At 49.3% G+C, this 70,432-nt stretch overlaps 2 protein-coding genes across 2 annotated transcripts; one reads left to right on the top strand and one right to left on the bottom strand.

Annotated features, from left to right (window-relative positions):
- The first annotated feature begins 1,672 nt into the window (after positions 1 to 1,672).
- On the top strand, positions 1,673 to 8,497 carry LOC135288582 (maestro heat-like repeat-containing protein family member 6). The gene is made up of 14 exons (XM_064401961.1): positions 1,673 to 2,203; positions 2,518 to 2,582; positions 2,688 to 3,334; positions 3,592 to 3,739; positions 3,948 to 4,138; positions 4,221 to 4,358; positions 4,639 to 4,753; positions 4,925 to 5,062; positions 5,294 to 5,470; positions 5,602 to 5,757; positions 5,916 to 6,017; positions 6,233 to 6,335; positions 6,610 to 6,666; positions 8,145 to 8,497. Exons 1-14 carry the CDS (start codon positions 2,086 to 2,088, stop codon positions 8,183 to 8,185), a joined length of 2,196 nt encoding a protein of 731 aa, XP_064258031.1. The 5' UTR covers positions 1,673 to 2,085; the 3' UTR covers positions 8,186 to 8,497.
- A 20,890-nt stretch (positions 8,498 to 29,387) lies between these two features.
- On the bottom strand, positions 29,388 to 37,310 carry LOC135288579 (TOG array regulator of axonemal microtubules protein 2-like). The gene is made up of 6 exons (XM_064401960.1): positions 37,197 to 37,310; positions 36,123 to 36,226; positions 34,550 to 34,754; positions 33,160 to 33,376; positions 31,990 to 32,076; positions 29,388 to 29,829 (listed from the first exon to the last, which is right to left on the bottom strand). The coding sequence occupies exons 1-6, from the start codon at positions 37,296 to 37,298 to the stop codon at positions 29,594 to 29,596; spliced, it is 951 nt and encodes a 316-aa protein (XP_064258030.1). The 5' UTR covers positions 37,299 to 37,310; the 3' UTR covers positions 29,388 to 29,593.
- Between the last annotated feature and the right edge of the window lie 33,122 nt (positions 37,311 to 70,432).

Raw genomic sequence — 70,432 nt, 5'->3', positions numbered from 1 at the left:
CTGTGAAATTCAGCAGCTGGTGGTGTTCAGGTGCTGCTGCTGCTGTTATAGATACACAGTACAATACTGGCCTTTTCAAATGTTGAAATGGATTCTGTATGTGTGGTGTTAAAAGAACTTTGCTATAAAGATCTCGTTTTCATTTCTGTTGTTAACTAAAACTTAGAAACAGCTGATGTAGTATGCTTGTGTTAAAATGCCTGCTTGCATGGGATACCATCCAATGAACATGTGATGAGGACACCTGCTACAGATATGTCAACTATCAGCACTCACGGTCTGAAGAAAATGTGGACCAAAACCTGTCACCGTTGAGTCAGGAACCGAAGTGAAGTGACACATTAACTCTCTTCAGCAGGTTAATGCTGAGTTTATTAGAAAGCCATTCCTTTTTATACACTGTTCCAATACAGCTGGACCTGACTGGTCATTTAATCAACACCCCGTCACCACTGGCTAATTAAGAAGATGCCCTTTGGTAAACATCTTATCAGAAAACAACTGTTCAAAACACCAGCCGCAAGATTGTTTTCATTCTTTCTCTCAGCCTTTTCAAAACTCCCCAGAACAATTCCTGGGAATGTTTATGTGGCCTTCTCACTGACCAGGCTGTCAGTATCCACAAAAGCCCGTAAATGGAGGTGATGATAAGAATGGACTAAAAGCACAAACAAGGAATACGCATGCTCTAAAAAGGCAGACATGAGGAGGAGCCATGCTAAACAGTTCTTGAAACATGGAAACTGGTTTGGAGAAAAGTTCAACATGCATAATTGTTTGTGAATATGTAACAGGCAGATGCAATAGAAATGGTATACAAAGAGTGTTTTCAAAATAGCTAGGATAGTCTAGGCTGAATGGCAAAAGGCATCCAGTCAAAAATATTTGCTTTATTCTCTCCTATTGTACTTTATTACATTTTCTAATTTTTTTACAGGAGAGTGAACCTTGTTTTTCACACTGCAATCCCTTCTATGAAAAAAATCATGACTAACAGCCTCTGCCTTCTCCCAGACACCAAGTGTTGCAGCAGTGCTCCAGGCGCTCCTGCCAACAGCCCCTGCAGGGAGGAGCACAGCTCCCAGTGCACGTGGGCTTTGGCTCCCTGTGGCACAGAAGCCCCCCGGGGCACAGGTCTTTGGGGCAGGAGAGGGGCAGCAGCGCTGCCAGGGCTCGGGGGGTGGCAGCTCTGCTTGGGCGGGGACTCTGCCACACCTGCTGATGGCAGCGCTGCCCGGGCCCCAGGGCTCAGAGCAGCATTGGTGCCCTGGCCCACACGTTCCCTGTGCCTGTCACAGCCGCGGGTTTAGGATGGCCAGCAGCCGGGACGTGTCCCAAGGAGGCCGTGCCAGCTTCCCTGGAAGGCCCCGTGCCCTTGCCAGCGCGGCTGCCTCGGCAGCCCTGGCGGCTCCTTCTGCTGCCCTGAGCCCGCAGAGCAGGGCAGCGTTTGCTGATGGGCTGAGCCCTTCCTAAAGATCCTGTCGGGCTGCCTTAGACACTTGGGGCCAGGGATTCCTTCCAACCTGGGCCACTTTGGGTGGGCTGGGGGCGGCCCCAGGGCAGGTGGCAGTGTGTGCAAGGTTCCTTTGTGACACGCTGCAGCACTGGCATGGAACGGGACAGGGTGTCCTTTGTGACACGTGGTGACATAGGAGCTGGGGGTGACAAGAACACTCCACAGCGCTCGGAGCAGGCGACGGGACAGGACGGGACAGAGCGGTGCTGTGAGGAGCCCCTGCACAGCGCACTCGTTCGTGTCCCACCCGGAGCTTTTTCCAGACGCTGTTCCTGCAGCTGGCCTTGCGGCCAGACTGTGGCATTTGGTGACTCGGATCTTTTCCAAGACATCTATCCCTGTGGCCTGTGCACTCCAGGCCAGACCGTGGGATTTGGTGACCTGAATCGTTGTTGAGGAGTCTCCTGTGATTTTGGCAGGAGTCCTCAAGACCAAAGTGCAGGACTTGCTGTCCTGCTGCCTTCCTGAGGCTTCTCTCTTGCAGGTGCTTTCAACAACTGCAAGACTTGTTGACTTGGCAATATCCCGAGGAACCTCTATTTAAGGTGCCCTCTAGGCCAGACTCTGACATGGCAGGCAGATTCCTTGGCTTGTTCATAGTGCTCAGGGGGAAAAAAAACAAAGGCCCTGGAGCTGCCCCAGCAGAACAGCCTGAAGAGCCGGAGCAGATCCAGACACTGCAGGATGGTGAGTGTCAGAGCTGGGCCACAGGGCTGATGGCTGCAGCCAGTGTGGGCCCATCCCATCCCATCCCATCCCATCCCATCCCATCCCATCCCATCCCATCCCATCCCATCCCATCCCATCCCATCCCATCCCATCCCCTGGGGACATGCCCATGGACAGGACGGAAGAGGGCCCAGGCAGACACCCCGCAGTGGCCGTGCTCCATCCCCCTGGGGCATCGCGGGGCTGTCCCTGCCTGGGGAGCGCAGGGCTGGGCTGTGTTCTCCGGCCTCTCCCGCAGCCCCTCAGCTCTGGCTGTGCTCACTCTTTGCCAGATGCAGCCGTGGAGCACACACAAGAGCAGCAATCCAGCCGTGGCCGCTTCCACAGAACCCTGAAGGTACCTGCAGCCATCCCATCCATGCGCTGGGCCTGCTGTCCCTGCTCAGCCGAGCACTACGCTTGGAGAATGCCATGGAGCATCTCTGGCTTCCCTGTCCTGCAGATGTTCCGGAAGTTTCTGCAAGTTCAACGCAGAGAGACCGGGACCAGTGCAGCTGAGGGCCCAGCCGAGCCTGACTCGGGGCTGACCGAGTTCCAGGCAGAGCCTGATGTCAGCCTGGATTCAGCTGAGCACTCACAAGACTCTGACACCATAATGAAAGAGGACATAGCAAACGGAGACAAGGCAGTGACTGAGGACGTGGCCATGACAAATGCCAACACTGGAGAGACTGAAGCCACCGCAAATCCTGACACCACGCCCACTCCGACTCTGATTGAGGAATTGGTACCAGAGTATTTCAGGGACCCTTGTTTTTCTTCTCAGGAGCAGCTAAGCAGGCTGGGATCAGGCCTGGAGGCCTCCCAGGACTTTGTGCCCCCTCAAGCCGTGATCACTGGGGCCCCTCAGCCTTTGAGGCCAGCACATTGTGGCGGGAAGGGAAGCTGGGGAAGTTGCTCCCTTGAAGAGCGCTCCAAGTTTCCCCCAGGTGTCCTCCAGGTGCCAGCCATTGTAAGGAACATCCACCAGAGGCTGCTGTCCCATGACACTGTGGATGCCAGGCTGAAAATTGACATTGTGAGGCTGGCTGAAGAGCATCCTGTTGATGTGGTGCTGACCCTCCTGCGCTGTGCCCCAACGTGTGACAGGTACGGGGCCCACGTGCCTTGAGAGCTCAGGGCTCACCAGCCTTTAGGGCCCGTGGCCCATCACAGCCCGTCCAATGGGCTCTGCCAGACAGGCAGAGAGCTCCAGGACCCTCGGGCCCCTCTTTTTGCCCAGCCTGCTGCCAATGCTCCCTCCCTGCCCCTCAGGGCACCGGGGCTCTGTCACCTGTGCCCCCACAGCTGCACAGGGCATGGTACTGTGACTGAGACACCCCTGACACAGAGCCCTGATCCCACAGAGCTGCTGCAATGATGTGGAGAGCCATTGCTTCGTCAAGACTAACAATGGAGAAAGTGCTGCCAACACTGGTCCGTGTAATGGAGGATTGGCCTCTGAGCAAAATGTGCACCTCCGATGGGGACAATCAGGACGTTTTTGCCCTGGCTGTGAGTTTCTGGAACTGGTCTCTTCTCAGTCCCCGGCTGCCTCTCCAGCAGCTCTCCATCCTCTCCCTGCCTCAGTCACTGGGCTGAAACCTGGGCTAGGGCCAGGCTCAGGGGCCACCAGGCCCACTGCTCCCCCTGCATCTACCCCTGGGCCCTGCCCCAAGGACACCTCGGCACTGAGCTCTGTTTTGGGCTGCTTCTCTTGCAGGCAACTCTGGTGATCTGGGTGATTGTCCAGGTGCCTCTGTACCATGAGACAAGGATTCATTCTTTCTACCCTCTGTTTACGGCTCTGCTCTTCCACGTTGTCATCACCACACAGCAGATGCCACCAGAGGAAGTTGAAAACTTCTGGAGAGCATGCCAGGAGGAAAATCGCCTTCCCTGCAGGCCCAACAGGTCCCAGTCCTCCTGTCCTTCCCATGCCCTTGTGGCCAGTGCCAGTGCTCCCAGTGTGACCTGGGCTTTGCTCTGCACACAGGTTTGCAGTGCAGGCCATGAAGGCTCTGCTCTACCGACTGCAGTGTGACCAGGAGGTGATGGATATGGAGCGTAAGTGTGGCTGGGACACGCTGCTGACTGCTCACACCCAGCACTATGCCGTGGGTCTGCTGGCCAGGTGAGACCCCCTTCTCCTCTACACTGCCCTCAGCATTTCTGCCCTGTGCCCGGGTGCCCCACACAGTCCCTGTGGTCAAGGGCCAGAGGGCCTTGACACCGAGGGACAGCCAAGGAGACTGGAAAAGGCTGGGAGACGAGGGTGCCCCAAAGGGGCCACCTCCCACAGCGCTCACATCCCCTCCAGGGAGGCTGGGGAAAGACCAGACCTCCGCGAGTCAGTCCTGGCAGAGGTTTGGTCCCCCCACCTCAGGCTCTTGGTGCCTTTTTCCCCCTTCCAGGGAGATGCGCCATGTCTTGACCTCCATGTGTTCCCATGTCGCATACCGCCTTCTCCTTGTGCTCAGCTGTGAAAAGCCAAGGTGGGATCTGCCCTTCCTGGCATTCCTTGTGGAGGTGAGCCTGGTGGCCAGCACTGCCTCGCTGAGCTGCCTCCCAGCTCTCTGCCCTCTCATAGCCACAGCTGCCTGGGACGGTGCCCGTGCCCTGTGCTGCTGCCTGGGCCCAGCCCTGTGCGTTTCCGGGCTGCTGCTGGCCGGGTCCCCCATCACTGCCTGTGCCTTTCAGGTCCTCGAGTGCCTGGACTTGAGTAAATGTGCTCACACTGTCCTGAAGATCATGTCAAGTTGCCTGCACAGCAAGTGCAGGGAGAGGCGTCGCCTGGCGCTCAGAGGCCTCGAGGTGCTCAGCAAGGATCCCTTGATGGTGAGAAGGGGCAGCGGCTGAAGCTGCCCTGGGGAAGGCAGCCCCATGGGCTGGCAGGGCTTCAGCAGCTGAGGCAGCTGCTCCCAGCTCTCCTGCCTCACCTGCCCCACTGCTTTGGGTCAGGCCTTTGGCCCGTGGGCCCTGCAGCAGCAGGGTGGGGTCGCAGTGCCTGGGCGCTGTTGGCGGTGCAGCCGTCCATGGCCTCCCAGCTCAGCCTTGTGTTCCACACAGGCCAGACCTATACGCAGCGTGTCTCGAAGACTTCTGGAGCTGCTGGGTGATGCAGATGGACAGGTGGTCAGCATGTCCCTCTCTCTGTTGAAGAAGATGCTCCAGAAAAAACATCTCATGATATCCAGCACTTCTGCCCCAAAGCTAGCTGAGGCACTCCTGCCACTCTTTGACCGTGTAAGGCTCTGTGGCCCCAGCCATGGGCACTGGCCGCTGGCCAGAAATTTTGTGCTCTCTGGATATTCAGGCCTTTGCCCAGGAGTACTGCATATGTGATGCTTAGGCCTTTTTCTCCTTCTTTCCTCCAGGACAACAGCCATCTGCAGCTGCTCTCCATTTCCCTCTTCTGCAAGGTGATGGAATTGGTAGTGGAAGAGGGTAAAAAGCCCCTGAAGAGAATTGTGAGCCAGAGCCTGCTCCCACTCTTCTTGCACTGCCATGAGGAGAACCAGCGTGTGGCAGAGGTGAGGTTTTCTGTGATGCTGGTGGATCTCTGGCAGGGGGCTCAGCTGCCTCCTGCCCGGTGCCTGGTGGGCTGCAGCCTCCTCCAGGCCCTGGCACAGGGATGTGAGTCCGGTGCCCTGGGCTGTGGGGCCATCTCTGGCTCTCTGCTGCTCTCCAGGCCTCTATGAAAACGCTGTATTGTGCGGCTGGCTTCTTGGAGAAGACGGATCTCCAGAGGGTTCTGAAGACAGAGCAGCCATTGAAAATTGATGAGTGCCTGGTAAGGAGGGCCTGGAAGCCCCAAGCTCAGCCTGGAGAAGGCCCCTGAGCGCGGTGCTCAGTGTGCGGGGCTGGCAGATGTGCCCCTGCCCGCTGCTGCACTCAGAGGCCGCGCCTCAGGGCTGTGCGGGCAGGGGAGGCCGGGGCTGGGCGCAGGGAGCGCCCGCCACAGGGGCTGAGCCCGCGCCAAGCCTTCCCTGCTGCCGCTCTCTGCAGCTGCTAGAGGACAGGAGACAAGCGAGCGAGCGCATGCAATGGGCCCTGCGGTTCCTGGATAGCCCACAGGAGTCCCTGCGAGAGGCGGCCTTCAGGATCATCGGTGAGCCCCGAGGCCGGGCTCCCTCCCCGGCCCGCCGCAGCTCGGCCCCAGCCCCGCCCGCTGCCCCGGCAGCGCCATCCGGGCCCGGCGCCGTGGAGCCCCGCCTGGCCCGGGCGCTGCTGCCGCCCTCTGGCAGCCGTGCCCTTGGGCGGCAGCGTGCGGCAAGGGCCCGGGCTGAGCCCTGCCGGGCCAGCAGGGCGTGTGGCCGCAGCGCTGGCAGCGCCGCTGGCAGGGAGCTGTGCCGCTGCCGCCCTGACAGGCTCTGTGTTCACAGGGGTGGCCGCGCGCTACCTGTCGAGGAAGAGGGAAGAGCTCCAGTTCCACAGTCAGGGTGAGTGAGGGCAGCGGGCTGGTAGCGGGGCTGCCAGGGAGAGCTGCAATGCCCGGGCAGGGAGCTGCCATCCCTGTCCCGGCTGCGGTGGGCTTCGCTCCTTGTGTGCATGAGGGATGGCGTGGCCAGAGCACACAGAGCGATTGCAGGGACACTGCTGGGGGGATTCGTGGCCAGCGTCTTGTGGCTGATCCCGTGGGCCCCTCCTCTCTTCTGGCCGATAGAAGAGCTGAGTGGGACACCCTTGATGTAGTGGTTTTGCTTTGCCAATTTAGGATTTCCTGGCCAATGTGCCAATTGCTGTGGTGGGTTCAGTGCTGGTTAATCAGCATTTCGCTCACTAGAATGTATTTACTCATTTCCCCTTTGGATAGGATTAAGAGAAAGCCAAAGCAGGCTCGAGCCTTTAAAAGGGTATGAAGAACAATTTATTAAGAGAAACTAAAAGAAAGAGTAATAAGAGTCAGAACAAAACCTTCAGAACACTTCTCCTCCCCCTACAACCTTTTCTTTCCCACTGACAATGTAAAGAGACCAAACCAAAATTTTGAGTCAGTTTACTACCTCTGCAATAGTCTTTTGTCTCTTTGCTTAAGGAGAGAAGTTCCTCTTATTAATGTTATGGAGACTTTTCCATAAGAAAACAGTTCTCTCGTGGCTCTCAATTTCCATGAATAGCAGCCACCCAGGGAAATGTGCAATGCTGAAATCACTCCCATTTTCCACAAGCTTTTCCCACAGCTGTGTTTATGTGGCATGTCAACTTATGGGCTACTGTTTTAAAGATGAGCTGTTCAAAAGCAAAGTTCTTGTTCTCTAAAATCATCTTCATCTCTAGCAAGAGAGATCTTCTGTTCCTGGGGACACAGGATCTTCATCACTCTTCTCTCCGTCTCTGTTGAAACTTCTCAAAGAATCACGGCTACTTTAATATCTGCTGACTTTAGCATGGAGGTCTTTGCTCAATACCATTTGAACACTTTCATCTCCCCATACCTTCATGCGTTATAGGGAAAAAAGTATCATTCTCCTGTTTATGGAGGAGAATGATACTTTTTTCCCTATAACGGGAAGAATATATAATACAGGAGAATTACAAGAGAATTTTGGCCTAAAACTAAAGGCATCTCCTCATCTTTCCTGTCTAGGACTTGACTTCTTCTTCACGGACGTCAGCCAGGCCTTGGCTGGGCCAGCAGTGTTACCTCTTTGTCGGCCAGAAGGGAAAAGAGAAAGTTCCCCGAGTTTCTTTTGTTTTTAAGATGTGTTTTTCACAGAGGCTTTTGTGTACAGCTTTCCAGATTATCAATTCCCAACGGCAGCCATTGATTGGTTTCCTAGCAGACACGGAGGAAGCTGCCAGCAGCTTCTCCCAAAACATGACGTCTGGGGTGCACAAAGCAGCACACCTTGGCAGGAGGGTCTCCTAGGATTCATGCAGATGTGGGTGCTGACTGTGGCTCTCTTCTTTGTTCCAGCCATTTCAGTCCCAAGGAAAGACACTAGTCTGTCCCACTGAAACCTGAATATTCACGCCCGGTTTGCCAGAAGAGCTGAAGAATTAGGTCCATCTTCAGGATGCGGTGAACCAGTGTCCCAAGAACAGCACCAGGAGACACTGAACAGGACACCATCTCCCATTGCCGCTGGAGCTCCAGGCACAGCTGATGATTGGTACAGCTGAGCCTGTGGGAAGCTCGCATGGCTTCTGGCCTTTCCCTGCCTGTAGATACCTCCCTCCCTCCAGCCCTCAGACACTGCCCATTCCCTCTTCCCCTCCCATATCACCCCTTGTTTTTGGATTTCATTAATAAACGGTTTGGCTTCTTCACTTTGCCTGCATCCCTGTGGAGCTGCAGCAGAACAAATCCGGGGCCCTGGGACACACAGGCCCCTGCTGCCGTTCTCTTCCACGCCCTGCTTTGTGCACATGAACGAGGGCAGGTCAAGCTGGCACGGTCCCTGTGCTGAAGGTGCAGTTCCACAACCCTGTGCAGTTACAGATCTTGCTGAGCACACGGAAGGCCAGCAGTGGCACAAGGAGCCTGTGTGTCAGGAGTGAAGTCGTGTCTAAGGCCCTGCCACATTTGATCTGCTGTTGTGCACGTCAGCAAGATAATGAAGAACAGACAGTGAAGGAAACCTTATGGTTTAACTCGGGGGAATTTGACCCTTAGGAGACAATGGATTGGTCAATCGATGGGAAGTTAACCTGTGAAAGAGGAACAACACCCAATGGAGCTGTGTTTGGCATGGAGGTGGCATCACAAGCCATTGCAGCCTCTTCTCACGCGCTGACCAAGCATGATATGACGTTATAACAGGAAAAACTCCGCTCCAGAGGAGGAGATGTCAGGCCTAGTTGTGGGGTGGAGGGATGAGAGGGACAACATGCATGTCCTTCTGATGGAGGGGATGCCCTGAATGTGGGTGGCCTGCCTGCCCCTCCCAATGAAGCACCATGCTCCATCTCCTGCTCCTGCTCAGCGGCTTTTCACCATTCCAGGGGTTGGTACATATTCTTTGCAAGAGCAGCTGATCAAACAAAACTGGATTTCCAATCACAAGTACAATTAAGTCTTTCTGCATGGGAATCCTCCAGAAACTGTAACACCCCTGATTTGGGAAGAGCCAATCTGAGGATGCTCTGAACCCAGCTGAGAGGGATTCCATGGCAGGCATCCATGGAGAGCACAGGGGCTGGGAATGCTGGAAGTTTTCAAGAATAGCATCCTGAAAGCACGGCAGGGCTCCATCCATGCACAGCAGGATCAGGAAGAGGGCAGAACCAGAGACCATCCAGGCTTAACAGGCAGCTTTGGGTGTGCCCAAGAGCAAATGAAGCAGCAGCACGGTGCCCCAGACTCGGACACGCGACCGTGCCGGTGCCCGGAGCGCTGGCAGGCAGTGCCGGGATCCCGGCTGTGGTTCTGGTCCCCACAAGTGAGGAATGGCAGCCCCAGGCTCAGCCCCAGGCAGAAAGCCAACCAGGTGAGAGCAGAGGGAGGGCACCCTCCCAGTCTCTCTTGGCCATGGTCGCAAAACAGCCCCTGCTGCTTCTTCCTCCGCCTGTGTTTGGGGTGTGCTGGTGGCAGAGGCAGCCAGCTTGTGCTCTGCGTTCCAAAGCCCGTTGGGAGCGGGCATGAAAAGCGCAGTGTGCACAGCAGAGAGTCCTGGAAGGTGCTGGCAAGAGCGTCCTGCGGGAAGAGGGCTCTGGTCCCTGGCCGGGAACAGCCTGGTTTTGGTGCCGAGAGCGCAGGCAGGAGTTGAGGCAAGGGAAGAGGCAGTGGGCAGCTTGTGTTTGTAGAGGGCCTGGGGCTGCACATCTGAACCTGGAAACACATTTGGGGCAATGACAGCTAGAGCTGGAGTGCCTGTCCTGAAAGGACCTGAAGTCATTCAGCTTTGCCAGCGTTGCTGAATGGTGTGTTGGTGTTTCCCAGGAAAACTGAACATTTCGGGAAACGCCTTAGGAGGAATGGAACTTCCTTCTCAAGGAAAGTGCTCCCCAGGGAGCTCCCAGTAAGATAGGTGCAAGTGTTCCTCTTTGGTCTCTCTCTCCAGGCAGCGTGGAGTATCTGGGCTGATCTTGGTGTGTCCCTGGCCTCAGAAAAGGCCTGCAAGGTTTGCCTCCCAAGGTGACCTGCTCATTGGGCCTCCCTGTGCATCTTGCAGAGAACACGATAGGCATTTCTGGCAGCTGGGCATCAGCAGGCCTTAAAATGGGGGCGTGTTGTGGAGCAAGCACAGCTGAGATCCCCAGAGAGGAGCCCAGTGCTCCTTGCTCCTCTCTGCTGACATGTGAGCCTTTGTCTGGGTTCGGGATGGCCCTGGCTGTGTGAGGGCTGCTACGTGGACATGAGACAGCCTGTCCTGTCCCGCTGGGTCCCAGCAGTGCCTCGCAGCAGTCCTGCATCCACGTCAGGATGCTGGCCAAGAGAGGCCCTGGAAGATGAGGCACATGATTTTAAGCTTGTGCAGATATACACAGGGGATGGCCAATGGTGTTCCCTCAGGATACAGCAGTCCCGAGGGGTCTCCCTAATTCAAAGAAATTTGCAGACAAATGCATTGTCCACCAAAAGCCCTTTTCTTGAGCTGACGGGAGGGCAGGGGTCTGCACCCCACCAAAATGCTTCTCTGCCATGTATAAATTTCAGTGGGTTGATGTAGGAATTGCATCAAAAATACCATCCATCTTTACCCTGCTGAGGTGATTGCATAGGCAGGGGGTTAGAAATACATTCTGTCAGATTCCTGTACTTGAAGCTGATGTCCAGGCGCTGGCCAGAGCGGTCTCCATGCCCTAAAGCAGCACTTCTTCCTCATGGCTTCCCTGCACAGGGCTCATTGCCTACTTGCCCTTCCTTCTTCTGCTAGAATGTGTCTAAAGCTTTTTTCAAGTCCCTCTCCTGTCAAGTTAGGCCCCCAGGTTTTTCTTATGCTAACTGGTGCTAAGTACTTACCTGGGTCTGTGCTAAGTACTTGTTTGCTTATGTGAATTGCTTGTGCTTGTGTCAAAAAAAGGCCTTGTTTCATCCTCCCTTTCTCTTTACCCTGATGCAAATTCTTTTGCAAGATTCCCTCCACAGTCCACAGGACATATGTACTGTTATGCTGCTCTTTTCATTTTCTACCACATCCATAGGTTCATGATGGTTTAGAGGAGGGTTCATTTTTTTAAAAATTAGAACGGGTTTGCTGAGGAAGCTAAAAATCTGAGGAGCTGTTGGTGATTGCAGATTTGTCCATCACAAGAAGACATCTGACTCATGATGTTCTCTATCTTTCTGTATTTTAGTGATGATTTTGGTAACTTCTTTGATAGCAATTTGAGTGTCCATAAGGCTCTGTGAGATGCATTTTTGACTTCTGCCACTAGCCATTCTATATTAGGCTGGTACAGCATTTGTTTTAGTACATCAATGTTCCTTCCAGTTTGGAATTTGGGTGCTTCATGATACACATCGTACGCATTCTGCATAATCTCAAGAGAAGTTATTGTGTGGTGCAGCTCAAGTCACATCCACTTTTGGTTGTGAATTACAAATAGAGAAGGTAGTACCATTAGCAGTTTCATTAAATGAATCTGTTGTCATTGTTGTGCAAGCAGATCTCACACAGGCCAAAATTGGAATTACACAGTATTTTGTTGCATTCTTAATGGTTAATGTAAAAGACTGCAGGGTTCTGTTCATTCTATGTGAAACTGACCAATTGCCACCAAGTGTGGAAGTCTTTTTCAAACTCCTTTGTGGTTTCATTTTTAGGCATGATTTAGTTAATTCTCATGGTAATTTCCCCCAGGTCTGCTTTTTTTAAGTTTTCCTGAGATTACAGACCGTAGCCACAGCTGAGCTGGTCTACATTGAAATGCTAAAGAAATGTTACCCTGTAGTTTCCCCATAAAGCCAACAACTGCTGGAAACAATCCTGCTGTGTATTGTTGGCCAGGGTGGTTAATAGGTTAGGTGCCAGGCTGTGGGTTTGGGCAAGTGTTAGCAGGGCTGATCTGAGAGGAGTTTGTGTCTGTCCAATATAAGAACTCACAGTGCTTCATTTATTAAGACTTCTTGATCAATAGAATTTCATATTCCCAGTTCAGACCCAAACCATCCCCTTAAGCCTTTTTTAGACCTATGATTTGGTGTCTGGGAATGTATCCATGTCTCCCAGCCTTTTAGGCTTTGCTGTATGAATGGGTAGTATTGCTGTTTAATTTTGGATCTATTAGCCTGTATGTTTACCTCCAGCATTTTCAGAGAGTACCTTGGATTTAGAAGCAACAATTGTTCATTTATTTTTCTTACCACAGAGTGAAAGACTATATTATTTCACACATGGATCCCGTGCTATGCCATTGTTTGCTCATGTAAAGTTGTTTGTTTTAATTTTAAATGCGTATTGTGTGACCCGTTCTGTTTCGCTCCTTGTCGAGTACCCAAGGCATGGTAACAGGTTTCTTCAGATACATTGCCTGCCTTTAGGCAAGCGTTTCAGAAACCTTCAGAAACCTTACACTGGCCCCTGGTAGTATTACAAAGGACACTTACTTTACTAAATTTCCCAGTACAAATGGCTGAGTATTCTGAGTACCTCAGCCCACAAGAGGATGTAGTTGTGCTGTCAGGAGTCCATGCATATCTGGGTTGCCATCACACGGTCATGACATTGGGCATGATATACCCTAACAGGATGATTGTGCTTCTGGCTTCCCCTCCAACTTGATTGGTTATTATTTCTGATGGCCTGGAATAAGCCAAGAATGAAATTCAGTTCTCAAAAGCAGATCCTCTATGAGACCTGTTCCATGTACTAAGCATACCAGCAGGACAATTTATTATTCTAGTGGCACAAGAGCTGCCTGCTGGAAACAATATGTGTTGGGTCGCATTCCTGGCAGGCTCAATTCCTGTATCTCTGTGTGATGATGGTCCTCCCACCCCACCTGTGCCCTGCAGAAGAAGGGAACTATCTTGTGCTAGGTTATAGTCTCCCATTTTAATTTGCATAGCACAAAAATCCTGATAGGAATCACATTAAAATGGATTCACACGCTGCTTGTTAGAAATCTCACGGATGCGCATGGTCACTGTAGTAATCTCGTCTAAAAGAGGTTTGTGAGTTTCAAATTCACACGCCATAGAGGTCCTGCTTTCAGGTGGGACAAGAAAGGCCAGCATGGAGTCAGGTTTTCCTCAATCTTCAATTGCTTGGTCATTAATCCTTAAAATAGCATAAAGTGTTTTTACCTTATTATTCCCTTTTAGCCAATTAGGTCCCAAATATTTTTGAATGTTCCATCTAGCAGGATCTCGCAGGCCAAGGAGATCATGATGGTAGTGACAGTCACCTACTGTGGCTTGGATTCCGATCAGAAATATCGGGAAGATGATGATGGGGTGAAGCCCATCTTGGTTTCTTCTGTTCTTTCTGAGGTCCACTTGTGTACTCCTCTTGCCTTTTGCAGAAGTCTTTTAATTCTGGAATAGTGTAGCCAAGAGGTTAACGCTTCAAGCCTAAAAGGCTGTATAAGTGATTAAAAGTACTAAATAGAGTCCTTTCCATTTTGGGATAAGAGGCTTTCCCCCAGGGGATTTGACATATACCTGGTCCCCAGGCTGGATTTGTGGAGAGGAGCATCCTCTTGCTCCTCTGCTCAAAATGTGTTGATTTATTTGATGCAGTGTCCTGGTTTAGGGCAAGTTTGGGAGATAACCCCCAAAGGGGCTTCTCTACAAAAGCAGATTCAATTGCCCCTCCCCCCTCCAACCGGTTCGGGAGAAAATATCTCCTTGGAGAAAAGTGGAAAGAAACCTGTTTATTAAACAATAGAAACCAAACAATACTAAACAATAAAACTTCTCACTGATCCAAGGAAAGCAAACTCAGAACAGTCCCTTCCCCTGGTTTCAGCTCGGCTCACTCAGTCTCTGATCAGTCTCTCTGGTGCTGGAAATGCTGCTGCCCAGGCCCGGCCAGGGGGCCACAGGTGGAGCTGCCGGTGCTCTTCTGGGTGTTCAGTGCAGAGCAGGCTTGAACAGGTCCAAGAAAAAAGGAAAAAATCACAGTCCAGGGAACTTCTTTGCCTCAGCTAGCTAAAACTAACTAAAAGCAAGAAAAAGGGAAAAAATGAGTCCCATTGTCTGACTCAATCCTCTCAGGGGTACCATGTCTCCACAGGACTTGCTTTTCAAGACACAGGATGGTGTTCTGGGCATGAGGCACAGGGTAGGTCTCCAACCACCCTGTGGTGGCTTCTACCATTGTGAGCACGTAGCGCTTGCCTTGGCATGTCTGGGGCAGTGTGATGTAGTCAATCTGCCAGGCCTCCCCATACTTGTACTTGGACCACCGCCCACCATACCATAGGGGCTTCACCCTCTTGGCCTGTTTGATGGCAGCACACGTCTCACAGTCGTGGATAACCTGAGAAATACTGTCCATGGTTAAATCCACCCCTCGGTCTCGTGCCCACTTATAGGTGGCATCTCTACCCTGATGACCTGAGGCATCATGGGCCCATCAAGCTAGGAATAACTCTCCCTTGTGCTCCCAATCTAGGTCTATCTTGGACACCCCTATCTTTGCAGCCTGGTCTACCTGCTCATTGTTTTGGTGCTCCTCATTGGCTCTGCTCTTGGGGACATGGGCATCTACATGGCGGACCTTCACAGGTAGCCTCCCTACCCTGGTAGCGATGTCTTTCCACTCTTCAACAGCCCAAACTGGTTTTCCTCTACGCTGCCAATTAGCCTCTTTCCACCTCTCCAGCCATCCCCACAGAGCGTTGGCTGCCATCCATGAATCAGTGTAGAGGTAGAGCTTTGGCCACCTCTCTCTTTCAGCAATGTCCAGGGCCAGTTGAACAGCTTTGAGTTCAGCAAGTTGGCTTGATCCACCTTCTCCTTCAGTGGCCTCTGCAACCTGTCGTGTGGGGCTCCATACAGCTGCTTTCCACTTCCGATTCATTCCTACCATGCGACAGGAACCATCAGTAAAAAGAGCATATTGTGTTTCTTCCGCTGGCAATTGGTTATATGGAGGAGCTTCTTCAGCACGTGTCACTTCTTGTTCTTCTTCATCAGTGAGACTGAAGTTTTCACCTTCTGGCCAGTTTGTAATTATTTCCAGAATCCCAGGGTTGTTCAGCTTTCCAATACGGGCGCTCTGTGTTATGAGAGCAATCCACTTACTCCATGTAGCACTGGTGGCATGGTGGGTAGAGGGAACCTTTGCTTTGAACATCCACCCCAGTACTGGTAGTCGGAGTGCCAGGAGGAGTTGTGCTTCGGTGCCTATTACCTCTGAGGCAGCTTGGACTCCTTCATAGGCTGCTAAAATTTCCTTCTCTGTTGGAGTATAGTTGGCTTCAGACCCTCTGTAGCTTCGACTCCAAAATCCCAGTGGTCGCCCTCGAGTCTCCCCAGGCACCTTCTGCCACAGGCTCCAGGACAAACCATGGTTCCCGGCTGCAGAGTAGAGCACATTCTTCACATCTGGTTTTGTCTTGACTGGGCTAAGGGCTACCGCATGAGCGATCTCCTGCTTAATCTGGACGAAGGCTTGCTGCTGTTCAGGGCCCCAGTGGAAAGTGTTCATCTTACAGGTGACTAGATAGAGAGGGCTCACGATCTGACTGTACTCAGGAATGTGCATTCTCCAAAAACCTGTGGCGCCTAGGAAAGCTTGTGTTTCCTTCTTGTTGGATGGTGGAGACATTGCTGTGATCTTGTTGATGACATCAGTGGGAATCTGACGTCGTCCGTCTTGCCACTTCGCCCCCAGAAACTGGATCTCTTGAACAGGTCCCTTGACTTTCCTCTTCTTGATGGCAAAGCCGACTTTCAGGAGAGTCTGGATTATTTTCTCTCTTTTCTCAAACACTTCTGCTGCCGTCTTCCCCCATACACTGATGTCATCAATATATTGCAGATGTTCTGGAGCTTCACCCTTTTCTAGTGTATTCTGGATCAGTCCGTGGCAGATGGTAGGACTGTGCTTCCACCCCTGGGGCAGCCGGTTCCAAGTGTACTGCACACCTCTCCAGGTGAAGGCAAACAGGCCTGCATTCTGCTGCCAGCGGAATGGAGAAAAATGCATTGGCAATATCGATAGTGGCATACCACTTTGCTGCCTTGGACTCAAGCTCATACTGGAGCTCTAATATGTCTGGCACAGCAGCGCTCAGTGGTGGAGTCACTTCATTCAATGCACGGTAGTCCACCGTCAGTCTCCATTCTCCTTCAGATTTACGCACAGGCCAGATGGGGCTGTTGAAGGGTGAGTGGGTCTTGCTGACCACCCCTTGGCTCTCTAGCTCTCGGATCATCTTATGGATGGGAATCACAGCATCTCGAGTGGTTCTATACTGTCGACGATGCACTGTGGAAGTGGCAATTGGTACCTGTTGCTCTTCTCCCTTCAGAAGCCCTACTGTAGATGGATTCTCAGACAGTCCAGGCAAGGTATTCAATTGCTGGACGCCCTCTGTCACTACAGTTGCTATCCCAAATGCCCACCTCAGTCCTTTTGGGTCTTTGAAATACCCACTTCGCAGATAATCTATGCCCAGGATACATGGGGCCTCTGGGCCAGTCACAATAGGATGTTTCTTCCACTCATTCCCAGTCAAGCTCACATCAGCTTCCACCAAAGTGAAGTCTTGTGATCCCCCTGTCACACCAGCGATAGAAACGGATTCTGTCCCCACGTGTCTTGATGGAATTAAGGTACACTGTGCACTAGTGTGGACTAAAGCTTTATACTCTTGTGGTTCCGATGTGCCAGGCCAACGAATCCACACCGTCCAGAAAACACGATTTTCCCTAGCCTCTACCTGGCTAGAGGCAGGGCCCCTCTAAGCCTGGTTATCCTTCTTTCCTTGGGCATATGTCTTAGAGGTTCCTTCAAGGGGATTAGACATGTCATCATCATCATCATACCTGGCAGTTCGGCTACGGACAACTGGAGCTGCTTTCCTTGTGGTGGAACTTCCTCTCTGAGCCCTGTCTTCCTTCAATTCACGCACCCTTCGGGCCAGAGCAGCGGTGGATTTTCCATCCCACAGCCTCATGTTTTCTCCACAATCGCGCAGGAAGAACCACAGCTCAGCTGGTGGGGTGTACTTTCTCTCTCTATCTGGGGAACGTCTGCGTTGGGTACCAGAACCTCTGATGTGTACTGCCGAGATTTGGAGAAGGTCTTCTTTAATCTCCTCTCTGAGCTTCTTATGATTCTCCTCTATCTTATCCTCTAATCTCTGCAGACTTGTTTCCACTGCTGCGATTCTGGCATGTGTTGGGCCGTGTACAGCATCTGCATAAGCTCGGAGCTTCTTTGCCATGTTAAGCACGGTCTCATCCCTGTCATCCCACTTCATGATAGCTAGAGCAGAAGCATATTCATGTGGCCCAAGTCGTACCAGTTTTCGCCACATCACAGATGTGCATGGTACCAAGTCTGGATTCCTAGTTGTTATGTCATCTGAGAAGATAATCTCAGCCACTGCCATTTCTCTCAGGCATTGAATCCCTTGTTCTGTGGTCTTCCACTGTGTTTGCTGCATGTAGAGATCATAGGCACACAGGTATCTTTGCGCTACACTGTCCAAGACCCGTACCCAGAGGCTGTGAGGGTTAGCCCCCCTCATCATGCCTTGGTCGATGACAGGATCATGTGACAGGGATCCCAAATGCTTCGCTTCTGTGCCGTCCAGAATTGTAGCCTCGCTTGCAGCATCCCAAAGACGGACTAACCAGCTAATTATGGATTCATCAGATGGTCGGGTGTAATCCTTCCTTAGGCCACGCAGGTCCTTCAGGGAGAAGGACTCAATATTGGCTTCTGATCTTGTGGCAGTTGCTTTGACTCCTGATTTTATGTCAGGAAATGTTGAGGGTCCTTCTCCTGCATCATCATCATCATCATCATCCATTGGTCGATCGGTCTTGTCTGTGCACTTCCCTCTTCTAGTGCTAGTAGCAACAGCCATTGCTTGAGGCTTATTGTCTGGTTTAACTGCTGGCTTAGGCTCACTATGTGGTTTAGCTGCTGGCTTTGAGCCTGGGGTTTTGGCTGCAGCCTGAGTGACTACGATAGCTCTTGATGTATCTCTCTGCCCTCTTTCTTCTGTCTGCTGCCCTAGAGTATCTAGCAGTGTGTGATAAGCATATGCTAGGGCTTAGCTCACTGCAATGATCTTTTTCTCCTTAGGGTCATTATGATATTTCTCTTTCAGATATTTCTTCACCGTAGCTGGGTTCTGAATTTGTTCATGGGGAAAGTCCCAGACTATAGGGTCAGAGAATTCTTTCAGGATTTGGCCCATATTTTCCCATTCTCCACCCCACTCAGGATTCTCCACATGTGGGTCTACTTCTGGGTCAGGGGTCTCATCAGCCCTTCTAGACATCTCAGCCCTCATTCTAGAGAAGCTGAAGACCATATAGAGGAAGCTTACCAGATTAAATACCAGAAAGATGGTGTCTTTAACATTCAGGGGAAACTGAACATTCTCCAAAAGTGACGTAACAGATTCAAAGGAGAAGAAGGAAAGGAAAGGCTGGAAAGCCTCATTCCCCGCTCCTCCTCTAACTAGCTGGGTGTAATTACTAATAAATTCTCAAAACATACTGTTAGAACTGGGATGCAGGGTAGGACAAAGAAACCATAAACCACACATATCGTAAACAGACGCCAGTATCTTTGTAAACGCCCTATAAATCATTATCACCAAGGCCAGCGCAATAGCTAATCTAATCCGTGTCTTTTTACTGCAAAAACTACATGATAGGGACAATAATTTTAGTGACCAGAAAGGTATTGAAACCTCAAAAAGGTCTAGAGACCAGAGCCACATAAAGGCCTCCCCAAGAGACATTACAAATTCAAACAACATGGCTACTGGGTACTTTAACTTACTACACAGCAAGCATAACCAACCTGCGATCAATAAAGGGGTTTTTCTACTTTCTCAAGCCCTACATTGGGCGCCACTACCTGTATTTGTCCTGGTTTAGGGCAAGTTTGGGAGATAACTCTTAAAGGGGCTTCTCTACAAAAGCAGATTCAATTGCCTTTCTTTTTTCTAACTGGTTCGGGAGAAAATATTTCTTTGGAGAAAAAGTGGAAAGAAACCTGTTTATTAAACAATGGAACCCAAACAATATTAAACAATAAAACTTCTCACTGCTCCAAAAAAAAAAGCAAACTCAGAACAGTCCCTTCCCCGGGTTGCAGCTCGACTCACTCAGTCTCTGATCAGTCTCTCTGGTGCTGGAAACGCCGCAGCCCAGGCCTGGCCAGGGGGCCACAGGTGGAGCTGCCGGTGCTCTTCTGGGTGTTCAGTCCAGAGCAGGCTTGAACCGGTCTAAGAAAAAAGGAAAAAAAAAAAATACAGTCTAGGGAACTTCTTTGCCTCAGCTAGCCAAAACTAACTAAAAGTAAAAAAAAAAAAAAAAAAAAAAAAAAAAAAAAAAAAAAGGAAAAAGGAGTTCTGTCCGGTTGTTTGTACATCTGCAGAAAACACAGTTCAGGAGCAGGAATGTGGAGGAGTGAGAGCAGTCTGAAAACAAACTGCGCGCTTCTTCCCTCCCCTCTTCACTGTCTGGGAGAGTCTTAAAGGTGTAAAACTTATTATTTGGTATAAACAGAACAAGATGATTGGGGATAAAAGCATTATATAGTCAACTCAGGACATGTAGTTAAAAACATTTTGTGGATTTTAATTGTAATTTTTTTTTGTTTTGCTTACATTTTCATGGTTTTTACGCTGTTGTAAAAAAGCCATGGGAGAAGCCTTTTTAATGAATAAAGGTAGTGGAGTTGTGAAGGCCAGTGGGCCAACAGGTAAAAGTCTACAACTGTCCCCTGGATGGAAAACCCCTCAAGCAATAACCACTCTTGTCAAGGTGAGAAGAAAGGCTTCTTCCAGCATGCCTTGCTGTGATATGCAGATTCAATGTATCCCATTGGCCCTTCCCACTCTCACCACCCCTGTGCCCTCATCCCATTGGCCCTGGTGTACTGTCCCGCCCCTCAAGAACCCTATATAAAGCTGTGCTTTCCCTGCCTGAGTGGCTCCTAGTCCCCAGACTTTCCTGAAGGAGAAGCTCAATGAAGGCTCTCCTTGGAACCCCACACAAAGACCCCATCTCTCTTTCTGCGTCGCCTGGATCTCAGAAGAGCAGAAATCACCCAGCATGAGCGCAGTCGTGCCTTGTGCTCCTGAGGAGTCTTTTCCAAGACACTTCTTTGGGAAGGTACTCTAGACAGCCACCTGCCAGAACAAGTGGTGCCCAACGTGAGGCAGCAATGCTAAGGGCCCTGAGGCCCTGATGATCATTGGTTGCCAGGGTACCAGACACGCTCCCCTTGGTAAGAAAGGAGAAGAGCTGAGCATCAGAGGCAGCAGAGAGCGGGTCAAGACCAACAGCCCCATAAGTCTTTTTTTTAAAAGTGCTGTCAAGCTAGGACAATTTTATAAAGAAGACCCAGGTCTCATCCCCAAGAGCTTTCAGGCCAAGATTGCAGGAACCCCCAGTCCTAGTGTTGCATGGGGGAAAGTTTACAGGGACAAAGATAAAGATGGGAACAATAATTACAAAGGAAGAACAGGTCATTTATAAACATTTTAATTTATTTTTAGATTCTTAAGGGACAGAGTTTTCTAAATGGGATCTGAAAAGAATTGTTTGGTGGCTTTACAACACTTTTCCTGGTGCATCTGCAAGACTCCATATTTACCATCAACTTTTGGGACCTAGTCTGTGTGAAGAACACTCACTATGGCACCTGAATTGCTGCCCATATCCTCTGCCATCCAAGAGACCTTACACCATCATGCAGCACATGGAGGCCTCCTGCCTTTGGTCACGTCTCCCATAAAACCCCTTCTAGCTTCTGTGAAGCTCCCCTTATTCTGGCCCTCTCTGATTTTCCCATACCCTCCCCAGTCCCTGATCTGGAGTAGTGTTGGCCATGCCATCCCAGACCCTCCTTTTCAAGATGGTAATGGTCACACCACCTTGAAACTGTTTTCCAGCTCTTCACCTTCTCTTCCTGGCTCTGATCTCGCCTCTGGCTCTGCCTCTTCTCCCGAAGGCACCACCTCTGGAGGCTCTGACCATTCCATCATAGGGCACGTCTCTTCTAGGGAAGATGGAACCAGAGACCCCGCTCCGGAAACCATTCTTTTTTTTACTCTGCCAAAATGGTGGCGCCCATAACCCCCCTACTGGACCCCCAGACAACTTGCTACAGTTACCCAACATACAACATCAGGGCTTCTACTCCCTCTCCTGAGAGGGTCTCCCCCTTCATTGCCTCCACCAGCACCATACAGCCCCTCTAAAGCCAGGCTGATCCATCAGACAGTTTGGGACATGTGTTCCAGTGTCGAGAGCCTCCTTTAAATGCAGCCATTGCCATCTGGACTCCCCAAAGAAACTTCATATTCAATGAATTTGTGCCTGCGCCAGTGACCACCACCATGGATTGCAGTGGCAGGCATGTCCAGCATGCTGTGGCAAACTGCATTCAACAAAGTTTGACACCTAGAGCTCCCAAGTGCCGCCAGCAGAGGAGAAATCATCACCAAGCCTGCTCCAGACAGCAAATTAATGTAACCGTACAAGTTTTCTATAGAAATCATAACACTTCCCCTTTTATTCCTCCTTCCTGGTAAATATATTTTCAGTTGTATTTAGATAATTTTAAGTTTAACCAAGTTCTAGATCACCTTGAAGATATGTTAGTTTGATTAACCTTTTACAGCTCCCCAGTCTTCATTAAAAAGGAGTAACTTGATTTAATAGTATTAATTGAAGTGATGTAAGCTATTCAATACCAGTACTATTATTTTGCTGGTTAATGTTGATTTAGTTTTTACAGACTGTTATTATCTCTTTTAATTTTAATATATACAAAAATGTAAATAGTTCTCAACTAAAGTTACAAGAATTTAATATGACAGAAACAATCCTAACTCCCATTATTCATGTTAAATCTTTAAATGCCTCTATTTTAATTAATTGGAAAAATCGAGTTTCCAGAATGCACTCTTTATACCCTGTCTATTGTCCTTTCTGCAAGGAACCCCGCAGAAAGACAATATCATATTGTAAAAGTATGTGTCTGTCATAGGGTAAGAAGGAAGTGAGTTTTTTTGGGAAGCTGTGATTAAAGCAATCAGTGCTTAGATTTGAATATTGGCACTTAGCTTGGCCACTGAAGGTATGGAGTGCCTTTGAGAACACCAGGGGTGAAAAGAGCAGAGAACTCCTAAGAGAACTTTCTTGGTCCCAGTCCGTGAAGCAAGTCAGACCTTCCCTACCCAGCCAGGGCTGGGTGGGGGAGGCGAAGCCTTGCGACTGGGTGAAGTAGGCTGGAGCTTCAGGCAAAGGAGGGGAGGTGAAGGCCTTGTAAGATGGAAAAGTGGAACAGCCCTGAAAAGCATTGAGCCACCCCCTACTCCCCAGGAGAGAGAGAGAGCCAGTGCCTGTGCTGCCTTAAAATTCAATATCACAGAGTGACAGCACAGCTGGCCAGAAGGAGAAGTAAGGGATGTGGCACAAAAAAAGTGCCCAGCAGCCCTGGGAGTTCTGGGCAGACAGAGGCAAAAATTTTAACCCCTTTCTAGAATAAGAACCTTACAAACACTGATCCTCCTGCATCTGAATGAGGAGAGAGAGATGAAGCAGTGGGCAAGTGTGATGAAAGTGAGTACAAGTGAGAAATGTTACAAGAGGTGAGAAGAATCCTAAGTGGGAAGAGATAATAGAGTAGCTTTGAGCTGGACTCTTTCTTATATGGCCATGGACAGACCTATGTTTTTCCTGTGACACAGAAACTGCACTTAGCGGGAGGCAGTGCCTTGAAGCCAAAGAGAGTACAGTGAAGCAGTGGCAAGAACAGAGACAGCTGAGGAGGGTGTGAGATGCCCTCTGTCTTCAGAGAAGAAGATCTCTGTTTATGAGGCCCCTCGGCCCCAGGGGGTGAAATTTGGGAAGGACTGGTGTCCCGAAGTTAAGAGACTGCTGCTTTTGTTAGAACTAGGCGGGGCATCCTTAAAAGAAGAACCCTAAAGGCAGTTCTGGTCCCTGTGCAGTGGTGAGAGCACTGGACATGGAGGGAAGAAGTCATGAGAGCCGATGTTCTCCGAGCAGTGCCACGAGTGACACGGAAACACAAGAAGTTCCAATTGTGTTTCCGGGGGAAGCCTATGATGCAAGGGGAGACTCCTCTCTCCCTGATAGACTTGAGAGTTGATTATTTGAAAGGTGATGATAGACTCAAAAGTTGATTATCTGAGAGATGATGATAATGTAAAAATCTGTGGTGTCTTTTCATGCCATGAAGGAAAGTGACGGGGGGGAGGAGGAATGTATTGGGAAAGTTTTCATTCTTAGTTTTGTGTCTGTTCCTTTTTAAATGCTGGAAGTTAATAAAGTTTGTCTCCTTTATTCCTAAATTGAAACCTGTTTTGCTCTGTTCCTGATCACATTGCACAGAAGCCACTCAAGAAAGTGTATTTTCATAGAAGCACTGGCACTGTGCCAGCCTCAAACCATAACAGTGTCTAATTTGATGTTTGATTTTTCACTGGTTGAAAAGGTTTTTTACAAATGATGAGTTTTATTTTGTGTTTTTATAAATGGCGTGTTTTACTTTCGCACCTGATGAGTTAAATTACAATTCTCATTAGTAGAAAAGTAAGAGAAGTTTTAATGAGAGTGAAAAGCAAGTGAAAATAAGGTGTGTGTAAGCTGTCTGATTGTAAGACAAGGAGTGATAGTATAGAATACTTGAAAGACTGTTAAAGGGAAGAGAAAGAGGAAAAAAAGGAAAAAGAAAAGAGAGACAGTGAGAGTGAGAAAAAAGGACTAGTTTACTATGATTAACGGCATTAAGTTGAGAACAAAGAAATTAAAGAAAATACTTTCCTTAAGTGTTACTTTGATTATGACGTTAAACATATTTTCTTGCCTATACCTTTCAATCTTTACATATGTCAAAATTAATTTCTTGTGTGTACCCCTTTCATGTTTAATCTTTCCATTAAGATTGTTTATTGTCTGAAGTTTAGCTAAAATTATCAGTTCTATAATTGTCATTGTCTTGTTAATAATGTTTTACTGTTCATTCTTATGTCCCCGGGAATCCCTTTATGAGTTGTCCTAATGCCTCTAGAAGTTACCCCGTAAGTATGAAGGAATTTAAGTTGAAGAGTATTCTGGGGCCATAACTTAAAGATTGTTCTCCTGTTTCTAAAAGAAATAAAAAAGGGGGAGTTGTGTAGTGCCCCCGCCCCAGGTGGCAGGGATTCTACCCAGACAGACAGCATCGGTTGAGGGATGTGATTTAAAGAAGATTCCACCCCTCCACCCTGTGGGGCGTGTCCCTGGAAGTCCGGAAAAAGGCATTCCACTCCATCTTGTCAAACAAGGAATGGCTCCAGAATGTTCTTCCTTTCCTGTACCCCCATTGGTTTCAATTCTACTGCAATGTCCTCACCTTGGTTTTTTCCATTGGTTGTCCTCCTTGATCCACCCATTTGCAGTCCCCTGCTCCTTCTGCTATTGGACCCTGACCCTAAATGCCACCCCTAGCCTGTCATATAAAACCCATGACTACCCCCTTGTTTCTTGTCTTGGTCGCTGGCACAATAAAGGATTGAGGCTTTTGCTAAAGCAAGAAGCATCCTGTTGCCTGCCTTTCCCTGTTGGTCATCGGTGCCTGCCTGAGGTCTGAGACTCCAGGGCCCAGGGGAGTTGTTGCAGCACAGGCCCCATGCCACTCAATTTGGAATTTTAGGAGGTGGCAGGCCATGGGGGGCCACAGGCCCCTGGGCTGGATGCAGGTCCCTGGACATGAACGCCAGCCGTTTTTCATGGGCAACAAAACTGACCAGGCCAGTTTCCTGATGTCCTTTCCAGGAGGTGCTTCCCACTGCCAGGGCAGCCTGAGCTTTAGGTGGTACCAGGTTGCCTCTGGGAGATATCCTGCGCTGTCTGGGATTTCAGGAGGCAGCAGACTAGTTGGGGCCACAGGCCCCTTGGCTGAACGCAGGCCATTTTCCATTGGAAACAAAACTCACCACCCCAGTTTCATGGTGTCACTTTGCAAGAGGCACTTGGCGCTGCCAGGGCAGCCCGAGTTGGAGGTGCTGGCAGCTTGGGTCTGGGAGACATCCTGTGGCATTTGGGATTTTAGGAGGCAGCAGCCCACTTGGGGTCACAGGCCCCTGGACATGAATCCCAGTGGAGGAAAGATCTAATTTTAAAAGCATCGGCCAGGCAATGCTCCTTTGACAAGTTCTGCCCTGAGCTTTCCTTAGGAAGATCTGAAATGTTCAATGTCACCAGCAAAAGCTCCTGCAATGGCTGCTCGCCATCAGAGCAGGACTGTCAGCTGTGAAACAAGTGCTGCCACAAGCATCAGCTTACCCAGGGCAGCAAATCAAGAGCTAGGAAGGAGCTGATCTGAAGGCCAAACCTCCTTAGCTCCTTCTAAAAGAGCTGGAACAGTTCCTCATTCCAGTGCGGTGGAATGCTGGGCACCACAGTTCTCGGTGAGAACTGGGCACAAGTTTTCTCTCACTGAGTGCTGTGATGGTTTCTGGAGGAGCTCTGGGCTCCTGTGCGTGCTGGCCACAATGAGGAGAGAAGGAATCAAGTGCACTGACACTCCTTTGCCTTGAGCATAACCCAGCCTGGACCAAACACACTGAATGGTTTCCCCCTGTCTCAAAATGGCAGGTCCACTGTTTGACAACTCGGGTGGTTTGGTGTCAAGGAATTTCCCTCAGAAATACTCAGTTTGTCTTCCTCTGTGCCTTTCCCTCAGCAGCCTTGGGGATGCTCCTATGTGAAGCCATCTGTCTCACAGAGTTTGAGACAACTTAAAACAGGATACTGTGCAATAAGTTCATCTCCTCTAAACTGTTCCAACAATCCCTTTCCTGCAATAGGAAATTATTACTAATAGATGAAAGTGGAAAAAAACCCCAACAGTTTATTAATAAACAGATCCCCCTATGACACGTGTTACAAGGTGGAGCCGGGATCTCTCTTAGGAAGAACAGGAGCTGTCATGGAGTAGTTCTAGCAGCTGATGAAAGCTCGCTGGCTCGTCTGGCATCGACTTTTTGCCAGTGGCAGAGCTCCATGGAACAGTCACAGCAGGTGAAGCAGCTGGGCTGGAGCTCCTCAGTGCCTTTTCTCCCTGGCGTGGCTCAGCTCACAGACTCTTGGGCTGGGAGCAGGGCTGCTCCACTTCTGCCAGCACCATGTCCCTGGGCTTGGACAAACAGTTTTCTGCTAGGAGAGCCCTGCACTCTGTTCCACATATCTTTCATAAAGGCCCAAACCAACTCCAAACACTCAGTCTACAGCAGCTTTTCACAATGGGCTTCAGAAATCCAGGACTGCTGCAAGTGAGTGTTGGAAGGCTCTTGTTTTGTTCCTGCCAGCAGAATTCTTGATGATCTTATGCAATTTTATTCAGATGTAACATAAAAGCTGTGGTTTTTTATTGCAATATTTCATGATGAGTAACAAGCCTTGGGAGCATGAGGTACAGAACTGACATGTGAAAGCATGAGCATATCCTCCAAAGTGGTCAGTTTAATTGTCCATTTTATTACTCTTCTATTTACTCCACACTAATAAAGAAACGCAAGCTTTGCTTGGAGGCAAAGGAGGCATGGGATACACTAGGATCCCTCGCAGGCTCACCAGGGCTGGCAGTGACAAAGCAGGCAGTCTGCTTCATTGAGAACCACTAGAGAGCTACATCCCAATGCGCTTTTAAGTACTATGGTATTATTAAGAGCTCCTTTTCTGCATGAGATGCAAAAAGGAGGTACCAAATGATCTTCATGCAAGCATGCAGTAAAGACCTGATCCTGCTATCCTAATGAGGCTTTTGCTTTGGCAATTACACTCTTCCCATTCATCTTTTGATGCAGACACTTGCGGTTTTCCCCTACACCCTTGCAAGGCTGGCAGTTGCTGCTTCCCATTTCCTGTTCTTCCCTAGAGACAGTACAGTGGCTGCTTTGAAACAAAAAGCCCTGAGATCTGGATAGCTTGAAGGAGCATGAAATGCTAATTGAGTGTTCATGGTGGTCATACCCAGGTCTGCACTTCCCAGTGCTCTGAAGCAGCAGCAGGAGGACCGTGCATCATTCCTGTTGGTGGATGTTCATGTTTCTGGTGTGCAAGAGCAATGACTTTGAGGAGGGACAAAAATGCCCCAATTCAAACAGTGGCTGTGCAAGGAGATGTGAAGTTTCACAGCCTTTTCTAGAACATTATAGAAAGATCTAAGAGAATATTGTGGCATTGAGTAGGTCCCTAATTTTGTCTCCATAGAAATCCCCAAAGGCCACATTCACTCTGCTGGTGATGGCAACCCCACAAGCTCACGGGCTAGTTTTCCCTGCAACATGCCACCCTGCCCTGGCTTTACTAGGCCAGGACTAGACCCATAGCTAAGCAAACACATGCAGCCAGGTGACATAGAATTTTTCTTTCAGAAGACCTAATTAACACAATCCCATGCCGTTTCTTCTGTAACATCAGAAGCTGGCAACCATGAGAACTTTGCTGGCAAAAGGTTACATTTTGCACTGGGCCTAGAAGTGTTTTTCCCTAAGGCAAAGCAAAGTGAAATGTGAAGTTCAAAAGCTTCAAATGCCTATAAAAGGAAACTGCGGAATAATTTCTGGAAAGGCAGCATTGTCAATGATCATGCAGCCCACCCACAGCTGGAGCTGCATCCAGAATTGCTTCTTCCAGCTGTGCAGGAATTCATTTCAGTGGCAAGCACTGTTCCATGATGAACAAATTGTCCCCTAGCTCGGGCTGAATGGCACCCAGGCTGCGGTACAGATTTGAGGAACCCTTGTCACTTGTTATTGGCCTCCCAGTGCACTCATCCTTCTGCAAACAAGGTGCAAACAACACAGCTGGGCTGCTGTCCTGGGTAAATATACATACAGACGGTTTTTCCAAATCAGTGCATCTTTTCCCAGTGAAAGACACGAATTCTTCTTACCTATGAAATTGTGATTGAAGACACCCGTGAGCCAGATCTGTGTGAGACTGCAAAGGAGCAAAGCTTTGGGGTTTGGGCACACTTCTCTTTGTTTCTTTTCTCCGGCCTTTTCTGAGCACAGAACACACCTAGGTAGAAAGCTTTTGACTATACAGGATCTTTTGGATCCATTGTCCCCCAAATAAGTCAACAGGTGGCCCTGTCGTAATGCCAAGTAACAAAGAGCAGCACAAATGACACAAAGAAAACATGGCCAAAGAGGAAGAGGAGAGGCCCAGTGAGGAGGAAAGGATGTGGTGAGACACTGGCACATTGAGTGAGCTGCACTCCCACCATCTCTAGGCTAGCAGGACCTGGTCTCACATTCTTCTCCTGGTTTATTTAAATTTAATTTATTTATTTACTTTTTTTTCATCATCAGTATAAAATATATACCATTAAAATATGTAATCAAGATTTAAAGGTACAATCAAAACACATTTATTCAAAACTACATCTAAGGATCAGAACATATGTACATCTACTACAAAACCTAACATATAAATCCTGTTCTTCAAACAATATTCATACAGGCAGCAGCTTCTTCCTGAACTTGGAGAAAAGAGAGCTCTTCTGTACAGCAGGCAAGGACTTTGTGGGTAAGGCACCATGGGAATTGTCCAGAGGAACCTTCTCAGTAAGACTGTAACCAGTCACATCTGCAAAATGGAGACACAAATTTTAACAGGGGCCACAATGCAAACCTAAAGCAGCTAAAGCTCCATATTTCATGGGACAGACATCCTGCAAACTTCTAAAGAGCTGCACAGGGAAACATGCTCCTGCTGGCAGGCACTTGAGGCAGGACAAGGGAAAACCCTGGCCCACTTCCACAGGAATGCCACAGGAGCACCCTGGCCTCTGGGCTGCCCTGGGACAGCAGGGAGCCCAGAGCCCTGTGCTCTCCAGCAATGGCTCAGCTGCACATGCACCCTCCTGCTCCTCTGCCTGCCCCACAGCTGAGCAGCCCTCCAGCTCCACAGGCACTGGCAGCAGCACAGCTCATTGCAGGGGCACATGCAGGGCACAGCTGTTCCCTGGCAATGTGCACAGGCTCTCTGGGCTGCCACAAGACCCTTCCTCCCACCAGAGACTGGCCCAGCTCCCCCTCACCTCTGTGTGAGGCTGAGCCATGATCAGCCTTCACCTTTTCCTCAGTCTGGAGTTGCTTCAGGCCCCCCATGCCATGACTAGGAAGGGCGATGGAGAGAGAGGGGGCAGGTGCACACCCTTCCTTAGCATTTGGTCTCTTTTGTCACAGCTAACAAGGCAGATCTGGAGGTGTCCAACTCAGCACGTTGTCATCTCTCTGGAGAACATCATGCCTTCACCAGCCCAACATTTTGGAGAGGTTTTCCCGCACATGTGGAGGCTGGCTGGCAGCACATCTCTTCAGCTTGGTGCCCATCACCTTGTGGAGGGCAGAGGCAAGCTTGGTGGCCACAGTGCGGACATTGGCGCTTCGCACCGGCAGCGCCTTGTTCTCCAGGAAGGACCAGAGCACGGGCAGGGCGTCGTGCTGGACCACTTCAGGGCTCCTGGCATAAACCCACTCCACAAGCACTGCCGGGAGAGAGACACAGCTTCTCAACCACCAGCCTCAATGCAAACAGGGATCTACCTCTGCATTTGCTAATTGGAAGCCTTCTGGCTAAGATCAGCAAAATAGCACAGAGCCCCATGATCCAGAAACGGGCAAAGCAGCTGATCATCCTGGAAACAGAACCACCAACCCCTCAGGATTAATTTATCCAACCACAGCCTTGTCCCTGTGGCAGACTTTGTCCCTTTACTAAATTATTTCACATTATCTTTCTGCATGAGCAATGAATGAAATGTCCAGTTGCTTTTTATTTCCATTAAGAAGTTGTCTAAACCCACACTGAAGATTCGGAAATGCACCATGGACAGAAAATTGAGAGATTTCTAATAAAAGGGATGATTCCATTTTCATGACTTTGATGTCAAGTGCCAAACGTTTAATCTGGCTCTTCCCTTTGCTCAATGGCACACAGCAAAGGGCAGTATTAGAACACACCTCAAAACTCCAGCCCACCAGAGACGGCTGCTGCTTGGCAGTTGGATTGGAAACATCAGTGACTAGCTGGTGTCTTTGGCAGAATGCTTCTGGGGCTTCCAACAAGCAGCTGTTTCAAACCTCAGGGTGCCTTAGAGAATTATCCAGACCCCATTGCTGTGGCATTTGAGCATCTCCACATTTTAATGCCATTTCCCCTCCCAATGTTAATGGCATTTTTTCTTATAATGTCCACTGACGTAGGGGCATAGAAAGAACAAAATGCTACACAGGGGACTGAAATTCATCCAAAACACGAGTGTTTTCTCATATTGTCTCTGAAATCTGCTCTCTGCTCATTTTCTGAACCAAACTATATCACAGACAAAAATTTACTACCAACAGGCTCCTTGCATGGCAGATTTGGCTGAAAGATCAAATCCTGAAAAGCTCTGGAGACCATTCTTATTTTCTGATCAGGCAAAATGTTATCTAGTAGCCATTTATTATTCTGTGGTGGAAGAGACTTCATTTTCTCTAAGCTTTTAATCCACTGGCAGTCATCAATATTAAAACAGCTCCTGAAAGTACCCAAACCCCAATTGTGCTAAGCAGGAAAAGGGTTATGGTACCCATTTTAACATGGGAATTCACTTGAGTTTAAATACAATTAAAGATATTGGTGACTATTGAAGGTAAGGAACAGCTGTCTCTTCCTATTAAATCTCAGAGAGAACATCTACTTTTTCTAAAGTAGTCCTAATTTATGTTTCATTCCTTTATTTGAAAAAGAGATCAAAAGATCTGTAAAACTAAATTCCCTGTTGCTGGAGATCTACTTTTTTCAAAGCTCTTTAAAAGGCCTTTGACATTCCCAATCACTGAACATGCCCTTTTGAGATTCCTAATGGAGACACAAAGTGTATTAAACCTTGCATTCAAAGATGTTGGCCTAATTAGCAGTGGCTTTAGCCCCAGATAAAGCAAGACTATCAATCGTCTGCTCTAGTATATATTGGGATTATAATTTTCCCATTCTTTGGCTATTGCTGACATAGCAAGCCCCTCTGAGGAATCAATTATCAGCTGCATTTGTAACATTTGGGACAGTGCTGACACAGGCAGACACTGTTTGCACACCCTGAAATGCTCAGTCCAGTGCCACTTTGACAGCACAGGCAGGGAGCCTCAGCACTCTGCTTCTGCCCCTCTGCCCCCAAAGGCTGCCTTGCACTAAATCCCTGCCTCTAATACATCTGTTGAGTTTTGACCTAAGCTGTGACCCCAGGCTCTGCACAGTTCAGCCTCAAAGCTTTCCAAGAGAAAAACAAGAGTTCTGTGAGGACAAAACAAACTGATCCCCTGAAACAGCATTTGCCACCATTTTCCCTAAAAGATGACAGATGTCCCTGAGCTTCCAAGAGAGGAGCCAGCTGGGGTATTTTGAGTCCCTCCCTTTCCTGGAGCTGGGTTCTGAGATGCCCCAGTGGGAGCTCAGCCCCGAGGCCGAGCTCTGCCCCATCTCAGATGCTGCACAGCTCTGCAGCAGCCAGGGAAACCTGCCAAATACACCTGCCTTGGGCACTGGGCAGGAGGGACAAGCTCAGCACCTCCTGGTTTGGAGGAGCTACTCTGCTGTCTGTTCACAAGCATTGCCTGTAAATACTCCCTGAGAAGACCTCTTGGCCTAGAAGGGGAAGCCATACCTGTGATACACTCCGTGACATCCAGCAGAGCTTGGCCACTCAGTTGATTCCACTGGTAGCTGAACTCCTTCAGTAGTGACACTTTATCTACAAGTGAAACACATGTTTCTGCTCACTTTTCTGAGGCCATAGGACAAGGGACAGTGCAGAGGGAAAGGGCAGGGGCAACCCCATTCTATAAAATAAAGTACATTTCTACTGATTCTTGAATCCTGTCTTCTTTCCTTCCAGCCTGCTTGGCAGGGATTTAAATTGCAAAAGAAAAGCTCTCCTTTCACATTTGTAAATGCAAAGTTGTCTGCTGTATCAGGAGCTATGTTAAAACATTTCCCATCAGGGACATCAAGAGTTCAGTCACATGTAAGTAGTGAAATGGTTTTGCATCCCAGAGCAAAAAGGAAGAACCCCATACTTGGGACACAGAAAGGCACCGAGTCAGGCAGTTCCTGAGTTCACAGAGCAGCTGAGGAGGAGAAAGTGGCAACTCCCCTTGAACACCTGCCTCTTCAACACTCCTATTTTCAGGCATATTTCCCCAGTGTGGCATTTTCAGAGCTGACATAAATCTGTGTGGCAAAGGAATTGAGAGCAGCCTTTGCCTATGTAGTTAACTGCTGTAGACATCTTGCCCCATGCAAAACAACATGTGGAATAGGGCATCATTGACAGCTGGGTTTATACCTATTTGTTATAAAGAAATGAACTTGGGGAATCCTAAGTTCCCCTTTGAAAATAGAAGACAAAGAAGAAAAGGGGAAAATAGGCAGCTAATGCCTATCATGTAGAGCATTCCCGGTGGCTGCTCTGCAGGAGCTCTGATGGGTCAGTCTCCCTTCATGCCAAGAGCAAAGCTATTCATTTGGGAAGTCAAACGGGGCCCAAGCAAACTCCAAACCCCCTTTGCCTCTGAACTGTAGCAAAGCTGTAGTCTGGGACTTGCTCTTCAGACAGGCAGCACAGAGCCAAGGGCTCCTGGGACTTTTGGGAAATGCTGATCACGTTCAAGCCTGTTGGGGGACTGGTGCATAAGGACTGCACCTGCACAGCTTCTGGGGGATGCCAGCTGGAGCCTTCCACAGACAACAGCAGCTACCAAGGCACTCAGCACTCTCTTGTGTCAGAGAGACAGAGACACAGGTGAGGAGAGTCCATGCCAGGGCTCAGCCTTACCTAAATGAGCAATGGATTCTTCCAATGCTTTCACAGCTGCAGCACGAACCCTGGGATCCTTGGAGTTCAGGTTCTTCGTTATTCCTTCCACCAAACCAATGATCACCGGGTTCAAGGCATCTTTCAGGACACCTGTGATTTCAGCCAGCACGTCCAGCGCCTTCTGCTTCACTTTCTTGTGGCTGTCAGATATTCTCAGGACAAAATAATCAAAAATCTGTGAAGAGAACAAACAACAAGAAAGCTGAATTCACATGTCCTTGTTTGAAGAGTGGATGTAGCAGTCAGCAATGTAAAAGATGAGAGTGATCCTTTCTGTCAGGTCAGCACTTGCTTGCACAATTTCACTCTTTTCCTGTGGGCCACTCACTGGAATGGTGGCGCAACCTCATGCTGTTAGAAAGATTTTCTTCTGTTTTTAAGAGGTTTGGTTGGGGACAGAATAGTTCCTATGGTATTTCTCTCCATCTAGAAATCATTAAATCCATTCCATTTATTCATGCTAAAGACTACCTTTGCTTTAGAAGTATGGAAGCAGATGTTTACAATGCCCGATTTTCTACACAGTTGCCTCAAGTACTGAGGGCAATTAGGATTTTGCCAAAACTATGGCAGGAGGAGATCTAAGTTTTCTTTTGTTTGTCTCAGCGGCAGTATCTGGAGAAGTGCAGGACTCTGATCAACTCTTCCAGGATGCAGATCATTTCTCTAAGTAACAGGTAGACTTCTGGAATTTAATGAGCTGTACAGCCCTCATTAGAGCAGGTTCAGTCCCTTGACAGACACATCATCAGGCACCTTTTCTTGGAGAAAGGGGAAAAGCAGCTACTGGGAGGAGATGGCAGAGATGAGTCCTTAGCTGTTTTCCTCCTTTTCCAAAGAGAAAAAAAGACCCCTCAAGAAGGGTGAGAACTGTCTTTACCAAGAGGAATAGGAACAAGGATGGAAATGAGAGCCAGAGTTGTGCCTGTGCAAGACTAGATGGAGTATATGGAAGTATTCTTAAAAAAAACCCTGGGTTTAAACCAACCCAGTCTGATCTTCTCTTCCCTAGGTAAACCCATTTTTGGTCTAGAGAATAATTGCCATGCTTTCAGTGGCTGGATTGCCTTCACTTAACCCAACAGGGAGTAGGAGAGAGCAGCAGTCACACCAGCAGAAAATTCTGTCATCATCGATGAACAGCATCAATAGGCACCTGCCAGACAAATACAGCTGGACTGAAATAACTTGTCCTGAAGCCTGGACCTGAATTAAATTTGCCTGGGTAAGAGGGACCAGCATGTCCCAAACAGCCAGGATGGAGTGCCAAGACACACTGAATTAACTTTACTGCTACAGGCTTAGGAAAGGAGCTAAAGGAAAGGAGCAATGAAGATACCCTACATACTTGGACAATGTTAGTGGAGATGAGCTGGGGGCTAGTTTTGCACAAGTCTTGGAGGAGTGACACTCCTTCCATGCGCGTCTGAAACCCCTTGGCCTCCAGGAGATTGTAAAGCTTCTGGAGCAGCTCTGTTTCTTCCTCAACCGGAGGTAACGTGACCTGGGCTTGTGCACGGTGTAGGAGGCATCCATCAGAGGTAGATTTCACTCTGGAAAATAAAACCAAATGAGGACCTGTTGGTGATAATACCTTCAGTAAATTGTGAGAAAAACATCTTCAGTAGCTTTTCTAATTATGTGATTTCAAGCTGGAAAGTCATGAGGCTCTGAAAAACAATGTGGACCTAATGACAATCATTTTGGGAGACAATCTGCAAGGAACATTCTTGCCAGTGCTCACTCAGGAAAAGCAAGGATGAGATGCATCTGATCTATCTTCAGATGGCTGCCAAGGCACACAGGTCACATTGCTTTGTGGAGAAAGAGATACACTACTTCCAAGTTTAAGTGGCTCCTCATATGGAATGTTTGTGTCTCATAATAAGGAAACTCATCACTCTGGAGAAGTGTCTCTACAACCAGGCATGACAATCTGCAAAAATAGCTCAGATGCATCTGAACAGATGAACAGGGCCATATGTGAAGGATTCAGAAAATCAGTCACAGAGATAAAAACAGAAGCCAGACACCCCAGAACTATGCTCACATTTCATTTGCTTCCCTAGAGACTAGATCCACAGCTTAACAACCCCACTGGGAACAATTCTCCTGGATCAAGCTGTCTCTTCCATGAGCATGGAAAGATGCTAGCTATGCTACTGAGGCATGTGGTGACTTTCCTGCCACTGCTGAGCGTGACAGAGCTAAATAAATCCCCTCTGTGATCAGAGGAGAACAGGTACAAGTAGCTCTGCAACTGCCATGAAGAGACAGCAAGGACCAAATTCCTGTCTTAAATGCTGATTGCAGCACAGGATGAAATAAACCATACATGCTGTCCATCAAGCAAATCATATGAAGGACAGGAATATCAAGACAAAAAGTACACATTGAGACACCTGTTGTTTGAAGTTGATCAGGAATTGCATTGCTACTTACTACTCAAACTTGATCCTGTTTCAGGGCAAGAAAACCATGATTCAGCCAGGCCAAACCACATGCATGAGAACTGCATCTTTGTGGAATGGCATCCTGCTTCTAGACTGAGACTTCTCATCAAAACACCCATCAGGAAAAGACTCCACTCAGATGAAAAAAAAGCCCTGGTTGAATTTCCTTGTCCCAAGTCAGGCAGCAGAAACTTGGCCCTGTCATAGCCTCCATACCACTGCCCTTGCCACTGCACTGGATCATCTGAGCTGCAACCAATGGGGTCTTTTTGTCTCTCAATTGTGAAAACCCCTCCAAAGAAGTTGTGTTCAGTGTAATGCAGAAGTAGACTTTTTTTATCATAGAGCATTTGTAGGGAAAGAGAACAATCTGTGTCACTGGCCATCTCTGCCAGAAAGATTTTCCTGAGGAAGAGACATGTAAAGCTTGTCATGTGCTTTGTCACATCTGAATAAAGTGCTCAGTACCGTTTGCTAGAAGACAATGTGGCCTGGGGCTTCTTGGAGCCATCGTTCCTCTTCTTCACCAGCTCCTTGACAGATGGGCGTTCAGCCTTCTGGTTTTCCATCCCCTACAAAGACATAGAGAAACCCCATCAATATTTAGAGTATAAAATAGGAAATTCCCTGCTTAAAACACAAGTTAGAACCAGGATCACTGCTACCAAGGCTTAGGGAAACATTTCCTAACTTACAGATGGAAACAGCCCAGGGATTCAGTGATGCCAACTCTTTGTTTTCAATAGCCCAAGGCAGGTTATGGGTGCTACCAGACTGAGCAGCAGTCTAAAATCCCAAATTCATTAGTCTTCAGCATAAATGGGAATAATGCGAACTGGCAGGCAACGAGTGTTCGTAAACAACAGAAGCAACAGAAAAATCTGGACTCTCTGGGGATTGGCCCATTGTGTTGGAAGGATTTGGTTCAACACTCACTCTCCCTGTGCCTGAACAAAGGCATGCTCCCTTCTGTAATGTCGATAAAAAAAATAAAATCCCCGCCCCCCCCCCCAAAAAAAAACCAAAAACAAAGGGGTTTCCACTGGATGCTGCTGAATTCACCAAGATTTTTCCAGTTCCACAGAGCTTGACAGCAGGGCAGTATTCCCAAAAGACTGTAATTGTAGTAACTAGGATTGACTTGGCCATCTTTTGTAAATTTGGAAATTTTTAGTACTACTACTTCCAGTATCTTTTGCAAAGACTCTGTTCTCTTCAGAAGCACTATTCTCACTTAATTGCTTTACTGGGCAGAGGAGGGAGAGCATGGTGGGGCCTTACACTTAAATGTAAACCCATTTGCTCTCTTTCCCTTTCTTCTTTGTGAATGATATTGAAAATATTCAAACCCCACTTTTTCCCTAATAACATCAATTTCTTTGTGGTCTGCAGATGAACAGGCTGAGGATTAACAGCTCATTCCCAGGAGAAAAATGATTCAGTAGTAGAGGAATGAGATCAAGACAGATTGGGGATGTTTGATCTCACATTAGCAGTGGCAATACTTGCACAAAGGAGCCATTTCTCCTGCCAAGCACTTACTTTCTTCTTCATTCTTGTCAGAATATCTTCCAGGTCACTGGTGGAAAGAGATCGTTCCAAAAGCATTTTAAATTTTTGATGATTGAGCAACATCTTCACCATCTCCTGTCCATAATGCCTAAGGAAGGAAGGGAGGGAGGGAGGGAGGGAGGAAAGGAAAGAAAAGTGAACAAACAAAGGAAGAGTGTGAACAGAAGAGGCTTATACCTTAAATTCATCATGTGCAATCCTTGCACAAGAAGGCATTACCTACTCAGCAAAGAGGGAGATTTACCTCCAGTTGATACTGCACAGTGCTGTCAGATGAACACAGGAGGCAAGAGGAGAATGTGGGCAACAGAAAAATACCATTTCACTCTGAAACTGTGGATGTGCTCCTGTGGGATCAAAGGATCCCAGAGAACAAGCAGAACACATCTGCTTTGTTGTCAGAGCCTATTAGCAATGTCTTGCTGCCATTGCACAATAATTTGCCTTTCTTTAACTGGCAGGGAAGCCAGGACAAAACACCTCATGCATCCTCTTGATTATTCTATACTTTATGTATGCACAGGGGCAGTTAGTTGCTCTGGTGTTCTTGGCAGCTATTAATGGGAATTTCATCATCAGAGTAAGGGGACTTTGGTGGTTTGGGTTGATTTTGCCACTAGGAAATCACAGCTTTCTTCAAGAAGAAATTTGGAGGTCATTGAGCCACAGAAAACAGCATTCTAGAAATCTGCAGACCAAGTTCAGAAAGACTGAATATGTTGGCTAAAGACCCCTGAAATATTTCTAAGAAAGTCTGAAGTTAAGGAGAAATGGATGTTTGGGATCCTTCAGTGATAAATATTAGCCAACACTTTGGCTTTGTGTTGTGCACCCAAGGCCAAAGAAAACTGTTGGACTGGCTCATCTGAGCTCTTTTGATCTCAGTAAAGAATCCTTCAAGCCATAGGAAGTTGGCAATGCTCATTTCTGCTGGCCAACCTCAGGTTACCCAGTACAGTCATTTGCCCAGGCAAGCCAGAGCAATGGTCACAGCACCAAGGCTGACAGAGCTCCAGAAGCCTTTGTTGGACAATGCTCTCAAGCACATGCAGTGACTCTTGGGGTCACTGCACATGGCCGGGAGATGGACTCGATGACCCTGATGGGTCCCTTCCAACTCAGCATATTCCATGCTTCTATGAGCCTTATTCACACAGTGAGGGAACTTCATATTTCCATTAGTTTCCACTCTTGTGGGGTTTTACCTTTATAGCCAGGCACAAAAGGCTTTTCCTGTTTTAGGAGGTGAAATGAAGATCATTACCTTGTGTCCTGGTGACAGTCCTGAGCAAGCTTCCCTGCCACATGTGCCAGCCTCTCAGCCCTGGCTGTGCCTGCCAGCTTTGTGACTCCAATTCTCTCCATCAGGGACAGGAGGAGCTCGGCCCCACACTTCCGCACCTGGGCGTGGCGGCTCCTGGGAAGGAGAGAGCAAACCCTGGGGCACAGGGAGAAGGAGCAGCAGCAGCACAGGCCTTGGCCAGAGCCTGCTCCCTGTCCTTGCTGGGGGAAGGAGGCCTGGCTTCTCCCTGCAACTTTAGACACCGCTAGAAGGTTCTGAACTCAGGTAAACACAAAGCTAGCATTGTACAGAAGGACTGCCTGCAAGGCAGAGGGAGGAATTCAGTCTCCCTGCACTCTCTGATACTCAGCTCCTTTCACAGTATTTACTCTGAGAAAGATTAAGGAAATAGATTACATATGAATGATTTAGAAAATAAAGACAACTCATGCTGACCCATCAGAGGGCAGCCAGTACACAGAGCTGCAGCAGGATTGAGGCTCTTTCCACCCATGATCCCCAAATCTGCAGACCTCTGGGAAGAAACAAATGCAGGGAAAACATGTTGTGGGCCATGAAGTTGCAGAATATCCAGCAATGCAGCCTGTTTCTTCTGAGAGGCTTGGCAACGGATACATCTGAATGTTTTACCCTATTCCAAAGCTGAGGAAAGGAGGGACAGGCAGTTTAACCAGGCTGTCCTGTTCTAGAGAGTGTCTCTTGGGAACTATCAGGCCCAGCACCAACATTTAAGGCAGCATGTGCTTCAACTGTTCCATGGCAGTCAGGCTGTGAAGGTGCCTTTAAAGTGATTCATCATCCCAAGGCTAACATGAAACATGAGTTTGAATAGAAAGTAGAGTTCTATGGCCAGGACAGTCATACAAAACTCCTTTTGGCAGGAGCTGCACCTGCTGTGCAGGCTGTGCCACACCCAGCAGATTGTCCCCCATGTGCTCCACACCCCAGCAAGTACCCTCCTCCTTTCTCAAGCTAATGGCATCATGAGGAGACATGGTTTTCCCAGGGCCCCTGTGGTTAGTGCTGTGAAATACCAAACACCACTCACAGCTGCAATTGCAATTGTCCCTCTTGCCACAAAAGCACAAGGCTCTATCCTCAGGCTTTGCAGGCACTTTCACTTCCCCACCAGTCACCACAGCTAGGAAAATCTGACAGCCTGGGAGAACTCCAGGAAGCAGCAGGAAGCTGAGTCAGAGGAGCTTTCATTTGGGTATCAGGAAAAAGGTTTTTCACCCAGAGGGTGGTTGGGCACTGGAACAGGCTCCCCAGGGCAGTGGTCACAGCACCAAGCCTGACAGAGTTGAAGAAACATTTGGACAACAATCTCAGGCACTTGGTGTGACCCTTGGGCTGTTCTGTGCAAGGCCAGGAGCTGGACTCAATGGTCCTGATGAGCCCCTTCCAACTCCCCATATTCTAAAGTTCTGGGATTCTGAGAACTAATAGGCTGCAGGAGGGCAGAAACAGGTGACAAGAAGAGAGAAATGACGTTGATTGGAGAATGAAGTCACTGAGTTCACAGAAGATGCAGCATACAGGACCCTTCCCTCCCACCATTCCCATTCTCTGTCTCATCCCTTCTCCCTCCCACACACTAGAAGGTGAAGAATATCACTAAAAGAAGAACAACCTACTTGACTCCCATGTCCATGAGAGCAGTCATTGCTCGTGCAGGAGTCACATTCTCCACCATGATCCCCAGGGTCTGACTGGCTGCTTTCTGAACAAATTCTGGGGAGTTGGACACCATCTGCAGAAGGACCCGAGCAACCTCATCCACCTCAGAGTCCATGTTCTTCTTCAAGGTCACAAAGAGCTCTCCCAGAGTGACAATTGCAGAGTAGGACACCTTGGAACGGAGGTTGGCCACCTGGACAAATCATGAGGGGAAACATAAGAATCACCTTGAAAAGAAAACCAGTTGCCTGCAACAGAAGTCCCAGAAAATGACAACACATCCCACTGTGTCCAAAGGAACATCAAAGTACAGTAAGAGCAGGAGAGCACAAGCACAGAAAGGCTTTTACTCTGGCACCAATTTCTGGTCTCACACCTGCTTACTGCAGGCCTAAAAAAAAAAATTTCATTCAAGTGTTCTACTTAACTCTTCTAAAATGTTCACAGCTTTGATTTTAAGCCCTTTGACTAGAAAACTGAAGCAAGGGCTGCTTTCAAATCATAAAAGCACAAATCATAAAGATAGAAGAGTCAGGTGCTCCTGTTCAAAAAACAACACCAGCAGCTGAAGCACTCAGCCAGGAAACAGAAAACACAGGCTCAGACCCAGAGACCAATTTGCAGTGTTGAATTACAGCTTGGGCAGAGACTGGGACTCTGGCAAATAACCTCATTAGTGTCTCAGTTTCTGCATTTGCACATTGCATTATAAAGGCACCACACTCAAAGACACGTGTCAGATACCCAACTTACCAGTAAATACAGCTACATGTACCCACAGATCGTACAGATAGCTGACAGACATTAGAAATAGAAGGTCTAAAAGCAGAAATGAAGGCAGACCCTGAGCACACATGGAGATGAACAAGCACATACCTACTCTACACACCATGTATGAAGTATGTGGGACAATTGAGAACAATGTTCTCACCTCGCTGGTAACTGCCAAGCAAACGTCATGAAGTCTACACAGCAGGACCTCTGAATGGGACCCAGCCAGGTGTTTGATGTTGTAGAGTCCCTTCTCCTTCATCTCCCTGAAAGGCAGAAGATTGATTTTTTCTCTCCACCAAGGCAGCACCCTCTGAGATTATCAGGCTGGCAGCTCAGTCAAACAATGGGAGGTGCTTTTCAAGGAGTACTTAATTTAGTTGTGGAAAAGGTTGCCACAGGATGATGTGGCTGTCAAAAGCCTACACAAATCCAAGAGGTGAATAGAGGGGTTTCAGAGTGGCCATTTAAGCAGACAGCCTTTCTGAAATCTCTGGCACATGATGCCCCCCTGGCACTGCTTCCTAGAAGCTGTAGACCAGACCAAACTGCTGTTTCTTGTCACCTCCCTGTGCCTGTCCCTGAGACACAGTCCCACCGAGCTGTTATTGGGGCATTTTCCTTTTTTGTCAGCCCCAGCAGGCAGTTCAGCACTGAGAGTCTGCACTGGCACTCTGGAGCTGAGTTTCCCCTCTGCCATCTAGGCCTCTCTCTGTCACCCCCTCCACTCCACCTCACATATTCCCCCAAAAAGCAGCAGGATGTCCCAGAAGATTCCACCCCTGAGCAAGAACTGTTGAAACTCTGGCTTTTCCCAAAACCCCCTACCTAAAACAACCCCCACAACAGCAACATGTTATTTAAAAGGTGCAAACAACTCTGTCTCTCAGCACTTTGTGCAGGGCCTCAGCTACAGGAAGGAATGTGAGGCATCAGGGCTGCAGCACAGGGCTGGCCACTGATCCCACTGGCACCCCTGAGCATCATCTGGACCCCCTACACCTGCAGAAGCTCTCTGCACCTCACAGGGCACCCATGAGAAATGGGGAAGAGAAAGCAGAAGAGAAAGGACAAAACAAAGGTGACTGCACAAGGAGATGCATTGTGGCAGATTTTTCATGCTCATCCCAGTGTGAATGGAGTCCTTACCCCTGTGTGAATGAAACATCTACCAGGGAGTGATCAAAAAGACATTAAAAAGGAAACCAATATCACCTAACATTTGTAGGGTTATCACCTCTGGGCCTCCTTCTGCCTGTGTATAATTTTGGGACACGTGGTGAGTATTGACAAAACATCTCAGGCCCATATGAAGCAGTGAGAAGGAAAAAGTTGAATTCCAAAAGTGCAAGATTCCTAGAGGATTTCATATCTTTTTCCTTCTCTTCTGCCATGAGCCCTTCAGGAGTAATGACAGGCTGAGGGACTGGACAGCACAAGTCCCTGGAGGAACTCCCTGGAGCTGCTTCTGGGACTCCCATGCAGGAGGTCACAGGGAGACGCTGTCACCTGCCATTGCTGTCAGCAGTGGGGGCAGAGAGGAATCTTACTCAGTCCCACTGGGCCAGTGGCCCAAGGCACCCAAATCTCTACACTCAAAACTTCTGCCATCCCCTCAAGGTTTCCTTTGCAGCTCCATGGAACAACAGGCAAAGCGAGGAAACAGCACGGAGCTGCTGCAGCTGGAGCAGTGCTGCAGAGCAAGGCCAAGAAAAGGCTGCTCTCAAATCTTTATCCTCTCACTGCTCTGGAGTGGTTTCAAGAGTTCCCTTTGTCCACTCTGGGCTCTCGGGGGCTCAGAGGCACTAGCAAGACACAATTCTAACCTACGTTAATGCCAAGAGGGACACAGAGTGAACAAGGCCTTTCTTACCAGTCATCGCTGGCGAGCAAGGAGAGTGCCTCCAGCAAGGAGTGCTGTGGGTCTGGAGAGGCTCTGTCCTTCTGCCCATGCCCACGGAGCGGCTCCTCTCGGCGCTGGGCACCAGTGGCCGTCTGCGAGGTCACTGCAAGGAGAGGGTCGGCCATGGGCGCTGCAGCCCGGGCAAGGCACCCCGCCATGGAGCGGCCTGCAGCCCCATCTCCCAGCCAGGGTTCCCTGTGGTGCCAGCTGGCACTGGCTCAGAGACTTCCCTGCTCTCTGGCTCCTGGGGCTCCTTGCTTTCTCCCAGCCCCCCAGCTGGGCACAGCTCCAGGCTAAACCTGACAATTGCCCCGCAGCCCCAGCTCCCCAGGGCCACAGGTGCCACGGCCAGCGGCAGGTTCCTGCGGCCGCAGAGCTCCCGCTCCCTGCCAGACAGCGCTGAGCAGCAGCACTCGCTACCCAGGAGGGAACCCCTCAGTGCCCCTCTTGTCTCAGCACCCTGATTTCCCCAGCCCTGAGGACAGGGGCCCTCTGCAGCTCCCTGAGGAGAGACCTGCAGCTGCCTGGAGACAGCACCAAGCCAAGCCTGAACAGGCCAGCCCTGCTGGGCCCGGCTCAATCCTCACGGAGCAGCTACCAGGGAACAGCCATACCTGACCCTTCCCACCTGACAGCGCCTCTGTTCCCACGGACTGCAAATATTCTAGACAGCAGGCAGCTGAATGCACATACATTTTAGTATCCCTACTATTGGGAAGGGAGTACTTTATGGATGTTGTTCTTTCCAAACATCATCAATCTGTACTCTTTCAGAGGTGCACACTGCCTGTATTTCAAAGATGCTGAGGTGAAATTTGTCATCTAATGGATGTGTTTGCAAACTCAGTAGGTTCTAAGCTTTCTCTTGTGGAAAAATGTACCTTCCAGACTAGACAGTTGATTAAAAAGGTTTCCAAATGCACTCTGAGGATAAAAATATGCAAATACAGATCCACATTGTTGGCAGACACACTCTCTTGTTGATCAGTTGACCTGGGTTTGCCTTAATTAAATTTTATGGTAAGGAAAAAAACTTAGAGGGTATGAAGAAAATCAGATGATAAATGCATTTCTTATGAAACCCATTTGTCATCAAAAGCACTGCCAATCAAAAATTTCATGTTGTGCACTAAAAAGCTCATTTTCTAATGTGCAGATGAAAACATTTCAGCTGTCTACAATGATGGAGTATAAATATTGCACAGAATCTTGATGAACTGCCCTAGACTTTATAGGGTTTTTGTGCTACCTTGCATATTCTCACCAAGTATGGAGGAACCATAACAAGAAAAATATTCAGACAGGAGCTAATCTGGGTGTCACTGAGGTACCCCAGCCACTGACACCAGTGATGTCACTGCAGAAGTATGTAGGCATACACATCTGGATTCAGTATGAATGGAGAGCCACCTCAGGCTAGTTCTGGTCAATTCTGGGCATGAAAGCAGCATCACTAGAAAAGAGCATTGAAGTATCACTCCTAGCTGCCATCTTCTTATCTCACCCTGCTTGGGATCACAGCACAGGCAGGCTGCCCACAAAGGAGAGACAGGAGCCACTAGGGACTGTCTGCTGTGTATTTCCTGCAGGCAGCAAACAGCCTGGGAGCAGCAGGCAGCCCCTCCTGGTGTCATTGGCTGCACATGGCTGCTGTATTTGCTGGGTGACACAGGAGGCACTGCTTGTTCCCTCTTGGCACTGCAGGCTGTGGGATGGCAGCAACGAGGAGCCTTCGGGCACTTCTGGGAGCAGCAGCAGCACGACTGCACCAAGCTGCTGACTGCCCTGCAGAGACAGCCCTTGCTGGGATAGCAGAAAAGCTGGCTGCAGAACTGGACAGCAGCACAGGCAGAGGGCCAGATGGTGAGTGAGCAACTGATGGTGGTGGCTCTCGCAGGTGCACGGTGAGCACACCCTGGCAGACTGCCCTGCAGCTCACCCTGCAGCCACCAGTGCTGCCTCCTGGCACCAGTGCTGTAGTTTGGACTATCAGGATGGGCAAAAGCCAGAGCTCAGGCCTTTACACTACTTGATTCAGCTCAACTTTCCAACAGAGCTCTAAGAACCACTGCTCCAGCACTCCCAAGCTGGAGTAACTCAAAAGTAGATTTGCTGTTCATTCTCAGGACAGACTACGGACCCAAGATCCAGCTGTGCTGGCTGAGGCAGGAGGCAGTTTGTACTCCTTGTGCAAGGGAAAACCTGTGTGGAGAAAGCTGCCATGGAGCAGGCTTACCTGAGGAGCTGTGTGGGAAGCTGCCATCCCCATGGATGATGGGCCTATTGGGCAGTAAGGACACATTGTCCTGCTTCTTCAAGACCTTCTTCTTCAAGGCACTACCAGGCTGTTTTCTCTGCACTCTAGAAGCTGTGCCATCAACAGGTGGGAGGCTAAAGCCTGCAGGGACCAAAGAGGAGCTTCTAAGTGGAAGGCATTAGACAGGGTGATGATGGAAACGGCGAGAAAACTTGCCAGAGCTGGGTAACATCTCTTTGTTATCCCAAAGAACTTCAAGTATAACAATGGCACACTAGTATGGGAAAAAGAATCACAGATTCCTAGAAGAGTTTGGGTTGGGTTGGAAGGCACCTTTAGGCACCATCTAGTCCAACCCTTGTGAGCAGGGACATCTTCATCCTGATCAGGTTGCCCAGGGCCCCATGTAAGCTGGCCTTGAACACCTTCAAAGATGGACCAACAACAGCTTCTCTGGGCAAACCCTTCCAGCTTTTAATCCCCTTCCTTTAAAAAAAAAACCCTATAATATCTAATGTAAATCTACTCTCTTCTAGCTTCAAACCAAATTGCAGCAATGCTTCCCCTAAGAAACAAGGAAACTCAGTACTGCTTTGCTTTTGATTTCCTGTTCCAGAGGCTGGCAGGGGAAGTTACCAGAGAAAGTGCAGATAACCTTGCGTGCTGCCCTGGGGCTGAGTGCTGCCTCCTGAGGGCCCTGCTGCCGCCCTCGGGCAGCGCTCACAGCCCTGCAGGCAGAGCCCCTCGGCCGGGATTCAGTCGGGAACGCTGCTTGCTCCCAGGGCTACAGCAGAAGCACTGCCTGGGGGCTTCAGCACAGCTCTACAGCACCAGCTCCTCAGCAGGGAGTGGCAGGAGAAGGATCTCTGGTGTTTTCATGAGAAGGAGTTGCATTTTGTTTCTTCCAGGTTGCACCCTGGCTGAAAAGCATTCTTTTGGACTCACCTTGCCTGAAGACTGCTCTCCAGGAGAGAGTCTGAAGTTCCAGTGTGCTTTGCAAGACAGAATTTTCTAATCTGAAAGACTTTCGAGGTGAAGGGGGGAAACTGATATTCTGTTACTGACTCACTGAGGCCATGGGCAAGACACTTCATGCCCCTGTATTTTTCTTTCAGAAACAGAATTAAATCCCAAGCAAGCTTCCACTCAAATGCAAGTGGAACAGTCCCCCAGTCTGACTGCAACACTGCAAAGGGCAAGCAAGTGGTCAAAAAGGACCACCACAAGTGTAGCCACCACTTACTTGCTTCAGCTTCATCCCTGGGCTCAACTGTCTCCAGAATGGGCTGCAAGGATGTTTTCCTTTGCCTCCTTTTCTTCATGTCTCTCTCCAAAAGCTCTGCATCCTTCCGCTCTAAGTTCTTTTGAGCCAACATGCACAATGCAGCACGGATCTAGGTGCAATGAAAATGCATCATAGACTGTAAGGAGAGACACACAAACCAGACACATCTCCTCAGGAGCACAGAGTCCAGAGTCCACAGAGTGCCATAGGTTTCAATGCAGCTCCATATCCATTCCAAAAGTTTCAGAGGAATGACTCCCATCCTCACCTTGGCAATTACACACAGCCAGGTGGAACATTTCTGTGCCACAACCTTACACTGCTCCAACTGCAGCCTATGTCAGGAAGCCCTGCTTGAAGCATGAAGGTCATAGGAGTGCTCCAAGACAGAGGAAGAGCTGACACGGCCAGTGAGCAGGCAGTTCAGTTCCTACGGGCCATGGCAGGAGAATAAAAACCATGCGCAATATCCAGCAAGGAGGGGTAATTAGCTGTTGCTTAACACTCATGGCCAGGAATTGCAGCTGTTTCTCACTTCCTGGCTTCTGAAGGACTCAGCTCTGAAGGACTCTGAAGGACTTGGTCTCTGACATCAGGAGACCAAAATGGGGAGTCATATGAAAACAAGCTGCAGAAACACTGCTGTTAATGAGCAGAAAACTTGAGAATGAGAGGGCTGTGACATACAGCCAGAAAGGTAACCAGGAAAAATCAAACTCTCCCATTTTCTTTTGCAGCCTTGCTTACACACAACATTAGAATCTTTGCTTCTCTGCTTCCGAGGATGCACTTTGCTTACATTCACTTGTGTGTAGCTTATTCTGTCATTCAGAACTTCTCTAAAACAGCCTTTGCACATAAAGAATGCTTCTGACATGACCTTAGCACCATCTCCAAACCAGGCACCTTGACACCACTGGAAACAGCCAAGCAATTCCTCTCTAGTTGTCAAATATATTCCCAAGAGAATCCACATTGCCCAGGAGAGGATGATTATGATTTTCAGTGACATTTTGGGCCAAGCACTAAACAGCCACTGGAAAAGAAATCTGCTCATCCCTGTCCTTCTCCCTTACCTTTCCAAAACCTTCCCTCAGGTCTGTGTCACGCGTAAGACCAGGATTGGTGTGATGATCCATCTCCTTGGCCTGGCTCAGTGGGAGGCCTGGAAATGAAAGCAAAGGTTTGTGTAAATCTCTGGCAGATGTCAAGCCCCCAAAACCACAATGCTGGGCAACAGGCAAGACAGGTTCCAGATTGCAGAGCCCTCAGAAGACACAGAGACTGTGACTGAGAGCAGCAAGGTACAATGCCTAGAGCCTCTCCCAAGGGATGGGCTACTGGCAGCAGACATGACATTACTCTGCTGGCCAGCAGACTGAAACCTGCTGCATGATGAAGGCCCCAGCCCCTGGATGCTGGAGAGCCTCTGTGTGATAGAGAAGGGCAGAGATGGAGATTGCTCTTGACAGCAATTCTTATCTGCTCTTATTCATGCTGATATTAGTAAACATCTTCTTTTGGTTCTTAAAAGTCCCAGGTTCTAATACCTGGATGCATTTAGATCAACATTTTCTTCTCTTTGTTGGAATATTTTAGAGGACATGCAAAGAAAAACTTAGCATTGCAGGAGTGTTACCCAAACATGAACTGTGTTCTTGGCACCAGATAATTCATTTTCCCTGAGGGTTTCCTTCTGAACTGTATGAGACTGGGCCAATTTTGGGCCAGCCTGATTAAAGGCTGATTTTCTAATTGCAAGAAGAACAATGGAGCTCATTCTGAAATACTCTCCAACAGAGCTGTTAGAGCTAAGATAACTAATTCTTTACATGGCTTCACAGAGGGTAAATTCATACAGCAGCCAAGCAGTTTGAGAGGAATCCCTGTCCTAAAATGGGATTCCTTCACCCTGTAGAATGCTTCAGTCAGTAATAAAAGTGAGACAGCTAAGGATTAATGTCATAAGTCATTTCTAGTCCAGAATGAGTCCAGAAAAAAAGTCACCTTCCTTACTGAGCAATACTTCTCCCTAGCTGCATTAAGCATTCCAGCTGCACATCAGCAATTAAGGAGTCATTCCAAAGGGGCCGTAGCCAGGATTTGCCAGAACTAACCCGGAGCAAAGGGACCAGGGCATCTGATCCCTTCTTCTGCATCAGCAGAATTATTTCTTCAAGTCTCATCTGTCCTATCATGACACAGCCAGAGATGGCAAAGGAACAACAACAGTGTCATTGGGGCTTTCAACTTGAAAGCATTGGCTGAGCCAGATGCACCAGACACTGCATTTTGTCTGGCACAATGCCACTTGTCAGGGATCAGGCAAGGCAGGGAGGGAGGACAAGGCAGAAGGCATCTCCTCCCCCAGCCTCAGCCTGCAACACTGACACAGGCAGAGAGCCAGGGAAGAGATTTGTCATGGTGAACCTGCCATAGGTGGCTTTGGGCTTGTGCTGTCACAGGATGACAAACTCAGACCCTGCATAGCATGCATCCATTTGGAAGGCTCCTTCTCCCTGACAGGAAAATTTATAAGGACATTCTGTCACAGCAGGTTTCTCTATTTCTGCCAATACAAAACCAGGCAATGTCCATTAATGTCCATCCCGTCTCAAAGGGTTCAGCTCAGAAAGTGCCCCAATGAAAGGTTTTCTGCTACAAAAGCAGGAAGAAGAAGTGGGAACATTTCTCATTTTGTGCTAAATGCCTTGTTTTCCTTACTAATTGTGACATTAGGAAGGCTGCAGGGAGATAAAAGGCATGTGCAGAATGGAGAGGAATATTTCCTTTTCCTGCACTGCATTTCCAGGGCCACAAGGTACCACTCCAGCTCCTGACACTCAACACTTCAGACTGCAGGAATTTTCACTGCACTGCCAGAGAATACTCCCAGTGACTGGACTCTGGGAGAGTCCACTGAGCCCGTCAAGCAATTGAAATGCATTTAAAGAAATTTTCAAAAGAATGCGTTTTAGTCAAGCTTTGCAAATGTCACCTCTGAGTCAAGACCACAATGGTCATTTTAGGACAGACATGCCCTGTACCTACCTGCATGTTCAGAGTTCTCCTCCTTGCTTCTGCTGCTGGATCTTGGCCTGCAGAAAATGGAGGACAATGAACATGTGAGGAGGTAGAAAGAGAAGGGAGGGAATGCCTGTACCATGAAAGGAGGAAAACCGCCAGAGCATGGGCACTCTGATGAAGGAGGAAATGCAGCACAGAAACACACCAGGATGCAAAGCTGATTCATTGTCCTTAAGCTTTCCATTGCAGGAGTCACAGAGAGCTGGCCAAGCTCTGTGTGAAACAATAGCCAACTGCAGCAGAGGACCCATCTTGAGGTGCTTTGAAGCCCTGCCTCCTCTTCCCCACCACCACCTCTGCTCTTGGCACATTGGTGTTGGCTTTGACATTGTGCTGGGTCATCATAGATCGGCAAAATGCCTAAATACATGGGACACCTGGCTGTGCAAAATAACCACACTTTGGGATGGGAACACACAGGTGAACAGCACACTGCAGCAGCAGCAGACACCTTGGCTTACCTCATCTCCTGGGACTCCTGGGATTCCAGCTGCGGAGAGCTTTGCAGAGAGCCCACAGCACTGCCAAGAGGGGGACTTACTGCCTTGCCTATGGGGGGGATCAGAGGTGGTCCCAATGACCCCTTCTTCATATCCCCTCCACTGGAATACAGCAAGGAAGCCTGCAAAGAGTAGAACACAGTGCTCAGATCAAGCATGCAGCCTTGTCCCCATTCATGCCTCAAGACATTTAGGAACGCATTTAACTGGACCTGGCAGGAAAAGCCAAGGCAAAATGATGGAGCAGCTTGGCCTAGGATGGGGAATGTTGACCTAGGAAAGGGAAGTGGTGAGGGAGATCCCAGGGCACACATTTTGCACCTCTCCCCTTGTGCTCAGTTTTCTACATTCCCAGCTGGAATTCACATATTTGACATCAAAATGTTCTGAGGTGCCACTGCCTCCACCTGGAGTATAGGGTGTCATGGGAATGGGTTTAGATCACTATTCTCTCCCTGCCCCTTAGGTACCTCACAGCCAGTGCTGATCTCCAGTCATGTCCCCACAAAGCCATTCTGCAGGAGGCCAAAACCTGCTCTTCTCAAGCCCCTCATTTCTTCTGCTGCTGCCCTTCCCTCCTACACTTCCCCAGCAGCCTTTGAGCCCAGACGCTGCTGCTGAGCTCTCAGGATGCTCGCTGCTCTCCAGCCCCCACACATCCACCATCTCAGCCTCACTGGCATTTAGGATGTTCAGCAGAGCTCCCTGCCCTGCTGCTCTCTGCAAGGTCTCTGCCTGCCCAAGTTCCTCCAGGGCCCCCATGCCATGGTCAGGAATGGGAATGGAGGCAGCAGGGGCAGATGCACACCCTTTGTTTCTATCCCATCATTTTTGGACCACCTAAAGAACCAAATCAGGACCTGTTCAGCTTCAGTGAGAGGGTCACTTCCTGTCACGGAGACACTGGGCCCTTTCTCAGCAAGGCTGAAATCAAGTATCCAAGCCTTTGATTGGACATTTTGTCTACCAAAACTCTTGTTCATCTGCCTCCTCCTGCACCCCATGGCAAACCCAAAACAACTGCAGCTCCTGGCCCTGCTGCCAAGGCAATTGTGTGCCTGGGCTCTGGGCTGCTCTCCCCATGGCCACCTCCCATCCCTTCCCTCTGGACAAAGCCATGCCACAGCACACAGCTGCGCAGAAGCTGATGATGTCTAGAAATAGCAGCAGAGACAACTGTGCAGAGGGCATGGCTGTACAAGTCAAAAGCTGAGACAACCTGGAACTGACTTTGCAGGACTGCCTGCTCCAGCAAAGACCTTTTTCCATCCCAACCAGACACAGCTGACAAAAAACACCACCAAGACATAGACATGGCTCACAGATACCCATAGGTTACTAAATCTAGAAGGACAGCTTCTCCAGATTGGACAACTTTAGCTGCTCAACTTTAGCTGCTGCTGGTGTTTTCTCAGCCATGAGACAGAGGAGGAACCACAACAGAGCCCAGAAACCATTCAAAGACCTCTCCTGTTATTGACACATGCTGAGGATATGAAGTCTGCACTCTGCAGAGTCTCTTCACACTGCAGAGACAGCCTGAAGCACAGTGTCCAGCTGAGCTCTTCTTTGGCTCAGCTGCTTCCCTGAGGTCACACCACAGGAAAAGATCTCCAATCTCTGCCTCCAGCACATAAACTGAAAATCTACTGCACAGGACGTAGTTTGGTCTCCTTACCTTATAACATTTTTCTTCTGAACTCTGCTCCTGGTGTTTTCTACTGTCATTATCATAGCCAGTGCCAATGTCCTTGTTCTCTTTCTCCATGCTGTACATTTTATTATTGTTAGAAGAAGGAGAGCTGATCCTGATGGGAGGCAATGGCTTTGAGGGAAGGAGCGAAGAGGGACATGGCCGGAAAGACTTGGAGAAAATGAACCTAGTCACGCCTGCAAAGTGGAGGAATTTTCACTGCACCACCAGAGAACACTCCCAGTGACTGGGCTCTGGGAGAGTCCACTGAGCCCGTCAAAAAACTGAAATGCATTTAAAGAAATTAAAAAAAGAATGGGTTTTAACCAAACATTCCAAATGTCACCTCTGAGTCAAGACCACAATGGTCATTTTAGGACAGACATGCCCTGTACCTACCTGCATGTTCAGAGTTCTCCTCCTTGCTTCTGCTGCTGCATCCTGACCTGGAGAAAATGGAGGACAATGAACACGTGAGGAGGTAGAAAGAGAAGGGAGGGAATGGCTGTACCATGAAAGGATGTAAACATTCTTAGCGTGGGCACTCTGATGAATGAGGAAATGCAGCACAGAAACACACCAGGATGCAAAGCTGAATAATTTTCCTTAAGCTTTCCATTGCGGGAGTCACAGAGAGCTGGCCAAGCTCTGTGTGAAACAATAGCCAAGTCCAGCAGAAGACTCATCTTGAGGTGCTTTGAAGCCCTGCCTCCTCTTCCTCACCACCATCAGTCATTCCTCAACTGTCATCCTAACTCCCCAATTCTGCCGTCTCTCCTTTTGGAGCCAAGTGGTTCCTACAGCCACACTGAAGCAGCAAGAGCTGCTCAGCTGAGACACGAGACTGTATGGAGGGCAGCTACTTTTGTACAGGTGCCAAAGCTTGACTTTGCCTGCTCGTGCCTAAACCTGGTGACAGTCTCATGCTACATGTGGTCAGAGCACTGCTGTCTCCGAGAATGCTATGACACCTCCTGGCTCTTTCAAGAACAAAAAGGGTTTTTCCAACTCAGCTGCTAGGGGAGGATATTCAGATTGCACTTTAAAAGCCCTCCCAAAGATTTCCAATTCAAATGATACTTCTGTGTCTCCTTCTTTATTGTTATCACTCGGATAAGCTTGACAGCTACATTTTCTCTCCCATATCCAAGCCAATATCTTTCCATCAGGTACGGTCCTGTAACTCTTGTCTACCACCTTGCCCTCTTTGATCTTAAGCCCAGATCAAAATATTAAACATTGATCAGATTATACATCTATACCCCAAAACTTCTCTGGCATCTCATTTCACAGTGGAGGCCCAGGCACAGAGAAATTATTCCTGATGTTTACAGAAGCAGCACCTGAATTTGCAGACCCCTCTCCAGTAGCCAGTATTGGCCCATACATAATCTCATGGGTGCAGAAGTTAACAGTCAAGAATGACAGCATTCAAATATCTGCAGGACCCAGACCCATGCAATTCACTTCCCAAAAAAGAGCACAACCATTACAAAGGGAATCAATAGCCAAGTCCAGCAGAGGACCAATCCTGAGGTGCTTTGAAGCCCTGCCTCCTCTTCCCCACCACCACCTCTGCTCTTGGCACATTGGTGCTGGCTTTGACATTGTGCTGGGTCATCATAGATCGGCAAAATGGGGAATACACAGAGGTTTGCCTAAATACATGGGACACCTGGCTGTGCAAAATAACCACACTTTGGGATGGGAACACAGAGATGAACAGCACACTGCAGCAGCAGCAGACACCTTGGCTTACCTCATCTCCTGGGACTCCTGGAATTCCAGCTGCAGAGAGCTTTGCAGAGAGCTTTGCACTGCCAAGAGAGGGACTTACTGCCTTGCCTATGGGGGGGATCAGAGGTGGTCCCAATGACCCCTTCTTCATATCCCCTCCACTGGAACACAGCAAGGAAGCCTGCAAAGAGTAGAACACAGTGCTCAGATCAAGCATGCAGCCTTGTCCCCATTCATGCCTCAAGATATTCAGGAATGCATTTAACTGTGTCCTGGCAGGAAAAATCAAGGAAAACTGATGGAGCAGCTTGGCCCAGGATGGGGAATGGAAAGGGAGATGATGAGGGAGAGACCATGGCACATATTTGGCACCTCTCCCATTGTGCTCACTCTTCTCCAAAAGTGGCTTCATTCCCAGCTGGCATTCACATATTTGACATCAAGGTGTTCTGAGGTGTCACTGCCTCCACGGGCATTTTAGATGTCATGGGAGAGGCTTTATAACTCCCTGCCTCTAAGGTACCTCACAGCCAGTGCTGATCTCCAGTCATGTCCCCACAAAGCCATTCTGCAGGAGGCCAAAACCTGCTCTTCCCAAGCCCCTCATTTCTTCTGCTGCTGCCCTTCCCTCCTACACTTCCCCAGCAGCCTTTGAGCCCAGATGCTGCTGCTGAGCTCTCGGGATGCTCGCTGCTCTCCAGCCCCCACACATCCACCATCTCAGCCTCACTGGCATTTAGGATGTTCAGCAGAGCTCCCTGCCCTGCTGCTCTCTGCAAGGTCTCTGCCTGCCCAAGTTCCTCCAGGGCCCCCATGCCATGGTCAGGAATGGGAATGGAGGCAGCAGGGGCAGATGCACACCCTTTGTTTGTATCCCATCATTTCTGGGCCAGCTAAAGAACCAAATCAGGACCTGTTCAACTTCAGTGAAAGGGACAGTTCCAGCCAGGGAAAAGGTCTGAGAGCTCTGCTGACAGCACAGAAACTGGAAATTGACCACACTGCACTTAGCTTGGTCTCCTTACCTTATGTCCTTGTCCCTCTGAACTCAGCTCCTCTTCTTTTCTCCTGCCCTCAGCATAGCCAATGCCATCTTTCCCATTCTCCTGCTCTCTGCTGCATATCAGGCTTGGCTTGGTAGAAGGAGAGCTCTTCTGGATGGGAGGCAATGGCTTGGAGGGATGGAGCATAGAGGGACTGGCCAGGGAAAACCTCTTGGCAAGAGGGTAGCCAGACAGGCCTGCAAAGTGGAGACACAAAATATAACTGAAACCAAAATGCAAACCCAAAGCATCTGAAGCTCCATATCTCGTGGGACACATTCCCTGCAAACTTCTAAACAGCTGCACAGGGCTACATTCTCTTGCTGGCAGACACTTGAGGCAGGCCAAGGGAAAACCCTGACCCACTTCCACAGGGCTGCCACAGGAGCACCCTGGCCTCTGGGCTGCCCTGGGACAGCAGGGAGCCCAGAGCCCTGTGCTCTCCAGCAATGGCTCAGCTGCACATGCACCCTCCTGCTCCTCTGCCTGCCCCACAGCTGAGCAGCCCTCCAGCTCCACGGGGCACTGGCAGCAGCACAGCTCATTGCAGGGGCACATGCAGGGCACAGCTGTTCCCTGGCAATGTGCACAGGCTCTCTGGGCTGCCACAAGACCCTTCCTCCCACCAGAGATTGGCCCAGCTCCCCCTCACCTCTGTGTGAGGCTGAGCCATGCTCACAAGGGAAGAAGTGAGTTAGGTGAATTCCCACCTTTATCATTAACATATCTAATGGGTGTGGCACTCAAGGGGAATAATTTTTCATTTTAGAGAAAATTTATTTGGGTTCATTTTTCATGGAACTAGCCTGCATTTAATTCCTATGAACAGTATGGAGCTGGCAAGTCTGAAGGGAAAAGGCGAAGGCTCCAATGATAAGAGGAGAAGATATTCCTTCTTCAGTCTGGCCTGTGAATCCACAGGAAAAACCCACACAGCTGTGACTGCTATTTCTGTAAACCACCAAGTCCTGTCAGCAACAGGCAGGCCTTATTGGTGTTTCTGTAGCACTGTAATACCATCCTCAGGGTTGGACCTGACCAGCAAGCAGAGGAAGAACGGGAAATTTATCTGTAGTGAGACCTGACATTGATGGCAAGGAAAGCAACAGGACTTGCGTCTCATGACCATGTCCAATCTGTGCTCAGCTGTGGCCACAGTCCCTGTCCTGGCTGACAGTATGAGTGATTTGGCTGCTGTCAAAAAGGAGAAAGCAGAGTAAACTAATGACAGAATGTTGTGATGCCATGGGCATCCTTGTAGGATCATCTGTATCTGTCAGCCACCTACTCTGACCCAGAACTGAGCACCATGGAGCAGTTTTCCCTGAAATATGGTGGGATTGTTTTTCCATTTGGCTTCATTCTTTCAGCTCCTTCCTATGCTCACCTTTTCCTTCAGAGGTTTTTCCTTTTCCGGTAAACTCCATGTTTGAACCCGTGCTTCTGCCTGGCAGAAGGATCTGGGTTTGAATTTGGGAGCACTCTCAGTGTAGCCAGCGACAGGAGCTTGGTGCCCAGCCTCAGAACAAGGCCGGGTGACTCCGATCGCCAGCGCTCGGCACAGAGAGGCAGAGCCAGACGCGTCTGCTGCCGCTGCGGCCGTGCCAGCCACAACCTTCACAGCCTTCACAGCCCCAGCGTGGGGCTGCCCCTTTGTGACACAACAGCCCATGGGGCTGCCCCTTTGTGATGCAATAGCCAGTGGTTCTCTCATTTCCATGGCTGCAAAACCCCACCCCAACTCCATCCCTTTCCCTTCCCTTCCCAAGGGCAGCCAGCCTTAAGCCCAGCCTGGCCACACCTGAGGGTTTCACACTGTCTAGGAAGTAAACCCTCTCCAAAGCTACTTTTCAAGTCCTTTATTTCTGGAATTCCCACTCAGTTCTGGGTTGCAGCTGGTTGGTGTGGGAATTGGTTAATTTCTCTTCACATCAAACAAAGTGCTGGGACACAAACAATGGCACCATGCTGTGGAAGTTAAAGCAGCTCTGCACTCCCCAGTAGATGAGCCCACAATTCAGCTGGCCAATAGCTTTAGGGAACAAATTGACCATCCAAACATTCCACTTTTGCTCTGCTTCATTGTTCCAGGGGTTTATTTCCTGCTTTCTTGATTGCAGAGAAACCCAAACCCAACATAAACATCATCTTCCTCAAAACATTTCTGACCCTGGCAGCTCCTGACAATTCAAAATTTTCTTCATAGAAATAGCACTTGGCAGGTCATTCTAAAATACTCTCCAACAGAGCAGATAAAACTAATCATCCTTGATTTGGCAGAACTAAGCCTAACCCACGGGACACGTGGGTCTCATCCCTTCTTCAGCATCTGCAAAATTATTCTTCAAGTCTCATCTCTCTTATCTATTCAAAGATCTCTGCATTAGATGCCCCCAGTGTTCAGTGGGCTGACATGATCAGCGTATCTGTAGGGTGTAAATTGGCCATGCAAAGTTCTCCATTGTTGTGCAAGGGGTTTATTCCTGCTTTCTTTCCTGCAGACATACCCAAACCCAACATTACAACACCTGCCTCAAAACAATTCTCATTTGGACTGTCCCCGAAAATTCAAACCTATACTCAGAGTGTTTCCCTGTCACCAGGGACAGGCTCCAAGGCTGGGCTCTCACCTGCATGGAATGAAGAAGAGCTGCTGCCCTTGCCAGCGGCTCCGGGGTCTGGTGATTAGGGCTTTGAATGCAGCTTTTGTACACACACTGCCTCTCTGGGCCAAGCAGCATTCCTGGACATTGGCAGCACCTCTGCAGGCCAACATCCTCCAGGCACAGCTGCAGGAACGAGATTGCAGCAAGTGCTGGCTGAAGGAGTCTCCAGGCTGCAGCAGCCCTTCACCTCCAGCGGAATCATCTTGTGCTGCCGTGGGAGAAAGCAAAGGGGGTGACAGGCTCTTTGCAGATGAGGGTCTCCTCCATGTGCTGCTGCTCGCTGGGCTGATACAGCTGCTGGTGCCCTCCCCTGCAGATGTACCAGGAGCCTGTCTGGAAAAATAACACTGCCAGTGCCAGTGCCAGCCACCCATCCCTGCCATGGCCCTGCCCACAGGGCGTCCTGCCTACCAAACTGCTCCAGTCAGGTGATGTCAGACACCATCAAAATACATTCAAACTATGCATTTTACACATTCTTTCCAAATCGTGGCCATGCAGTCCACATGCTGGAGGCAGACTGCTCTTGGCAGAATGGGGGAAGCCCCAGCAGCTGCTCTCCCCATGGCTGGATGGCCATGGCAGCAGAGCCAAGTCTCTCACCGTGCCCACTGCTGTTGGGACCCAGTGCTTTGGACATGTTCTCACTGAACTCAGGCTTCTGCTACAGCAGTATTGTGCCTTCACGCATTTGATAACTAAGAGTTGGAATGGTAAGGACTCCTTACAAGAGCTACCAAATAAAAGGGGAGGGAGGGGGTGAGTGAGTTAGAATAGTTTGCTCCTTTTTAATACAAGCATACCTGGATTGAAGCAGGGACACTGGGCTAATCGTACTGGGGACTGGTTTGTAAGCCTTGTCTCTAGCAATTCCCACCAGTCTGCAAGCATTTTTTAGTAGAAAGCAGTATATAAGATTTTACAGCACATCCATGAGCAAGTCGAAGCCAGAACTCCAAGTACAAAACAAATACTCCCAAATCGGCCACCCATGGGGAAAGGAAGAAGAAAAGCAGGTGAAACAAGTGCCACTGCAACTGAATTGCTTGCGTTCATCCCATGGTCCAACTTTTGTGGACAAAAGCTCTTCAATTCAAACACACAGCTTAAGACCAAGGAATTCAATGTTTAGAGAGCATTTAAAGCCTAATTCCTATTACTTTCAAGGAAAGGTAGATGCTAAATTCCTTAAAAACTCAAATATGGGTCTAATTGGGACTGTATCCTCCAAATCAGGAATGGAGGTTTAGAATTGCAGAACTGTTTCCATTGGAAAAGGCCTTTAAGATCATAGAGTCCTCCCAATAACCTGACATCACTAACACTGCCAAGGCAACCACAAAAGCATATCTCAGGAAATGTTGTGAGATGAGACATCATTCTTGTCTCCTTTGTCTCCCCAGGAGCCCCTTGGCAGGAGAAATGCCCACATGGGCTTTATCTGACTCCTTTCCAACCAGTCTTTCCCTCACTCCCAGGTCGCATTTGCTCTGCAGGCTTCACTAGCTCGCTCAACTCAGAGGAGCTCTCAGAGGAGAAAATGCTGCCTGGCGTGGGGCTGTCTGATCCCTGTCCCATCTTGATTCCATCTGCCCCATTCCCTCGCCCATCAAAGAGACCGAAGGATCCCCCACAACCCCACGGTACTGCAGCAGATCCCTGGCACGTTCCCTCCTCCGCTCCTTGGTGGCCCTGGGGAGGCTCCAGAGCCCTCCCTGTGTGCGGGACAGCTGCTGCAGCACCACTGCGCCTGCGGGCCAGCAGCGCCCAAGGAGCAGCTGCGCAAGTTCAGAGTCTGAAACAGAATCCTCAGCGCACACAAATGACAACTGGCATTTCAGGGGCTGGCAGGAAAAACTAAATCCATCTGCTCGTTGCCCCTGCTAGCCATGGCCACGGTGATGCAACTGGAAGAATTGCCCCTGCCCAGGAAGCTCTCAGGTAGAAGAGAGGAGCAAAAGCCACGTGTTTCTGAGCTGCTAGCTCCCAGTGCCTCAGGTTTTCCTTCCAATTTCTAAAGGGTTTGGACTATTTTTACTGTTTCAACCCTTGTTATGTGCTCCTGTGAATAAGTAAGCATTACAAAGCCTCTCCCTCAAAGCCTTGAGGGACTGCCAAAGCAGAACTTGTTCATGCTCTTTTCTCCTGGTGATTTTATAATCCCATACAGACTCTGACAGCAAACCCGTGCTAGAGGAAAGATTGACCTTGGAATCATAGGGTACTTTCTGGGTGGGTGTTTTAATCTGCTTTTCCAGGGCCTTGGGCTGAGCAGGGTGAGGATCTGGGGGATTTCACAGAAGAACTGGCACAGGACATTGCCATGACACAGGGGCGGGGAAAATGTATTGGCCGTTTGCAGCAGAGAATAGAGAAAGGCACTGGCCCAGGCAGCTGCTGCCATGTGGGCACAAGCTCTGCTGCCCAGGAGGGTCCCGTAGTGCAGGGGTTTGCAGATGGACACAGAGCGGTCATAGCACATGATGGTCAGGAGGAAATACTCTGCTGACAGGAAGAAATACAAAAAAAAGAGCTGAGAAGCACATCCTTTGTAGGAGATGGTGCGGGTGTCCCAGAGGGAATTGTGCATGGCTTTGGGCACAGTGGTGCAGATGGAGCCCAGGTCGCTGAGGGCCAGGTTGAGCAGGAAGAAGAACATGGGCGTGTGCAGGTGGTGGCCGCAGGCTACGGCGCTGATGATGAGGCCATTGCCCAGGAGGGCAGCCAGGGAGATGCCCAGCAAGAGGCAGAAGTGCAGGAGCTGCAGCTGCCGCGTGTCTGCCAATGCCAGCAGGAGGAAGTGGCTGATGGAGCTGTTGTTGGACATTTTTTGGGGCTGCACATGGGGACCTGTTCATGGAGAAAGGACAGTGAAGATTTAGAGGAGATACCTGGAACCAAAATCAAAGGCATTTCCCAGACACCCTCCTCGGTAACACACAGACACACCATTTCGTGTTCAAGAATTCTGCTGTTTTTTTTGCTAAGATCCCCTGTATCTTTGCTGCTGTTCTTGGATATCAGAAACCCTCAGCATTTCTGCTGCCCTCAGGTGGAACAGAGCAAGTTCTGTTAGGTTAAGTGATGAGTGAAGCGTAAGGGGAGATGGTCTCTCCTTCTGACCTATTGAGATTTTCTCTGGGCTTTAGCCTTTCTCAGGTGGAGGGTGATCACCTTCCCATGCTTCCCCTAAAATGTCACCAGGTACTGCTGAGAGGAGATGGATCCACCACAGCCCAGCTCCGTATCTGTAGCCAAGGACTCACAATGCTCGTTTCATGAACCCAGCAGCATTTTCAGTGTCAGAACACCTCTGCATTTCCTCATTAAACTTATAACTCAGAGATGCTCTAGGACAGTTTTGCACCCTGGGTTGAAGCTCCCAGCTTGGACTGCAATCTCAGGGAGACTTCCAAGTGTCTTTATGCTGGCACTGGATGAAGGGAGATGCAGCTCTTTCCCTGGGTGCACTGACAGCATTGCCCAGAGCTGGGCACTGGGCACAGCGTCACCCTGAGCCAGGTGTGCCCCCTCCCAGAGCCCCCAGGGCCAGGCAGCTGCTCCCAGCCCTGTGCTCTGCAGAGGGAACTGGGCCCGGGGCTGCAGAGCTGCCCCACGGCTCTGCTGCAGCTCTGCCTGCACAGGAGGGGCTTCACGCCTTGGAGCCCCAGCCCTGAGGGCAGAGGCTTGGCTGGGGGACAGGAGGGAGGGGGCTTGTTCAGAGGGAGGGGCTGCACTGCAGGGGATCCTGAGGGCATCTCTAAACTCTCCCTGCCACAGCATTGCTGGCTTTTGTTTCCTCCCATTGCCTGATCATCTCTGCTTCCTGGAGATTTTCCTCCTGCCAGTGTTTCCCTGTGCCTGATCTCTCCCTGTCAGCAACCACAGACCCCAAATCTCTGTGCACTCTCCCTGGCCCTACAGAACCCTGCCTGTTTGCAGGGCACTGGCTGGGGGCAGGTTCTGTTTGCAGCTTGGAGAAAGGACAGCTCAGACTGAGCCTGATGGCTCGAGCAAAAGTGATGCTGGTGCTGTCCATGGGCAGAGTGGCTGAAAGCACATTAGGGATCTCCCGTGAACCTAGTGATCACTAAAAGAAACAGTTCAGATGTCTCAGACAATTTTCAAATTTCATAATTAATAATTCATAATCATCCTATATTGTTCATTCTCCCTCCCTGCCATTATCCAGTAGTAGGAAACTGAATACAAAGTCTTACGAAAATTTCTGCTTTTTTACAAAAACCCTTATTTTGGAAATATTCCATGACTGATCAGAAGATCTCAGCATGTCAGAGTTTCATGAGCATTTCACCTCCCCTGCACCAGAAATACTCAGAGTTGTACTCACAGGGTCTGTAGGCATTGGGATGTTCCAGCTTTAGGAGATCACTCCAGGAGCTGCAGCTGCATTGTCCTACAGCCAGAGGTTCCTGTGCCAAGGGCTGGCAGTGATTCTGCCCCAGGCACTTCTCAGCACCTTCCCAGCCCTGACTGATTGAAGCTCTCTGTGCCTCTGGGCTGTGCCCAGGCTGGCTGCAGGCAGTGCCCCAGCCCTGCTGGGCTGGCAGAAGAGCTGCTCATCAAGAGAAATGTGCTTTTGAAGCTCTTCTTGGTTACCAGGAGCTGCCTCTGTGCCAGGAGCCCGGCCCAGCTCAGCAGCACAGACACAGCACAAGGACTTTAATGAGCCTCTGGGGCTTTGTGCTCAGGCCCTGAACATCAGTCCCTCAGAGGCAGCTGAAGAAACCTCTCCAGAACTCCAAGTCACAATCCAACTCCAAAGTTTCTTGGACTTTTAATGGGTCCCACTGAGGGACACGACTGAGAAAGTGTCCCCAGGCCCCAGGCAGAGCAGAGAACTGGAGGCAGTGATGACAGGTGGGGACAAAGAGAAGCCAAGTCTTGGTGCCCTGGGGCACAGCAGGGTCTGTGCCACCAAGGGCTGGGAGGAGACACCTTGTCCTGAGACCCTGGGGCCTCCTGGCACAGCCCCAGCCAGGCTGGGCACTGTCAGCCCCTTGTCCTGCCCTCAGCATCCCCCCCTAGCCCACATCCCAGTGGCCTTAGGGATCTGCTGGAAGGAATCCCTGGGGAGCCTTGCTCAGCAATGGCCCTGGGGGCTCCTGAATGCTCCCAGGGACTGCAGGTTTTTCCAAGGACTTTGGGTTTTGCTTTTGCCTTGGAGTCTCTGAGAGCTTTGTGCAATCATGGCCTCCAATAATCTGCTTTAAGGAGTCCCTTGAGAGCTTTCTACTGACATTCAGAGGGGCTCATTAATGCTTTGAGACACTCAAGGTGTTTAATGTCCTTTGGATTCTCCTTTCCACACTGAGTCTCTAAGAGGCTTTTGTGCTATGCTGGCCACCAATTCTCTCCTCCAACTAGTCCATGAGGAGCCTGTGTTGGAGAGGGACCTCACTGGGACCCATTAATGCCTTGAGACACTTTGGGTGTTTCCTCTGACTTGGACTCCTGGAAAGGTTTGTGCAATGTCCTCTTAGGCCATGAAGTTCCAGGGCTCAGCTCTAAATGCACCACAGGGCTCATTAGGATCAAGCAAGTCCTGCCAAACCATGGCTCTGCCTTGATTTCCCTCCGCTCTAGTGCAGGTCATTAGGAGGGTTTCCTTTTTCAGTTATGGAGAAATATTTCAAAGAGCTTCTAGGAAGTATGTATTCCTATTTTAAAGGGTGTCTTTTATTGCTGTTCTTATTACACAAGAGATGATTGCAGCATTCAGTGACTGATATTGATCCAGCAGGGACTCTCCTAAGGAGCTCTGGCCTGCTCAGAGAAGCTGTGCCTTGAGCTCTGACCCAGTGTGGACAACCTTGCTCCACATTCCCCAAGCCCATTTTGTCTCTCCTCACTCAACGGGGACCTGCTTTGCTCAGAGAACTGGCTGTACACAGCCAAAGAGGGTACAGTTTCTTTTATATTTTGAAGCAATCTAAAACTCCTGAGTTTCCCCATTGAAAACAGACATCCTCCTCAAGTGTGTGCCAAGCCCAAGCTGCCACCAAGGAGGTTCCCCTTCCCTAAGGCAGAACCCTGCAAGGAATGTTTTAGACACACAGGAAGTTCTGCAATAAACACAAATCCAGAGTTTGCTCAGGGCAGAATTAGACCAACTCCTGACGGACAGACCAGCTTTGAACTCCTTGCAGCTGAAAGCTCTGAGCTGGGAGGTGTGGGAGAGACCCAAGAGTGAGGGAAGGGAAATGCAGAGCACCCAGCCAGTGCTTCTGTGCAGACAGGCTGTGGGGAAGGGCACTGCAGAGCTGCCCTGGGCCAGCTGGGAGGGTGGATCATCATCCCAGTCTGCACTGGGCCATTACAAGACACTGTTGGATGGACACTGCACCGACCCCAGCGCGCCAGCCCATTGCTCAGGGCTGCTGTCACTGCCCAGAGCCAGAGGGGACCCCTTGCTGGGGGCTTGTTCCATGGCCACCTGCCCTGTGCCGCGCTGGCCGCTCAGGCACCAGGAACCAGCAGCAAAGGGCACTGCCAGGGCCAAAGGCCAGCTCAGCCAGACAGAAAGGGGCAGTGCTGGCACTGTTTCCATGGCAGCCCTCACTGGGGGTGACACCTGGGTCACCTGTCCTGGCAGCTGCCATGGAAAGCCCTGGCAGGGACTGAGGGCACAGACACTGGCACTGAGACACTGCTGGGCCGGGTGCTGAGCACAGGGCTGAGCACGCAGAGATGGTTTTGTTCTTGCTGAGCTGCAACAGAGCCAAGGCCTGTCCTGCTCCTCCTCCAGCCACGCTGGGCAGGGGCTGGGGCTGTGGGGGAGCTTGGCAGGGGACACAGCCAGGACAGGTGACGCCAACTGACCTCGGGGATACCCCAGACCACAGGACATCATGCTCAGTGTATGAAGTGCGGGGAACAAGGAGGAAGGGGGAAATGTTGGAGTGAGGGTTTTTGCCTTCCCAGGTAACTCTTAGGCAACAGGGAACCCTGTTTCACCAGCGGGAAGGGTCAGTACCAAAGACACAGACACCAACTTCAGGAATCCTGTAATTTATATAATGCACAGCTGCAAAGAATTACAAAAGGATAATCTCAGCAAAGCACATAATCATTAGCAAAGAATTACAAAAGAAGCTCAGCAATCCATCCAGTCATTACTAACAAAGATTGCCTACAGTGATTAAAGAAAGATCCACCACCAGTTACCCTCAGACTTTACCATCACCCAGATCCACACATCAGCTGGGGCAGACAAGGACTGCAGAGCCACTCCCAGACACTGGGAATTCCTGCAGGTGCCTCCACCTTTGCAGGCAAGGAGCCTCCAAGCCCGCTGTGAGAGGACACAGCTTTTACACTCTCAAACAAACAAACTGACATCACTGCTAGGGTGGGAACATCTGGTTTCATTCTCCTGTTTGGTTTCTCCCAAAGCCTGGCCAGGGCTCAAGGAGGAATCAAGGGAGTTGACTTTGATCCTTCACCCCCAAACAAGGCCAGATGGGGCCTTGTCTGGTTTCTAAATACAGAAAGAGAAATCCATGTTTTATCAAGGAACACATCCACTGATCATGTTGTTAATAATGCTTTGTTAGGGGGTGGATACAAATATACCATTTATTTGGAAGGTTCATCTAGAGATGAACTTTGCCTCTGGGCCTGTTCAGGCCTTGATCCCAGCCTGTTCAGGCCTTGCTACTTGGATGGGTCCGGAGAGCTACAATGAACTACTAACTTCATAACAATTATTTCAATAGCACAGTTTAGATTTAGATATTAGGCATAACGGCATCTCCCCTTGTGCTTCAATTAAGTGCTGTTAAATTTTATTACTCAGAGCTATTCACGTTCCTTTTCAAACATGCCTAAAGAGTTGCTGTTATTCTGTTATTTATCAAATGCTCTCTTTACTTGAGACTGTCTCTTTTAAGACAAGTCTCAATACTTCACTTCCCAGCATAAAGTGTCACAACAACTTGAACATGGAATGTTAGAGTGCACACCAAGTGCACACACTGCAATGATGACAGACACTGCCACAAATGCATTTCACAGCAGCCTCCAATTTGGCAGCCATGAAGCCAATCCCACCAAGAAGAATTTTCTTCTTTCTGCCACTCTTCTCCTGCTCTTTCTGTCAAGGTGATTGCTGACTGTTGGCCTTCTAACGCATCCCTGACAGCAGTGCAACATTCCTGTCCCATGACAGCCCAGGCTCCTCCTTGGCCAGCAAGCAGATAATCCAAGGCCATGCGGTTCTGCAGAGTCCCCATTTGTGTTTGTTGGAGCCCATAGGATGTGCTTATTGGACATTTTAACAGCATCATTTGCTACTTCTAATAATCCATCCAGTCAACTCCACAGGACGGGGCAGCACACATGGGGCACAGGATGAACCAGAATCTTTTGCTTTCTGAAACCCAAGGCACGCCTTGGGAGGCAAATGTTCTCTGGGCCCCAACTCTTCCTTGTGGTTGTTGCTGAAGGACCCTAAATGGTGGCCCTGCAGCCAGGAGTGGGGTAACACTGACACTGACCAGCACCAGCAGCCCAAGTTCTACTGACATTGGGAGTGATGGTAAAGCACAGAAATCCTCTCACACTGTGGCCTCTGTAACTAGAACAGGCTTGGGTTTCTCCTGAAGGGAAATCTTAGTGAATCCTGTCAAACGGATCATTGTATTCCTGTGTTTTCTTGAACTGTCCCTTCACTGACAGTTACGAGTCAGAGCCCATGGACTGAGTTCTGGCCACCCCACAGGGTGGGCCCTCCAAGAGAACCCCATTCCTCCCAACTTCAGCTGAGAACAAACACAGAAATTAGTGACATGGAGTACTTTGACTACCCTGATCTTGAAATTTTCAGAACTAATCATTAAATTTTGATGAACTAATCCCTTGGTGAAACACTGGAGGTGTTTGTGGCAAACAAAGATTCTGGCACACTATCAAGGTACAACTTACAGACATCAATAGTACTTTAGTGACACTGGTCTTAATTTTTTCTCAATCTCATTTCAGTAAAGAATAATTGTGTTGTCCATGGAGATGGAGCCTTTTCAATTCCAGAACAAAGCCTCCAAAGTCCTTTGCTGGTCAGCTTTACCATGTTGTCTGTGGCTAACAAGGCTTGGTGGGGCCCTTTCCCCTTTGGCTGGAAGGGGGCTGAGTCCCAGTCCCTGAGGGCAACCAGGCTCCTGGATGGAATTTGTGTGCAAGTCCCTCAGTGCCACAGCAGCCTTCACAGGGAGCCCTGTGGATCAGAGCATTTTCCAAAGGGGCCGTTGGGGCAAACAAGGAGATTTGGTCTGGCAGGATGTGTAAAATAGTATCCTGTAATATCTACTTGTTCTCACACAGAATACTTGGCTGCAGGGACATTCCCATTGTTCCTGCCCAGGTTTCAGGATTCAATACTGTATTTCCTAGGAGCTGCTCCTTCAGCTGCCTCAGGAGGGCCTTTTGGCCTCCGGGCCCACACTCTGGCTCCATTGTTAGGACTGCTGCATCCAAACCCTTTATCTCCACAAATGGTAATGCCTGGAGGTGGATCTCCATTTTTCACAATCGTGCTTAAATGTGCAATATCAATAACTGTGCTACCCTGTCATGGGGTTGAATAATCCAATCTTATTGACAATTGTTTAACAGAATTACTGTAATTTCTCCTTTATATTCAGCATCAATTCCTCCTTTCCTCCTGCCATGACATGAACATTTTGCAAGACCAAGCTCCAAGCGAGCAGTTACCAAACCCAAGTGTCCTGGAGGAATCGGAATTCCTCTCTCAGTATTGATAGCTTTCATTTGCTTTGGATTTATCCTAATTAATTCCAGTGCATGAAGGTCCAGCCCTGCAGCCTCTGGGCTGGCCCTGCCAGGGGCCATCACACCCACAACAATTTCCCAGGCAGTCCAAGTCTCTCTGTCCATGGTTGTAGTTGCAAACTGGGTGCAGTCATGCACAGCCAGGGGTTTCCATTTCCCCAGTGGGCCATTGTTAAGGGTATGGAGCACATCTGGGAGATGGGTTCACCATGGGGACAGGCTCCCATCTCCTCCTTTTTTCAACTGCTCTTTTAACAACCCCCTCACCTGTTCAACAAATCCTGCAGCTTGAGGATAGTTTGGTACATGAAAAACCCTGCAGTCTTAATCACGGTATTTTTCACAGTAACAGACAAAGCACTCTGCATCACAGTATCAGCAAACCCTGTAAAAATAGACAATTTTATGCCCTCCTCCTTTTTTCATTGTATACAATCTCACAAAGTTTACCTCTGACATTAGGGTCCAGGCCAATCCTTTTCTATAGAGTGTTTAATGTTACATCCCTGAGCAGCCAAAGCTACCAAATTAGTATTGTCAGCACTATTTCACATTATTACTATTTTATACGTAGATATAGATATTGGTATAGAAATATAGATATAGCTAGATAGCTATAGACATATATATAAAATATATATATCAATATATATATTAAGGTCTTATTATACTATAAATATGTACATAGTTATTTATGATATTAATATTTCACTTGCACAAATGCATCGGAGCTCAAGATTAAAACCTTCTTCTGTTGCTCCATGTGGGAGCATTCCAACAAGAATTGTTCCTTCTGAAGGTGCTGTTTCCAATGTACTGTTAACAAATTCATCTTTGTCTGCCCAAACCCACAAATTATTTTCCTTTTCCGTATGCAATTTTTGGATGCATTTTAAGACATCCAGGGGTTCAGCTTCTTTTAACCAACTGCCCCACTGCTCACACAGTGCTGCGACCTCAGCCCACTCCAGAGCCAGCCAACTCCAGGGAAGGGCTTCCCATCTGGGAATTTCTGATGCCACTGATTCCTCACATTTACATTTAACAAGTGACATTTTGCTCTGATCTGGCCAGACTGTGCCAGTTTTGTTTTACCAGTGGGCAGGGTCAGCACCAAAGACACAGACTGCAACTGAAGGAATCAGTGTCATTTACTGCAGCTCAAAGCAGCAAAGAATCACAAAAGGAGCAGCTCAGCAATGCACCCAATCATCAGAACCAAAGATTGCTTGCAGAAAGATCCAGCACCATTTACCCTCAGCCTTTACCATCCCCCAGATCCACACAGCAGCTGGGGAAGCTGTCCCAGCCAAGGGCTGCAGAGCCACTCCTGGACACTGGGAATTCCTGCAGGTGCCTCCAGCCACAGGTGAGGCTCCAACCTCGCTGTGAGAGGGCCCAGCTCTGAGAGTGCTGAGTGAACAAACTGACAGCACTTCTAGTGCAGGAACATCTGGTTTCATCCTCCTCTTGGGTTCCTCCCAAAGCCTGGCCAGGGCTCAAGGAGGAACCAAGGGAGCTGACTTTGATCCTTCAGCCCCAAACAAGGACAGATGTCAGATTTCATGGCCCTGTCTGGCTTGCAAATACAAAAAGACCAATACATGTGTCACTGAGGAGTGGCTACATCCATCACAATGCTAATGACCATGCATATTTAATCAGTGAGCAGATACAAAGATAACCTTTGGTTGGAAGGTTCATCCAGAAGTCACCTTTGGCTCAGGGCCTGCTCAGGCCTCACTCAGGGCTGTTATCCAGGCCTTGGCACTTCAGGGACGTGGTTTAGTGCTGGGCTTGACACTGCTGGGTGAACAGCTGGACTGGATGAGCTCAGAGGTCTTTTCCAACAGAAAGGATGCTGTGATTCCATTATTCTATCCGCTGCATTTAGCTAGGTCTATTTGAGCAGCATTACTTTGCTCTAAAAGTTCCCTCTTGCTCAGCTCCTGTGGCCTGTGGCGGCAGCTCCTTCAGCTCCTGGTGCTAAGCTGCTCATGCTGAACAAGACGACTCGGAGAGTTGAATACAGTCCATGCAATTCCTTCTGGGACACAGAGAGGGGAGGGTGTGGAAACAGGAGCATTGTTTGGTGAGGCCTCCTCTCTGCCCTTCATGCCCTTCAGTGCTTTGAACCAGCCAAGAGGTTTTTCCAAAAGTGCAGTGAAGCAGCTGTTCCTGCTGCTGGCTCTGGCTCTCTCCAGTCTCTGACCTCACCTGGTTTTGTCCCTCTTGCTGTGCCCTCTCTTCCCCCAGGGCTCAGTGGCTGCTGCCCAGGACTGTGGGACTGGCAAATCAGTGGTTGAGACCCTCCTTTCTATGCCCTTGGAGCTGCCTGGTCACGGCAGCCTTTTCCATCTGGAAGCTCCCCATGGACAGGGAGTCCCCAGCTCCATTCCTTGCACAACCTCCAGGAGCCCAGGGCTGCCATCTCAAGTCCCTGCTGGCACTGGGGGCTCCCAGGTGCCTCAGGCTGCTGTGACACCGCTGCACACAGGAGGGAAGAGTGGCAGGGGCTGTGCTGAAAGTCAGCTCCATGTGCTGCTGCTGCTGCTGCTGTGGGGTCATTTGTCCAGCCCTGCCCCAGAGTCAGGGATCAGATCCAGGCCCTGCTGCTGCTCCCTCGGGATCAGTCCCAGTTTGGGTGTTGCTGTCAGGGTCAGCAGGAGTGGTGGCTGGAGCAGCAGGTGCTGACAGTGCCCCAAGCCCTGGGGCTGGAGGGGTCCCTGGGCTGGGCTGGGAGGGAGCTGCCCCTTGTTCTCCCTCTGCCCCAGGCAGAGCTGGGCTGGGCACAAGTGGGGCAGCACAGCCACCATGGAGCCTGCGAGTCTCTTCCAGCCCTGGCTGCTCAGAGTTTGGGCCTTGGAGCCTCAGGTGGCCAAAGGCAGCTGCTCCTGGTGCCTCTGTGTGCCCCTGTGTTCAGCAGTGCTGCTCCATCAGTCTGTGCCCAGCAGAGGGGAAAAGCCTCAGCCCTGCAGGGCCAGGAGCTGCCGGGCTCTGCCTGAGCAGCTCAGCCAGCAGGAAGGGAGCTGCTCCACACGGGAACCAGGAGCAAAGGGCTGCAGCACCTCGTGCTGGGGCAGAGCCCAAATTCTGAGAGGGAATAACAGAGTTATTCATGTGCATTGGTGTGTCAGCACTGCAGGTGCTGTGCCTGCAAACACAAGGTTCGAGATCTGCAAAAGAATTCTGCAGCTCTTGACTAGATCAGGATGTCAGCAGTGCTGAACTCCAGCACAGTCCAAATGAAACACTTCACACCTCTGCTCATATCTGCTAGATAATTTTCTTCAGGGTATCCATAGAAAAGGAAACAGAGGAGGAGCCTACATTTTCATTGTTTATCAGAAATATTTCTCATTTTGCTGTACATTCCTTTTGTAGGAGTTGTCTGAGTTCTCTGTTAAAAACACTGGACAAAAAAGGAAAGAAAAAAATATGAAAGATAAAACCAAAAAAACAAATGTGTAG

Source organism: Passer domesticus, chromosome 33 (assembly GCF_036417665.1).
Source record: "Passer domesticus isolate bPasDom1 chromosome 33, bPasDom1.hap1, whole genome shotgun sequence".
Taxonomy (NCBI): Eukaryota; Metazoa; Chordata; class Aves; order Passeriformes; family Passeridae; genus Passer; species Passer domesticus.
Note: the sequence above shows the minus strand (reverse complement) of the source record. Positions and strands in the feature narration are given on the sequence as shown.

Coding starts and splice junctions, on each gene's coding strand:
- LOC135288582 (XM_064401961.1), top strand. CDS start 2,086: ATGGCAGGCAGATTCCTTGGCTTGTTCATAGTGCTCAGGGGGAAAAAA. Junction 5,471..5,601: donor TCCTGCCACTCTTTGACCGT/GTAAGGCTCTGT, acceptor TCTTTCCTCCAG/GACAACAGCCATCTGCAGCT. Junction 6,336..6,609: donor GGCGGCCTTCAGGATCATCG/GTGAGCCCCGAG, acceptor CTGTGTTCACAG/GGGTGGCCGCGCGCTACCTG.
- LOC135288579 (XM_064401960.1), bottom strand. CDS start 37,298: ATGGTGAAGATGTTGCTCAATCATCAAAAATTTAAAATGCTTTTGGAA. Junction 34,755..36,122: donor ACATTGTCTTCTAGCAAACG/GTACTGAGCACT, acceptor TTTATTTTCCAG/AGTGAAATCTACCTCTGATG. Junction 33,377..34,549: donor TCTCCACTAACATTGTCCAA/GTATGTAGGGTA, acceptor TTCTCTTCACAG/ATTTTTGATTATTTTGTCCT.